This window comes from Schistocerca gregaria, chromosome 1 (assembly GCF_023897955.1).
Source record: "Schistocerca gregaria isolate iqSchGreg1 chromosome 1, iqSchGreg1.2, whole genome shotgun sequence".
Classification (NCBI taxonomy): domain Eukaryota; kingdom Metazoa; phylum Arthropoda; class Insecta; order Orthoptera; family Acrididae; genus Schistocerca; species Schistocerca gregaria.
This window is the reverse complement of record NC_064920.1, coordinates 523,908,527-523,980,615: the sequence shown is the minus strand read 5'-3', so window position 1 is coordinate 523,980,615 and position 72,089 is coordinate 523,908,527. Positions and strand designations below refer to the sequence as shown.

Genomic DNA, 72,089 nt, shown 5'->3' with positions numbered 1-72,089 from the left:
GACGGCTTTATCCCACCATACTGGGAGGCCGGTATGACTGCATGATACAACTCTACCGGTCGACCTCGGAGCCAACGTCAAGAATCTCCTTTTCATCCGCGTGGTGCTTCCCTCGGAGTGCATCCTTCATGGGGGAGGGGGGGGGGGGCTGTAGGGTGGATGAGGAAGGACCGTCAAGTGAATTTTTGTGAGCTCCTCTATGGTGCGCAGACTTGTGTGAGGTCTTGTGTTGTCATGGAGAAGGAGAAGTTCGTTTGCATTTCTGTGTCGACGAACACACTGAAGTCGTTTCCTCAATTTCCTGATGGTACCACAATATACTTCGAAGTTGATTGTTGCAGCATGAGGGAAACTATCAAGCTGAATAACTACGTCATCGTCCCAGAAGCCCGTAGCCATGACCTTACTGGCAGAGAGTGCAGCTTTGAAGTTCTTCTTCGGGGGATAGATGGAAAGCTGCTTTGTTTCTGGTTCGAACTGGAGAATCCTTGTTTCATCGCCTGTGGTGATGTTCGCCAAGAAATTGTCACGATCATCTTCGTAGCATGCAAGCAGTTCTTCACAGATGGTCCTTCGTTGCTCTTTTTGGTCTTCATTTAGGTTGCGAGGAACCGAATGGATACACACCTCTGAGTACCAAAAGTGGAGGACAAGTGTGTCAGCAGTACCAACAAAGACGTCCAGTTGTGCAGCAAAGTGACTGAATGGGATCCGTCGATCACCTCGAATGAGAGTGTCAGCACGTCGTGACACTGAAGGAGCCCCAACTGTATGCGGCCAGCCGGCACGAGGGAGATCGGACAGGTTTGGGCGACGTTATGGCGCACGCCTCACCGTGCTTTTGTTCACTGCCACGTCTCCGTATACATTTTTCAAACGCCTATGAATATCTGCTATGCTCTGGTTTACCAGCAAATGAAACTCGATGACAGCTTTCTTACTGAAACGCATGTCCGCTACAGACTCCATTTTGAAGGCTATGTATTGGGCCGCCACATATCGAAACTTCGTCAAACTTTGGGGGCTAACGGGGGAATATTCACCATGTCCCACAAGAAATTCCACATTTTTTCAACCGACATTGGTCGAGAGAAAATGTAATACACTAGTTATTGAACACCCCTCGTATGTCATGCTGTTTGGAGGTAACAGAGAAAAGTAAGTAAACTTTTTGTATGAAATTTTCTCTTTTTAGTTCCTTCGATTGCGTACAGACACGCCCATAGTGACATGGGATTCCGAGAGTTGATTTTAATTGCTATGGCTATTCATATTTACCTAAAGTGCTTAATTTTTGTTCACCTACAACTCATACTAAAATTTGCCCGGAAAAAAAATAGACAGTACAGTGTTGATTATCTGAAGATTTACTTCATCATTCATTGTCAGACAAACGATTAACCATGGGCCTTTTGTGCAAAACAGTATTAAGCAGTAACGTTACTAAACGAGCCTAGCTAAAGGTTCGTCTGAGACCGTGTCACACTGATAAAACAGGTTAATACTTGAAATACTCTCAACTACTTAAAAGACCCATGGTGGACAATAAGTTCAGTTCGACGCAAAGAGATCAAGATGGTTTGCAAGTGTGTTGCAATATATTGCTACTTATAACAAAATCTGTAAAGCCTTAACGCTATTGGGGACAGGTTAATCTTGCCGGTCGCTGAGAGCAGTTAAAAACTCTTCTACACAACCCTGCTGAAAGACGTATTGATGAAAAGAATTATGGTACCGAAAACATCTTGAGTAACCATTTGCAAACAAACTATTTCTCTGCAACATTGGACGACTCAACTTTTCCTAGCAAGGAAGTAGTATTAGTATTGGAATATGCTCATTTTGTTACGGACCAAGAAATCCATGAAGAACTGCTCCTCGCGAAAAGTGTGACAACAGACAATCTAGCTGAATCAGCATTTCAAAGATTATTTCTTGGAGACCCGATTTCTCTATAAAAAAAAAAAAAAAACATAAGTGGCAGGAAATGGAGCATGTGTCATGTTTGGATGCTATCACGTAATTATAAGCCATTTAAAACGAAATGTACAAGGGGTGTTTGCGTAGACTTCGTAATCCATCCACAACATTTAAGTAATAGAAATCTGATTGGTACATTGCAGCAATTACTTCAGAATGTCGTTAATGCAATAAACAAAATTTGAAGCTACGCATTGATTTCTAATTTATTTTCACAGCTTTGTGAAGAAAATACGAGAACTTTGAGCAACAACTGTTTTACACCAATGTACGCCGGCTGTCAAAACGCTTTCTATCAATTTTTGAGACTATTTTAAAGTTTCTAGATGCTTATGTAACCGTTTGTTTAATTTAATGAGGTTAACTAGCACTTACAGGGCCTCCGTCTATTTTTCAGCTTTTCTGGCGGGAATTAAACAAATAAAGCAAAACACTGGATGGCGCCAAGATTCAGTTCCCTATTTGTCACAAAGAATCTACCAGCATGATGCAGTTTCAACCTACGTCCGACATTTAAAGGTTCTTCATCTAGACATTGAAACTAAATTTGAGGTTGTTTAGACTATATAAATACGCAGTAAATTAATAATCCACACAATTTTCTTAAAGAAACGAATCTCATACTAAGACCAGAACTGATCGGAATAAGCACGGGCGAAGAACTTACGGTATGGTTCAGAAGTGGATATCAGTAATTCTCGCTTCAGATAGACATCCTTGATACTGTATTATGGACCATCACAAAAGGGTTTCTGATAGCTTTTCCATCTTCATACCTCGCGAATTTTCGTCTTGCTACAAAATTTTGGAAAAAAAATGTAATGGAAAGCACTGTCCTATCATATTTAACGTTATATCCAAGTAAATATTGAAAATTTGTTGCAAAGCAGCAGTATTGTCCCTCCCATTAAGAGTATTGATGTAGTAATTTTAATAGATGTGCATTTTGTGTCGTTTAAATTAACAAATTTATAAAACTTAGCAAGTTTTTTGTAGTTTTTCACTCTGATCTTTTAAATTAAACCTAACATACTGAATACCACTGTATCACCTGTCCAGAACACTTTTTAAATGTTTAATTTATAAAGTTTTCACATACGAAAGAGAGGTGGTCTGTTCAAAACCGAAAAAAATGTTAAGTGGTCTAGAAGACAAAGAAGTATGTTGACCTCTGATTTATTTAGTAATAAAATCCTGTTTCGGAAGAAATATGATAAATGATCAATTTTAATCACATCGTAATAAATGAAACAGAGAACTGGAGAGTTAGAAGGTTTTGAATCGTTTTGTCACATGAAACGATGTGAAATACTGAGGCATCACAAATATACATCGTGCCGGGGAACGAGCCGATTGCATGCAGTGCGCTTACATTTGATGCACGTCGACACACCTCACACGCTATCCTTCAGCTTAAAATTGTAAAGTTGTGGTAAGTGCTGTGGAACCAAACTGCTGAGGTCATCGGTCCCTAGGCTTACACACCACTTAATCTAACTTAAACTAACTTACGCTACAGATAATACTCTCACCCATGCCCAAGGGAGTACTCGAACCTCCCACGGGAAGAGCCGCACGAACCGTGGCAAGGCTCCCTAGACTGCACGTTCGGCTTCAAATATATGCTGACGCCGCCTTACCTTTTAAATTCAACAATGGCGCACCTTCGATTAAGAATATCGCAGAGCTTCCCGCTTTTACACAGCTTTAGCGCTGAAAATTGGTTGGAGCATTTCGCTTCGATATACAGTCCTTAGCGGTACTGGGTGTTGACCCTGGTCCGCCGCGTGTTAGTCCCACGTGCTTACCGATGAGACAGGGAGAACGACTCATATCCATCTCACCTTGACAGTAGGGCTTCATTTCAGAGCGTAAAGAGTGAAAAACTTTGAAATAATTTGTGGGACTTGACTCTCATTGCTATTGAGATGTAATATGACAAGTGGCTTTTTTTTCTATCCAGTGCTTACCTTTCTGCATGGTTCGTAGGAGAATCCTATTATCTATACTGGCAGTAGGAACGTTTCCATCTAAGTGTATACTGTGCTTTGCAGCAGCAAAAATAAGAGATGTCAGTTCCTGTCGCCATCTGGAATTCTTTGTCATTACTTTGACACTGGCTTTTTGTATTCAATGGCAATATGATCATTAGGGATAATTGCCAACATGAATAATGACATCATGTAGAATAAGAAACTGGCAAGGACTGTTTGTGGGTACTTTGCTTTCGTATCCCCTAGTGCATTCCAGAAAAACATTACTTGTTATGAGTAATTGAGACTGTTATCATCTATGAAGATGCGTGTGTATCGCGATCTAAGGCTAACATTAGTGACGAAGTACTGTTTCCTTACTGTTGACTGTTAACATAAGCCACCTAACTGATCGGTTAAGGCGTGGCCGAATATGCAATAAATTCGTTTCGGAAAGGAGAGAAGGTATCGTCATAAGCGCTTTGAAGGCTTTTGAAGCGTTTCCGTCTCTCTGTAAAAGCTGTCAGTAGAACAAAGATCACAATATTAGCATGTTTACAGCAATTCACTCTTACCAAACTTAAGAAGAAATATCATTAAGTCATATATTCAGTTCTCCATGAAGCAATACACAGTTGCATACAGATGAGTAAGGAGTCACATATTCCAACACAGTAAAAACTAAAAATACAACAGATTAAAAGGTAAATAATGTTCGTAAACGTAACATTGAGTGGTTTTCTGCAAATGGTCTCACTCTCTGTTTCAAAAAAACTCAACATATGGAGTTCTGCAATTATGGCGTTCCTAAACGAACGATACTCGTACAGGTAATACACGCTGAGGATGCAATAACTAGGATCAATACATGAAGTGATGAGAGTTTAAAATTGGAAAGAAGTGTGTACATAAACTACAAAAATAACATAGTTCAACCTCATTTTCATAGTCTCATTGAAAATCTTGGGGTGAGACACACACTCCTGGAAATGGAAAAAAGAACACATTGACACCGGTGTGTCAGACCCACCATACTTGTTCCGGACACTGCGAGAGGGCTGTACAAGCAATGATCACAAGCACGGCACAGCGGACACACCAGGAACCGTGGTGTTGGCCGTCGAATGGCGCTAGCTGCGGAGCATTTGTGCACCGCCGCCGTCAGTGTCAGCCAGTTTGCAGTGGCATACGGAGCTCCATCGCAGTCTTTAACACTGGTAGCATGCCGCGACAGCGTGGACGTGAACCGTATGTGCAGTTGACGGACTTTGAGCGAGGGCGTATAGTGGGCATGCGGGAGACCGGGTGGACATACCGCCGAATTGCCCAACACGTGGGGCGTGAGGTCTCCACAGTACATAGATGTTGTCGCCAGTGGTCGGCGGAAGGTGCACGTGTCCGTCGACCTGGGACCGGACCGCAGCAACGCACGGATGCACGCCAAGACCGCAGGATCCTACGCAGTGCTGTAAGGGACCGCACCGCCACTTCCCAGCAAATTAGGGACACCGTTGCTCCTGGGGTATCGGTGAGGACCATTCGCAACCGTCTCCATGAAGCTGGGCTACGGTCCCGCACACCGTTAGGTCGTCTTCCGCTCACGCTCCAACATCGTGCAGCCTGCCTCCAGTGGTGTCGCGACAGGCGTGAATGGAGAGACGAATGGAGACGTGTCGTCTTCAGCGATGAGAGTCGCTTCTGCCTTGGTGCCAATGATGGTCGTATGCGTGTTTGGTGCCATGCAGGTGAGCGCCACAATCAGGACTGCATACGACCGAGGCACACAGGGCCAACACCCGGCATCATGGTGTGGGGAGCGATCTCCTACACTGGCCGTACACCTCTGGTGATCGTCGAGGGGACACTGAATAGTGCACGGTACATCCAAACCGTCATCGAACCCATCGTTCTACCATTCCTAGACCGGCAAGGGAACCTGCTGTTCCAACAGGACAATGCACGTCCGCATGTATCCCGTGCCACCCAACGTGCTCTGGAAGGTGTAAGTCAACTACCCTGGCCAGCAAGATCTCCGGATCTGTCCCCCATTGAGCATGTTTGGGACTGGATGAAGCGTCGTCTCACGCGGTCTGCACGTCCAGCACGAACGCTGGTCCAACTGAGGCGCCAGGTGGAAATGGCATGGCAAGCAGTTCCACAGGACTACATCCAGCACCTCTACGATCGTCTCCATCGGAGAATAGCAGCCTGCATTGCTGCGAAAGGTGGATATACACTGTACTAGTGCCGACATTGTGCGTGCTCTGTTGTCTGTGTCTATGTGCCTGTGGTTCTGTCAGTGTGATCATGTGATGTATCTGACCCCAGGAAAGTGTCAATAAAGTTTCCCCTTCCAGGGACAATGAATTCACGGTGTTCTTATTTAAATTTCCAGGAGTGTATTAAAAATACTCCACAGCCCAGGCCTAGACACCCCTCTTCCTTCCTGCCCCATGTAAATTATCATATGGGCGCCCTTGCAAATGACGGAAGTCAGGGAAATCCGATGTTAATGATTATTTAGCTTGCGTAAAGCACAAATCAAACACGTACTCTGCAAGCACTTAAAATGGACAATTGTTTTACTCCAGTTTCATTTGAACAGGGCTAATTAGTGACAGCATCTGAATTAAAATGTGCTATCATACTGTTAAACGTAACATGTGTTTGAAATCAGTGGACTGTACTTCTAGGTTAACCATCAGACTTTTAATGATTCCGAAGCAGCAAATAATGTGACGCTGGAAAGAACAAGGTCAACAGAAATTGGGAAATCAGTGTTAGATTATTCTCTCTAAGGCTGAGAAATCCCATAAATAATAAAGGGAAAGTAAGCAGAATATTTAAAATGGATTTTTTGTTTGTTACATATAACGCAACACTCTGCATTTCGAAATATTTATACATTCAGTTTTCCGTCTTGTAACGCAAAGATGTTAAAAAAAGTATCAAGGTGTTTTATTATGTCGTAATAAGTATTATTATAATAATGTTCTTTCTTTAGTTTAATTAAATTAATTACACATAGTATTAACTATGATTCATTTATTTCACTACATCAGTTGAATGTAGCTTTTGGTGTTTCACATGGGAGGATGCCGGCCGGTGCATTTGGTTCAAGGGATCCTCAATATACTGAGTCTTATGAGAGCATTCAGAGGAGCATGCCTCAGCAGTGCTTTCGCTCTGTGAAGCTTACCTTGCAGCCGGTGAAGTGAGTCGCCTGCTACTAGCATTACACACGCCGAGCGAGGTTGTAATCGACTGATCACAAGTTGCAATGTTGACCATCTACAGTAACGAACCCACTAGTGTGATAATTCTAGCAATAAAGTAAAAATGCCACTTCTGTCTGCGCTGCTTCTAGACAGTCACGTTCGAACCTGTAAAGTTTTGTGAGTCTGATTAGCTAGACGTCTCTTGTATTTTGGAAAAGAAGTGGGAAAATATTCTTAGGCCTACTAGCTCACCGAAAAATTTCAAATTGTGCGCCATGAAATTGAGTACTTCTGTGTGCAGTTGACCGTCCAAACAATAAATGTGCAAATGTAGCTTTCTATTAAGTCCTATATTCAGTTACATTCTGTACAGTCTTCTGAGAGTAATTTGGTGACTCCGCAGCTTTCTTCGACTGCTCTTCCTGCGACCACTTTTCCCCCGAACAGGAAGGAAAGCTATGAGTTGCCTGGGCCGCCAACCTGCTTCTGTGAACCACTTGTCTCACACCACGAGCAGCTCGCTGCAGCGATTCACTGTCTCCCAGATAAAAGGGACAATTTGCTCGCGTCTTTCACTCTTTTAAACTTAAATGAATTGTCCTGGTTTGTAGCGGCTTCTGCTTCTGAAATTACGTCCATCTTTTGGACAGTTTAAGAGAAATGTCTCGGTTTGTTAGAAGTAAATTATGGCAACCCTGCTTGTCACAAAAGGAGATGAATTAAAAGAATGCTCTAAACATGTTCTCTCTTCTGTAGCGTCATGTCATTATTTCTCGTTGGGAATCTCATTTTACCCATTGAGCATTCTTTAAATTGAGCACTTGTCACAGACTATATACATACGAGGTGCGACAATAAAGTAATGAGACTGATTTTCCTTGCAAGATGTGGCAACCCTGCAGTCTTGTGTAGGCACAATATCTTTGACCTTGGTCTATAAGCTGCACATCGATGCAACTGTTCAGTCGTGAGTTGTGCTGTATTAAGTTAACACGTGTTTGTGTCTCTCGTGACATAAATGGAACTGCTTAAAATTGCGCAACGGTATGCCATTTCTTTTTGTGTTAAAATGGGTGAAAACGTGACGACAACTTACGGTAAGGTTCAGAAGGCTTTTGGAGAGGAGGTTATGTCAAAGAGTTCAAGTTTTTCGCTGGCATAAAATGTTTAGCGAAGGCAGACGAATGTTGAAGATGAAGACCGCAGTGGATGACCATGCATGCTTGTGTGCTTCTTTGATTCCAAAGGAACTGTTCATAAAGAGTGGGTGCCTCCTAGACAAACAGTTAACCAATATTGCTACAAAGAAATTATAGAACGACTTCGTAAAGGAGTTCTTCGTGTCCATGCCAACTTTGCTGATAATTTGATTCTGAATCACGATACTGCACCATCCCAGACTGCTCTGTCAGTACAGCAATTTTTAACCTGAAAACAAATTTCAGTACTACCACAGCCATCTTATTCACCAGATATCGCTCCGTGCGGCTTTTTTCTATTTTCAAGAATCAAAAACGGTGTTCAAGGGACACCACTTTCAAACAACACAAGATGCCCAAAAAGCTGTGACGAGGGTCTTGGAGTATATTACAGAAGATGAGTTCCAGAAATGTTATCATCAATGGCAGAAGCGCTGGAAAAAAGTGTGAGCAATCAGAAGGGAACTACGTTGAAGGAGACAACACTTAACTTGACTAAAACGGCAAGCAACGTTTCTTTCACATTACTCTCATTACTTTATTGTCTCACCTCGTACACTGAAGTGCAAAAGAAACTGCTACGACGTGGCATGCACTCAACTAATGTCTGAAGTCATGCTGGAGGGAACAGACACCACGAATACTGTAGGACTATACATAAATCTGTAAGAGTACGAGGGCATGGAGACTCTTCTGAACAGCACGTTGCAAGGCATCCCATATATGCTCAATAATGTTAATTTTTGGGGAGTTTGGTGGTAAGTGGAAGTGTTTACACTGAGAAGAGCGCTCCTGGAATCACTGTGTAGCAACTCTGGACTCGTAGGATGTCGCACTGCCCTGCTTCAATTGCGAAAGTCCGTCAGAATGCACAATGAATATGAATGAGTGAAACCAGTTGATCCGACAGGATGCCTACGCACGTATCGCCTGTCAGAGTCGTATCGGGACCTGTCAGGAGTCCCATATCACTCCAACTGCACACACCCAACACCATTGCAGAGCCTCCGCCATCTTGAACAGTCCCCTGCTGACATGCAGGGTACATGGATTCGTGAGGTTGTCTCCATACCCGTACACGTCCATCTGCTCAATACTCGTCCGACCAGCCAACACGTTTCCAGTCATTAACAGTCCTACGTCGATGTTGATGGCCCCAGGCGAGGCGTAAAGCTTTGTGTCGTGCAGCCATCAAGGGTACACATGTGGGGCTCTGGCTCCGTAAGCCCATATCGACGATTTTTCGTTGAATGGTTCGTACGCTGACATTTGTTGAAGGCGCAGCATTGAAATCTGCAGCAATCTGCGGAAGCGTTGCACTGCTGTCACGTTGAACGTTTCTCTTCGGTCGTCGTTGGCCCCTTTTCTGCAGGATCTTTTCCTGCCAGCAGCGATGCAGGAGATTTGATGTTTTACCGGATTCCAGATATTCACAGTACACTCGTACTGGAAAATCCCGACTTCTTCGCTACCCTGATCTAATTAATTTTATTTAAGGACATCGAAAGCGATACTTTATAGGAAGTGACTTCAACAGAACGAGATAATTAGCGAGCACAAATAATCAAGTATATTTCTAGTGTTCAGATAAACAATGTACCATTCATAATGCAGCCCATTGTTAATGCTATTCTCAGGCACGAGACGAGTTAATTATTCTTCGTAAGCAGCTGTAAATCGTTCTGAATGCCGTCAGGTAGCCGTAAATGGCTTAGAATTTGTTGGGCAAAATGACAAGGGCCATGTACCACAGATACAAAAGGTGCGTGTAACACTATGTTTTCCAGTGGATACTTTGTCTTCTGTCGGAAGTACAGGGCTTGTCACCGCTCGTCCAGTTGACTGTGACTGGGGTGTCAGTGGTAGGTATAAAAGTCCTTTCCACGAGAGGGAAGGACCTTGTAGAATTTCTAGTGTTATAGCTACCGCTGTGTGCAGTATCTTTGAGGTTCTCAGTCCAATTGAAATTGAAACCGCCCCAGGGAGATATGCTTCACAAGTTTAGAAACTTGGTGTGATTGTGTCAGGGAGAAGGAAGCGCTAAAGTACAAGGGATTCTGTTAATCGTTACGGTTGGAACATATGTCGGATAATGGTTCTCCTTATTGGAATGGCACTTTGTGTGAATGCCTTGAATCCCCATCCATCATGTTGAAAAGACTGTTACGGCAGCCATTCAGACAGAACGGAGCAATCAACAGCAGTTTGACACGCGTATCAGAACGAACCATCCCTTTTGTTTGGGCACCAGGTGCATACTTCTGATTCAGCCACTATTACGGGGGACTGGAAAGATCAGCCTTGGTAACAGGGTCGCAGTAGAGCTCACAGGCTGTAGTAATGTTCCCGGAACTGGTCTGAGGTCTCTGCTATGAGCCAAGCAGATGTGAACCACACTTTGAATTCTCTGGGACAAGCTAGGCTGTGAGCACCCTGACTTACGCCAGTGAGTTGAAAACTGTAGGGTCCCCCTGCATGGGACGGGGATGGACCCCGCACATCAGAGACTGCTATTCAAGTGGCTGACATTACAAGGACTGCTCGCATGGGTTTTCTCCCATAGACAACTCTTCTCCCAATAGTATTAGAATAATACCCAATGCAGTGGCGCTACAGACTACATGTTTAAAATCTTAGTGATCATTTGCTGAAACAATCACAAGATATTGCTGGAGTCTGAAGCAGTCCTAAAAGCAATGGATCTCAAATGATACTAGATACAGGAAGATGATTGATTTCATAAACTCACAGTAGTGAGAATTTTTTTGTAAATGTAAGTGTATATCGAAATGATAGATAAAAGGAAATTGGAGGTTGCGTATTTGCAACAGTAGACAAGCAACGCAAACGCACCAAAATGGAAAATAAGCTTCTATGCAAGGCTGTTTGGTCCTAAACGTGTAACTGGATCATTTTATCGACTTCCAGACAAACTCCCAAATGCCACTGCATACTTTAGCGAAAACATCAAGAATCGTTACTAAGTTTCTTCTCTGAAAACAATCTACAACACACAGTTCAGAAGCCCACTCATGATGGAGATATGTTAGATCTAATGGCAACAAGTAACTTACCTCTTTGTCAATGTTCATTTTTAAACTGATATCATTTACTCATGTAACCCTGCCAAATATAGAAGGCAGTCCAGAACAACAGAGAGGGCACCGCAAAGACAGGTGTGCACCCAACAGACGTAATCATGGAACCGATTACGGAACTTAACGAAAGCAACAAACTGATCGCCGCTGCTCTGGCGTTTACTCTTGCGCAATCGGAACGCAATAGGTCACCAGGCAGCATTCACTCGCACAGCTACCGCAATGATCATAATGGTTGGCATGTCACTTTATGTTCCGGAGTTTGGAGTCCTATGGAAGGTCACACTTAGCAACAGATACGTTGTTTTGCTGGTCGCTGTTTCGTCTTTGTTCCTTGTACAGCTGTATGAGGTACTGCCTAAATACTTTTTCTTCCTAAGCTGTCTGTTAATTTTATTGGTACAACAAAGATCACAGAGGAAACGCCGTCTCCTTTCGCATAAGAGCGATGGCAAACGATTTCCAGCAGAGTTTCCCTGAGAACATGTCTGAAGAATATCCACCTAGCGTAGGTAAAACTATTTGTTGGGAAACCTCCTAAGAAAGTTTACTGTTTTCATTACCGAGTGTAAGTATTGTTTGTTAACAATGACTGTTTCAAGCGTGAACAGTATGTCGTCTCATACCTTTTAGGATAATGATATAGCGCCATAAATGTGGAACTGGTGAAACACTTCAGCATATGCTCTTATTCTATCGAGTAGTACTAAAAGTCTGCTGCAGTTAACGTCATTCTATCAAGGATCACCATCGAGGTTTCTAAGAAGATATCGCCAAGCACACACGTAAATGATGTGATACGAAAGCAATTTGGTCATCCTCAGCCTCGTATCTTCATTACTGAGTCACTACGCTCCATCGAGGCAGGGGACAGAAGAAGGTGTAAATATTATGTGAAGCAAATTTATTTTTTCTCTTTAATAGTTTGAGATGTATTTTTAACGAAGTGAATCTTGCTTATACATGTTACTAAATTTATGTAATATAAGTTATCTACAATCTTTGAACAAATTATAGTTGGTATGATTTTACAGAAACGCGGACCTGGAATTCTGGCAGTGCCTATTGTGCTGATAATCCTTCATACACTGCTATGGAAATGATAAAGCAGGTTCAACAGCCCGTACGTTCCGTTAAGGACCTGTGGAAGAAAGAAAATTACATTCCGGTAATTTAGCTTTTACTTGTTGAAGGGAAAGTTAAGTATAAGACTATTGTCCTACATTTATGAGAGCCAAGTGGTAACGAGCTATTGGAAATAATACAATTTGTAATAGATATTCTTACGTCTGCCTCAGATTTCTGCAAAAGTAGAATCGTTAAACATTGATCTCATTATCTGAATTAGAAGGAACAGAAGTTTCAAACAGTTATGCAGCAAATACTAACAATGACATATCAAGTACCTATACATAATACGCTATTTCTTACTAAAACTTCAAATGCCATTAACATGTCATCCTAGGTTTAATTCCTCAAAGTTAGCACTCCTCATACTAGCTTGTCTTTGTTTCTACGAACACGCATGTAACTGCCAGAATATGTCCCCTGAACTCATCATCGTTTGGTTTTTACATGGTGCCACAGCAGCCGTGTTTATGAAACAGTTATGGGAATAGGATTGTACCTGTTTGAGCAAAACACAAAATTCTTTTATACTACTTTTGATAAAAATGTTTCAGTGCTAGTGTACCGTCCTTTTACTGAAGTCAATATTCACGGAAATTTTTCCGACGGCGGCCCCTACTTTGCAGCGCGCCCTGTATTCCCATGAGGGGAAACGAAACCCTACGTCCACCCGCACTGAAGGACACGTGTTTGGCTGTACCACGCACTTATATAGACGTTGTCATTTATCTAGTCTACAGCTACACGATGTGCACGTAATTGTGATGATTTTGAACGCAGCAACAAAACGATAGGTGGAAAAAATTTTCGTTAATATGTGATCTACCCCTATAAATGGAAGATTCAAATTCCCAAGAAACCTTTCTGGTGCCTGGAGGACCAGTTAGTCTATTTCCATTTCAATAAAAAAAATTAAAAGAACAGCACTGTGGTTGACAACGTCCACTTCGTGACAGCAAAAGTGGACATCTGAGTTTGATGCGCCCTGCCACTAATTCCTCACCTGTTCCAATCTCTTCATCTCGGAGTAGCTCATGTAATCTACGTTCTTTCTTAATTGCTGGACGTATTCCAAACTCAGTCTTCCTCTACAGCTTTTCCCCTCTATAGCTCCTTTCTAGTACCATGGAGGTCATTCCCTCGTGTCTTAACTGAGGTCCTGTCATCCTGGCCTATTTGTCAGTGTTCTACGCACATTGATTTCCTCTTAGATTCTGCACAGTACCTCCTCATTCCTTATCTTATGAGTCCCCCTAATTTTCCATATTCGTCTGTAGCACCACATCTCAAATCCTTCGATTCTCTTTCTTTCCGGTTTTCCCACAGTCCGTGTTCAGCTAACATAGAATGCTGTGCTCCAAACGTACATTATCAGAAACTACTTCCTTAAAATGAGGCCTCTCTTTGATACTAGCAGACTTCTCTCTGTTAGGAATGCCCTTTTTGCCGGTGTTTATCTGTTTTTGTTGTCCTCCTTGGTCCGTCCGACATTGGTTATTTTGCTGCCTAGGTAGTAAAATTCCTGAACTTCATATACTTTGTGAAATCATTCCGGATGTTAAGGTTCTCGCTGTTCTCATTTATGCTACATCTCATTACCTTCCTCTTTCTTCGATTTACTCTCAGTCCATATTCTGTACTTGTTAGACTATTCATTCCATTCAGCAGATCATTTAATTCTTCTTAACTCTCACTCAGGATAGCAATGTCATCAGCGAATCATTTAATTGTTATCCTTCAATCTTGAATTTTAATTCCATTTTTGGATCTTCATTTTATTTCCATCATTGCTTTTTCGATGTTCAGGTTGATCAGCAGGGGCGAAATACGTCTTCGCTGTCTTACACCTTTGAATCCGACCACTCCGTTCTTTGTGATCCACTCTTATTAGTTTCTCTACGATCTTGTACATATTATATATTACCCGTTTCTCCCTACAACTTTTGATCAGAGTTTCGAACATCTCACACCACTTTACATCGCACAACGCTTTTTCCAGGTCCACAGACCCTATGAATGTGTTTTGATTTTCCTTTAGTCTTGTTTCCATTATCATTTGCCTCTCTGGTGCCTTTATCTTTCCTAAAGTCAAACTGATCGTCAACTAATACATCCTAAATTTTCTTCATATTGTATTTTACCCCCTCCCTATAGCTTACCCCTATTTGTCTCACAATCTCGAACACCTTACACCATTTTACATTGTCGAAAGCTTCCATAGCGACAATTTACACTACATGAAATGAAGCGAAAACGAAATGGAGGATGTTCAATGACTTCAGAGCAGAGTCATATGCCTCTCATATGGCGATGATGAGGATGCGCTTTCCAGCACCCCGTGACACTGCCTCTGCTGGGCGCCTCCAATTATTCATATAACTTCAACAGAACAGAAAAAGTTTCAGTGGTCCTTTGAGGTATTTCAATAGCTATATGTTGATACTACTGGTTCATTAAGCGTCACTAGGCAGATGATGCCATGTAGACTATTTGTAAGACGGAAGGAAGCTTAATAATTAGAGACGGGCAGCACATTTTTCACTAACTGAGCCAGTGTCCCGTTCTTCGATAGACCGATGGCAACTCTACACCTTCAGGAAAGCTGTTTACTAAGTTTCGACAGACAAATACAATGACTGTTAATCAGAATGGGACCACCTTCATTCTAGTATGGGAGATGGATCGATACTGACCTGGAGCAGCGTCTGCTTAGACAGCTTGGTGGTCTTGCCCACCGTGATCTCGACCGGTCGCACCGACGCCGTCATGAAGAGCAGCAGGCTGCGTCTGAGGCGGGCGTCGCTCTCTGTCCAGCCGCAGCTGAAAGCCGACTGCATCAGCTTCTCGCTCTGAAGCACGGACGTTTGAGTGTTACGGAGTGCAAGAGCTTCCCAGCGAGACATAATAACTTCCTCGTGAAATTAAAGGTTCTCTACACTAATCAGCTTCACAGAGTCACATTTCATTTTCATCTTTTCGCTCGTATTAAACAAGTACTGGGAGAAATTAGTTTCTAATATCACAAATGAGTGCGATCGTATTTAGAGAATTCTCATCCACATTACCTAGGGTTCATTTTCTTCACTTTACGAAAGTCACCCGCAATTTTTCCAACGACGAGACGAACATTTCTTTTTTTTTTTTTTTTCGTGTTAGTATGTCTAAAGACTTGATGCCATACGGAGTCACCTCGTTCGTACATACTGCGGAACAGAAATACACTAACATTTCCGAAGCTGCACTATACAGATGAACGACTGAATGAATCGATGGGCAGAAGATCATATTGTCGGAGGAATGCCGCTTCAACCTCAACTATTAGCACTCACTGCATAATTATATCGTGGTAACTGCAATCTCCAAACAAGCATTATTGAGCGCCTTTTGGGACAAGGGCCAATTATTATGCAATACCTGAACTCGGTTCCATTCTGTTGATGGCAAACAGTTATGAGCCGGAATTCCACAGCCAAGCAAATATTAGCAGATAAATGCACTGCCTTATATGATGAATTTGCAAAGCTCCTTCGAACATCGATCCTTACCACTGTCTGTTATGTCACACATCGCACTTCTCTCAAGATCTATTGATCATTATCTTCTTCGTCACGATTCTCAAGCAATCACTGTTGTTCTGTCAATTCTCATTCCGTAGTAACGCATCCTTGCTCTCATTTATTTCATATCGCTACCTATAGAATCTTGTTTCAACTCGATTTTGTTACAGAAAGTCTGAAGTCCTATGATACCCCCCTATAAATTATCATCACTGAGCACCAAAGAGATGCGGCATGCATATACATTTGTACATTATTTCGTCTTTTCACAATCCAGTCAACATCATAGTAACTACCAAAAACTGTCAAAGAGAGAACTGCACAATGTGTAAAGAATGATTTCGTCAATAATCGAATATCTCACTAACCCGAAATTGTCGATTCCCTGAGAACTCCTTTATTAAGGTTGCGTTCCCAGCTTTATGCCCAGCAGTAGACCATGGGACTGCTCCATGTGTCCCGATGGCGGCGGCACTACTGCGAAGGTTGACAACTCCTGAGTCTGGACTTATCCTGGACATACGACGCTAATACAAGATTACCGTATATTAGGACTGAACGGAACGGGCAGTGTCTTGAAAGGAGGATATAAGATGGACATCAGCAAAAGCAAAACAAGAATAACGGAATGTAGTCGAATTAAGTCGGGTGATGCTGAGGGAATTAGATTAGGAAATGAGACACTTAAAGTAGTAAAGGAGTTTTGCTATTTGGGAAGCAAAATAACTGATTATGGTCGAAGTAGAGAGGATATAAAATGTACACTGGCAAATGGCAAGAAAAACGTTTCTGAAGAAGAAAAATTTGTTAAATCGAGTATAGATTTAAATGTCAGAAAGCCGTTTCTGAAAGTATTTGTATCGAGTGTAGCCATGTATGGAAGTGAAACGTGGACGATAAATAGTTTAGAGAAGAAGAGAATAGAAGCTTTCGAAATCTGGTGCTACAGAAGAATGCTGAAGATTAGATGGGTAGATCACATAACTAATGAAGAGGCATTGAATAGAATTGGAGAGAAGAGAAATTTGTGGCACCTCTTGACTAGAAGAAGGGATCGGTTGGTAGGGCATATTCTGAGGCATCAAGGGATCACCAATTTAGTATTAGAGGGCAGCGTGGAGGGTAAAAATCGTAGAGGGAGACCAAGGGATGAGTACACTAAACAGATTAAGAAGGATGTATGTTGGAGTAGGTACTGGGAGATGAAGAAACTTGCACAGGATAGAGTAGCATGAAGAGCTGCATCAAACCAGTCTCTGGACTGAAGTCCACAACAACAAAAACAACAGGACTGCATCTCCATAATGTTTACCCAGCCCGTTAACTTTACATTCACTCGACTGCGTCTTGTATTTTACAGATGAATGGCTGGCTTATTGTATATATCAAAGGGAGAATAGTCATGACTGCGTCTTTTACTTAACGTTACGACGCCTTTTTGGCAATTTGTGATAGTGTATACAGAAAATAAGGTGGTCAGCAGATTGAAACTGTGTCCTGTACTGGTATTCGAAGCCGACTCGATACGGTTCAGCAGTAGCAACACAATGTTTCCCATTGACTGTAATCTCACCTTCTAATGTACAAATCTACTAGATAAAACAACCAGAAATCGATGTTTAGCCTTATATTAAAATAGATTACGGATGTAAGCAGAAGTAGTGATGCAGAGATACAGTAGTTTGGTGCTAAGTGGAAAGTATTTGAAGCTCGGAGTGCTGAATACAGATTTTATTTATTTATTCATTTTATCGATCTAACACTCGGGAAACATACCCCGCGTGTTAACGCAATCGCTTCCGGGACGGCGAGGTTCGCCGGTCACGGATTGAATTCATCCAGTTGTTCAATGAGGATGGGTCGGTATGCATTAATACGGGCTGGCACCTCTGTTCCGCCTCAGACACACACTACCCAGATACTTAGACCACTTTCTCACGCTTGCACATAGAATTTACTTCACACACAAACAGAATGGGTACACTACTTCGGCCCTGGGTGAGGGGGTGGGGGGCGGAGAGCAGGGCAGGGGGACCGGGAGAGTGAAGCAGCTTCGCTGTTTGGTCTCCTTAAGCACTCACAACCAGAACCGGTCAGACACTTCGTATGTTGAAAGAGTTATTTTTATGTGAAATCTAACAATATAAACTCAACAATGTAAACCAAATTAAATAATAATATTTGGGTAAAAATTTGTTGAGAATTCTTTGGGAAAGCAAAAACCCTTTTGTTCGGAGTGTGGCTTTAAATTACTGTCCAAAGCGAAAAACCAAACGAAGAGTGCACGATGAAGATATCGATCTTTGAAGGAAGTTGAAAACAAGCAGCATTGGAGCTATGTCAGCGAAGATAGCAACACTTCGGCAGACGCACGTCCGATAAATTCTGGACACGCGCCAATGACTAGCGTAGTGGCAGTTTCGAGAGACATGCCGTTATTACCCGTTTTGAGGCAATTATGGTCGTTTGATAAATATAGTGTAGGAATTCAGGGGAAAACTCTGATATATCTCATATACTGTAAGGAGAATCAAAATGATTTTTTTTTTAATTTTACCGAATTAAAGAAAATTTATGACTGTACGATACACGAGAAATATTAAATTGTTCCAAATAAGAAGGTTATAAAATAAATTTAAAAAATGGTTAGGTAGGAATAGAGAAGAACAGCTTGATATCCTCACTGTCTACGTGGTACGCCCAAATCGCAGTCAAGGATAATGAATCAGATAATCAGAATAAGAGAGAAAAGACAACTAGAATATATTTCCACTATTATTGTAAGGCTCGTACATAATTATCTTTGTCATAGAAAGCCTTAGAGCTGCCCAATCATGTCATTTGGATACCGTGCGGAGGGGTATGTAGTTATCAAACTGTTCTCTCAGCCTTTGTGAGCCTTACAGTCCTTATAGCCACTACTTCTCATTAAAGTAGATTTTGAGTTGGCCTCACAATCCTGAGTCTGGGTTTGGAATTGTTCCAGGCATTACCTTTTCAGTGGTATAATGTTTAAATGGTGATGTGTAGTTAGTCATAGCAATCAACATGAAAAATGAAAACGTGTAGAAGCAGAAACTAGCAAGAACTGCTTATTAGTACTTTCGTTTCACATCCCCTAGCGCAGACGTGATAGTATATGAATTCCAAAACTACATTATTTCTTATGAATAATAAGGACTGTTTTCACAAGTAAAGTGACGTGAAACTAGATCGATCTGAAGCTAACGATGGTGACAGAATACTACTTCTCCACTGTTCATAATTAATATAAACCACCTACCTGATCGGTTAAGGCATGGCCAAATATGCAAAACATTCCAGTCTCGCATAGGAGAGGAGGTATCGTCACAAGCGCTTTCGAAGCTTTTGAAAGGTTTCCGTCTCTCTGTAACAGCTATCAATACGACAAACATAACAGTGTTACCAAGTTTACAGTGATTCACTCATACACAAACGGAATAATAAATTATATCAAATATGACAATATGTTCTTCATGAAGCAATACACAGTTGTATACGCAAAGGTAAGAAATCTTATACTGCCATGAAAGAAAATCTACTCACAAAGATACAACACATGAAATGGTAAATGGTGCGTGTGAAAGTGTTACTGAGAGGTCTTCCTCAAATGCTCTCACTCTACATTTAAAAGGATCATCCTGTCCAGTTCTGAACGTCTAGCGTCACTACACGAACTTCCAATGTGACACATACTGTGGGAATAATAACTAGGACGGAAAATTCAGTAGTAAGAATCCATAGTGATTATAATTTAAAACAGAAAAAAACACATTCTTTAATTCCTAAAGCAAAAAATTTAGCCACATATTCACAGAAACATTGAAATATTTGGGGAGGTATATATTAGAACGTTAACATGTTTTTCATAGTTCTAAACATTCATGGTGGTGTCTGTTCTATATCGTGTCTCCCTACCACTTTCGCGCAACGACGCTCTGGGCGTGTTTTTTAGGGAATTAACTAGTTTGAACCTGGGACCTGCTGCTGGTAAGGAGACGCCAGACCACACATGACATGTAGAATTCAGAAGAGTTCAGTGAGACTAGCGATGATATAACCAAATACAAAATATTCTCAGCGTCAGCTCCACTGCACTCCCTGTAAAAGAATCTTAATACTAACTATATTTAGTGGAAGGGGTTCAAGGCTTTCCTATTTTTAGTTAGCTGGTAAAATAACGTCGATAAAGCAGTTAAGTTTACCATTGGAAATTTTATTCTACTCACAAAACATCCGTTTATAAATTGCACTATTGATAAAAGGAAATGTTTTAATACAGGACGGTAAAAACCAACTGCGTTCAACAAAAATGTGAACGAATATTCCCTGAATGGGTTCCCAAGTTCTACAATGGATCGAAGGATGACCTATGCTGTATCACATCAATAATCTAGATTTAAATTAAGTTTCACAAAGAGAAAACTATAAAAATGGTCTACAGTGACCCTCAATTATCTTTAATTACTTATCTAACTTGTCGTAAATTACAGTGGCTGATGTGGCTTCTCAATAACTATATAACAGAGAAATTACCGCGTTTCAGATTTTTACATCAAGTGGCAAATGTGAACACCATGAGCTTTAATTTACGATCGACACTAGTATTACGCAAAAAGGGAGTGTAACAGATGAGACTTCTGCAGTTCTGAGTGAAGCCTTATGCGCTCGAAAATGCGGCATCGCGTGCGTTCATTACCTTGTCGATGATTAGGGAGCGTCAGGGCAGCGGCGGGCAACACAGCTCTGCTCACCTCGCCATCACGGAAGCAACTCTCTCCTAACTTCTCCTTACTACAATTTACCGAAGTTGGTTTAAAAAAAAGTATCTGCCTGTGTTTTCATCTGACCAATCAGGGTCTCAATGTTAACCTTAAACTCGGCCTACAATAATTCTGTCTATCCAATGACAAACGTCATACTTTTTGTGGTGGGGCATTGTTTTTAAAGTTTGCAGCGTAACAGAGACGCAAAAGAGTCTCACGCTAAAACCTGCAGCTGGTGTGGTCCTTTTAGCGTTATCGTAAGATCTATACTGTTCTTCTGGAGGGCTCTATCTTTTAACATGGGCTGGCGGGTGGTCCTAATGTAACAGACACGCGAAAAAGTCTCACGCTAAAATTCATGGGTGGTAGTGGCCCTAGTGGTTAGCTGGCGACGTGGGTGTCCAGTCCGTCCCTTATCGTAGGGCCTTCTAGCTTAACACGGTTCTGCTCTCGGCTTCTGTTCTCGTTTCTCCCCTCTGAACTGCGTCGGTCTCACGGTGGGAAGGTACGACATGCATTTAGGCAGTCTTCTGTTAGTCTGTGGTATTCCATTTGCTCACTCGTTACTTGTATTACTTTGGTTAATTTAATGTCACGATTTCTTCGGAGCTATGTGATATACTACTGGATTTGCTTATCATGTCAGGGTTTTCATGGAAGGTGTTGGATTTGCCTGACACCTTACATATCACGACCCTTCGAACTTAATTTTTGCACTGAATTTAGGCAATGATTGAATCGTGGTCTAAGTCAGTCAAAAATTTTCTAATTTATCAAAATTTTGTAGCATACTGTTCAGCCACGTTATTCTGTTCTATGCTAATTTGTATTACTAATTTATATTTTTATATTCTTCCACATTATAATTAAAAATGACAAGAGAAGAATATTTTTATGCTATTATTAATTTTTAACTATTTTCTTTCTTTATTTAAGTGTGAAGTTTGTTTTTTAAGAAGTTTGTTATCGAAAGAGAGGAGTCTTTCACATCGATTTTGTTAGAAATATTGTTTTTATAAATGTACTAATTAAGTAAAATCTATTCCTAACACATTCTCTAAATATAATGTGCCAGTAAAAATGTTTTTGTTTCTAGACACTCATTTCAACATTGTTACACTAAGAAATAAGAATTATTTCCAAGAATTGCTTTGACAAAGAAATATACATACACAAGTATTGAGATATTATCCTAACAAATAGTACAAATGTTAAAAAAATGGGAAAAAACCGACAAGATAATTTTTTATTATTTGTGAGGAGAAAATAAGTAAAATATAGTTATTCTTTTATTTTTATGAGGAGAAAATAAGTGGTATAAAGTTTTAGCGTTTACTATGCCTTTTCTGTGTTCTTTATATACTGTCCATTTCAGAACTAATGACTTATTTTTATCGATAGTCTATTTTTTACTTAAGTCCATAATCAATGACTGTTATTTTGCAGTTTATTAGCTGTTTGATGTGCTTAACTTATTTAGTTTCTTTCACATGTTTCTTTTGCACAATTTCTACATCACAAAATTTGATTTCACACATTCACACAATCCTATGAATGTTTAAGCAAGAGGTTGGCGAATGTTTTTGCACGAAGGTGATGGACTTGAGCGAGATGGATGTGGGCAAGTATCTGATGTACAGCTTCGTTCGTCGTTCCTTGTTCGCTTTGCAAGTGTGTGTTGCTGTTGAGGAGGTCCCAAAATCGAATGGAGCTGTAAGTGCAGAATCCCGTGGTTTACTGGCTTTGTATGCGTGAAAGTCATCGTTATGTGTCGCTGAAAGCGGTCATTTTTCGTTGTAATACTTCGCAGACGACTAGTTTACAATAGGATAGGGATTTGGGAATGTATGTCGTCTATTCTTCACCCATCTTCATTCTTGGTCTCAATCTTGCGAATCTCCAACTTCTGTTCTTCCTGCTTTTTCTCTGCTTCTTACTTGCTTCTTGGTTCTTCTCTGGGCAGGATACGGAAATATTTATTGATAACTAGTCGCTTTGAAGTTCTCCTCCTAGTAACAGTTTGATAAATTGTTTGGGCGTGTCATTTTTACTTCAGTTTAGTGCAACAGCGTGCTGTTTGATAGCAGTAGTGTGACTTTTACACATAGTTTTTGCCAGTGGTGGCTTGCCCAAGCGGTCTTCTCGTCGGGCCGTTTTTTTTTTTTTTTTTTTTTTGCTCGCACTGCTGAGTCAGGGGCGCTTGGTGGTTTACGAGCGGTGAAAATCCGGTGTCTCTGCACAGGTCCCTTTTGACGTTTGGCATTCCGTCATGTCTCTGCAGGGGTCTGTCACTGTGCAGCTCGGTGTTCCATCCCAGCAGGGTTGCATCTAGAAGGCAAATTTATTGCCCACTTTCGCTACAAGGGCCTTCTGTTGGTCTCGCTGTCCCCGTATCTTGCTAATTATGTCCTTTTCTTTCTTGATACTTCTCGCGTTGCAACTTGTGGGTCGTTGCATCTCTTTTTTGCTGGAGTTTTTACAATGGTTCTTACAAAAAGTTTTACTTATAATCATCTAACTTATGTCTAGTATCTACTTGTTTTGCGCCTTCTTAAAAAGCTTTGCAAATTTCGGCGCCCTTTCCATGTTACAATTCTAAGATATTTGAAGTCTTAACGTCAACTCAAGAATCCTCAAATTTGTTTTTTATTTTTGTGTAGTGTCGTGGTGTATAGCATTTTAGTATTTCATGCAGTTAGACTATCTACGCTTTATCCCTTCACCTTAATCTATGGTACTATTGGTGTTATTATTGAAACTACTTTCTTTTTCCCACCTTCCTCTCTCTTCATTCTTCTTTCTGTTGACGATCTTATCTGCAACATAATCTTGAAATATTGTGCTGATTATTTACCAGTAATAAAATTAATCTTCAAACTTATACTGAAAGTGTTTAATACTGCCAGTCTTAGGTAAAAATACCTCTGCTTTCTCTCGTAAAATACCGTCTAATTCTCTTTTACTGAGTTCCAAAATACCTTGAACTTCTTGTAATTTTTTGTCGATTTCTTTATGGACTTCTAACATGAATTGAGGCGATTCCTTCTTTTGTGCATAACATTCTAATTCTTCATCCTCTTTATCTCACATCATTCTTAATTGTTTGTTTATAACTGGTATTTCTTCTAATTTTAGCTTTTGCTCAATGAGAAGTGTGACATGCCCGAATGTTACGCTACCTTTCCCCATATCTATTATCGCTCGTCTCTCATTTAAAAAATCTGCACCTATAATCAAATCTACAGTTAGTTTAGGTGTAATCACGAAGTTGGCTTCGATCTTTTGACCTTGGCACGAAAGAGTTAACCTTGTTTGTCTCGTAACTTCCGCAGCATTGTTTCTAATAGGACCCCTTACTTTAATCTTAAGAGTTTTCAGATTTGGCAATTCCTCATTGGCATTACACTGCATGAATAAATTTTCTGAGATCGCAGTCAGTTCACTTCCGCTATCAATTACAATTTTTACTAGGATATGCTTTACCATGGCCTACACAATTGGTTGAATTTGAAAGGGTTGGTTCTGTTCTTCTTCTTCTTGCATCAACGAATCCTCCACTGAATCATACATGAGTCTTTTCCAGAATTTCCCTTGTGTATTCGAACTTTCTGTAGGACATGCTTCGACTGCTACTTCTCTCTCTTTTATTTCCTCTTCTCTATTTCTTCCTTCATTTACGCTTTCTTCTACATCCTCTACTTTTTCCTCGTCTTCTCCTTCTTCGTCGCTACTTCCACATAATCCCATCTAAATGCTCTAATTATCGCTTCATAACTTCCTTCATTATATACTTTGGGTTGTGTGCCCACTTGTAACATATTTTCAACTTTTGTCGACTGCCCATTATCCTCATTGAATTCACTTTCCCTGGTTTCCATCTCAAATAGCTCTGCAATACTCATTACTTCGTCCTTTCCTCCTACATTCGTTGTGCATGCCTCTGGTAACTCATCTTTCTCGTCAGTATTCTCCCAATTAATTTCGTCCCAACACGATATTGTTATTTTCTTGTCTTCGTTTTCATCTGGTCCCTGCGGATTTGTTTCTTCCTTCTTCTATTCTCGTGATAAGATTTTACTTCTCTGTTCAAGGTGCTGCAATTGTTCTGAGTCGGTGCGTCATTCTCTTTGGCATGGGCACTTAGCTGTCAATTCGAACGTTTATTGGGGTTCTGTGGTCTTACCTCCACGTCTTCTATCTGTATTCGCTTTTCTTGTTCAGCTTGTTGATAGTGGTTTCTTTGTTGATAATTTATCGGTCTATTGGTTCTCCAGTACTCGTTCCGGTTGTCGTTATTCCCTCTGTAATAGTTGTTGCCGTTCCTGGATGAATTATAATTATTGCCATAGTCTCTTCTAAATCCATAACTGGTTCTTTGTTGAAATCTATTGTCGTTTCTTAGTGCAAAGTTATCACGTGGTTCGTAATTATTGTTTCTTCGTATTGTGTCTTGTGGATTCCACTGCTTTTTGCTTTCGTTTTCACGTGAGCTTCGTCTTTTTCTTGCGTTATCTTCCGAAAATATGAACTCTAGTTCCCTTAGAATACCTTTAAATGCTTCGACGTCATTGCCTCCGAGACCTACTAATCATTCCTGGTATTTCAATGGTAGCTTCATCGCGCATAATTTAATCAACTCTCCGTCACTGTATGGTACATCTAAGCATTGATTTTTGTTCGCCATTACTTCGAAAAATTTCACGGGACTCTTCTCTCCTGAATTTTCAAAATATGGGTTCTGTAATAATTCGTACCTCACTCTGTTCTGTGCTTCGCTGGACCAATATCGCGAGAGAAACTTCTCTCTGAAATCTTCGTACGATCGGCATGTCGCTGCAACATTCTGCATGGTTTCTGCGACTGTTCCTGACAGGTGTGCACATATAAAGTCTAATTTGTGTGCTAGCGTCCAGTGTTCTGGTAATCCTACTCGGAATTGATCTATAAAAGTTCGTGGATGTAATGAGTTTCCTTCTCGAAAGTGTTGAAATTTTCTGATTGTGGGGAAATGATCGTTGCCGTACTTCGTCATAGTTCCATATGAAATTCGCGATTCTTCGCCACTTTTGTTTCTGATCATTTCTCCCGTCGTTCTTTCCGGTTGTGGTAGATCCATTGGATATTGTCCACTGTAACTTTAGCCTACCCTTGCGTAGTATCGTTGGAGTGGTACGCAATAATTTTCTTCCATGTTTGTGAACGTCTAGCTGAATGCATTGCACTGTACTCTTCGCGACCTGGCTTTCCATTGTCACTTATTGGTTGGGTATCTCGTCTGGCTAACCTTGGTGCTTGGTTGCACGATCTCAACTGTCTTGAAACATACATTTGTGGTTCCGCATGTGTTTGTGATGACGTTTGTTCATCAAAAATTTCGAAACGTGTTTGTTGCTGCGCAGACTGTCTGATTTCACGTATGTTACTTTCCGCCTGTGATTGGAATCGCAAATGCGTAATATCTTCGTTAGTTGCTTGTTTTTCCGGTGCTGTTACAGATACGGATGTGGTTGCAGACTCTGTGCTTGTTCGATCCTGTTCACTACGCTCTTCAGTGGTTTGCAACAACTCTTTCATTTAGTAAGGTTTAAGAAAGAAAGTTATCTTCACTCAGAAACATGCATAAGGACAATATGTGGTGACTACCAATGATCATCTTTTAGACATGAATTTTAGAAGTTTAACTACTGCTTCAGTGTACTCGTATATGTACTTCCTCATTAAGTTTATCCTGAGTGACCCACTACCATTCAAAAAGATCAAAGACGTATTCAATTACAATGTAAGAAGAAAAATATGGCTCATATTATTTCTTACTGAGGTTGATTTTAGCCAAAAATCGTTTGCGCAATACTGTCACCAAATTTTTTTATGATATACACAATAATATAACATATCTGACAGAAAGCAAACTTAAATGTCGAAACAGTAAAGAAGTGTCTCGTTGACGACTCTGATTCCCTAAGAGAATCTATACTTACAAAGGTGGTAGGTAGGAACTACTAATTTAGACTTGCGAACTGTTGTGTAGAACTTTCTACACAAATGAAATGAGAGATGGTCTACAGGACGGTGCGACAGCGGTCGTCGTAGAAAAGCTGGACGGGAGCAGAAATGATTAGCGAACGAGTTAACACAGCAAATAGAAGATTTATTAATTTGTATTTCTCGAAACGCATGAAGATTCATAACAGCTGACCAAACAAGAAATAGAGTCCAGCTTATACAGTTGCAATAACGATGACGATAGAGCCGTGACTGACACCCAAACCTCAAGACGTCAGACACTCAGACCGGTACCAAATGTTGTATGTTGACAGAGTATCGATCAAAACACTAATTTAGTTCGTGCTGTGTTCTGTCGTTGAGTAAAACATGGGTAAACGGTAATTAAAAGTAACACAAGAACTACGGAGCACAGGGAAAGCGTGTCTGTGAGTGATTGTTTTGCTGGATCTCGCGTGGATGAGTTGGTAGATCGTGAGGTCGTCCTATCAAAGGTCCTTCGTCTAAACACAATTGACGACAATTTTGTTTAACTGTTTATGCTTGAAACTGTTACATGGGAGAACATTTTCCTGCTATGTAAGAGGACTCGTCGGAGTTTGCCGCAATGTTCTTTTGGGAGTCTGCTTTCGCTTCGTTAGTTGAAAGGAGAAAAAGTATAGAGTACATTTTTATAGACAGGTGTCGTGTTCTATCTGCGACAGAGCAGACACCAATCGTGACGAAGTAGCTTGAGCATTTGTAATTTCACCGAATAAACGTAAACAATCGGAATTGTAGAATGAAGAAACAACTGCATCCCACCTACGGAAGTAATGATATTAGTTCAAATGGCTCTGAGCACTATGGGACTTAACATCTGTGGTCATCAGTCCCCTAGAACTTAGAAATACTTAAACCTAACTAACCTAAGGACATCACACACATCCATGCCCGAGGCAGGATTCGAACCTGCGACCGTAGCAGTCACGCGGCTCCGCACTGAGCGCCTAGAACCGCGAGACCACCGCGGCCGGCGATGATAGTAGTAATATTACTTTTCACCACTGGTGTTTGAACCCTTGAGACGACGATCTGACGCTGTACCAACTTTCCCACGGAAGCTATGTGTGTTAGACACTCACAGATATGTTTTTCCTGTGCTCCATAGTTTTAGTGTTATGTTAAATGAACGTTTACGTCAATTCTGCTGAACGACAGCACATACTTCAAACAAAATCATAGTTTTGATTGATTCTCTATCGACACACAGTCTCTGGTACCGATCTGAGTGTCTGACACTTGGAGGTTTTGGCGAAAGCGGCGTCTGCGTGGCGCCCCACAGCAGAGTGGCTCCGAGCGCGAGTCGCCGAAGCCGCTGCCGCCAGCCCACATGTACTGCAGCGGCAGAAAGCGCTCAAGGCACCGAGGAACTTGGGTTTTGGCCCATTGGGTGTGTTCCATTGGGTTCCATGAATCTAACATGACAGCTATCAGCATCTCACGGAAACCTGCAATGAGACCCGTGGGGCGGTAACGATACCTGATACCACACAAAAAGACGCTTCTAATAATCTACATGTAGCCATATTTACATATGAATACTGATGTAAAATAAGCTGGTCAATATCATTCTGATGAATGAGACAAATGATCTGTGGAATTTAGAAGTAACCTGAGTTTTCATTGTACTAATTCCTTTCTATTTTTTCCTCCGCTTTTTTTTTCCATTCCTCTTCTTTTTCCCACAGTGGATAGGCGAATATGGTACTGTAAATAATCAGTGAAGAGAATTTATTAATGCTGAATGATGGCTCGACAACTCAGATGAGAATACCTAGGCAAGGTAAGCCAGCAGGTGACCTAACTACAGTATCTGTCGAGCTGGCTCCTATCAAGTCGTCGTGCGTACTACAAGCCCCGCTAAAGATCGGAACACCTGTTACTGCTGATAAACGTCCACGGCACAGAATGGTCTACCGGACTTAGTAATAACGTGACTATGTGGAATACACGGAAAACTCGCTGGCGGCGAAAGAAGTACGTTGAAGACCACATGGAAATAATTGCAGGACACATGTCCCTGTAGCAACATATACAAATTTCTCAAGAGTCATCAGTCAACATCACTATAGTGTCTATGGGGTCCGTACCGCAAAAGCAAACATGTTACGTACTCAGATGAGCTCCAAGGCCATGGTTAGACGCGGAATATGAGGATGCAAACGCAATACAAATAAAGCGTTAAGGTGATATGAGGAAAGCACTACATTAGAAAATATTCTTGCTCTTAAATGTGCGATAGCGAAAGCCAGACCAACTTTCTAGAAAAGCGAAGAAAAAATTGAGACGACTACTGTTCAACTTTCGCTAAACAAACCAAAATCACGAAAATTTTGCAGGAAATTAAGCGCTTTGCTAAACTACGTGACGGGAGGCCCCTCCATGTGACGACATGTTAGAGGAAATACTGCAGAAACTAGCTTCCCCTATTGTCGATTTCAATCCTCAGCAAAGATGTGAGGATAAAATGCATGGGCTGTTACAGTCGTGTAGCCTTAGTGAGGTGGAGGCACTATTAAATATGGAACATCCGGCACCGGGCCCTGACAATAGCATCTATGAAATGCTTTGTCAACTCCCAGAAATTAGTAAACAACATCCAGTTAATGGGACTTAACTGATAAGGTCATCAATCCCTAAGCTTACACACCACTTAAACTAAATTATCCTAAGGACAAACACACACACCCATGCCCGAGGGAGGACTCGAAACTCCACCGGGATCAGCGGCATAGTCCATGACTGCAAGGCCCTAGACCGCTCGGCTAATTCCGCGCGGCATCTTCCAGTTAATATCTTGAAAATAGTATGGGATCAATGTATCTTCATTCAGTCCATAAAACTAGCAAGAATAGTCACAATTAAGAAGCAAGACAAGGACAGAAACAAGGCTGAATCGTAAATACAGGTACCGTTGTTAAAGGGCCCTTAAAAAACGTTAGAAAGGAAGATTAAGTACAGAGTGGGGTGGTGGGCGGGAAAGATGGGCGGAAAAGACAGGACCTCTGTCTCCTTGCCAATTTGGGTTTAACATGGCAATGGACACAGACGAAGATCTGACTGCTGTAAATCGCAGTACATGGTGTAAATCTAATCTTAACACAGAACAACCGGCCTTCCGCAAAAAATTAATTCATTCATTCATTAAAAAGTAAAGGAATAACGATATACTTTAGTTCAAAAATTTATATTTGACGATTTTTGGCGTATCTGTACATTTTTAAGAGGAATACTATTTATGGATTGACGACCTTTTGTTAGAACCTAAATTTCACTTTTGAATATCATTATTCCCAGTCAAGACTGTAAAGGCAATTAAAATTAAAAATATTAATGTTTCTGATTCCCGAGTACTATTTTCAGTTTGTAGAACAATTTTCTTTGATGTTTGCATTAATGAAAGTTTTGTGTAATTAACCAGCTATGTATCAATATAGGTTTATTGCAGTCAGATGACTCAATAAATCTTCTTTAATTTAAAAGGAATGAAAATTTGAAGTTTCTTTTATGAAACTTACACAGAGGTTTTGACGATACTGGTGTACAAAGTACATTAAGTATAGAAGTTTTCTGTTCCGAACCCAACACGTTTTTTTGAATAACAGAAACTTTGTTTGACATGTTTTCAGGTCCATACCATTCAAAAATTTAAGGAAAAGTCAATATATTTATACTACAGAAAATTTCACCATATGTAGGTAATATTTTCAATTACAGTGTTCTGCTTCGTTAGCTTTCATATTCTCTACAACAACCGACGAAACTATTGCATTGACCTACGGTTCTCAAGCTTTTTTGGTGACAAAACCCGTTTGAAATACTAAATATTTTGCATAGTTCTAAAATAAGCAATACCTGGTTTAATGTTCATTTGTTAATTATAATCATTCATGAAGTCATACAAAAAATAGGCACATTATACAGTTCCGCCTTCCACAAAAATATACCATACAATAATACAATACACAAAATAACACTGTATTGATTCCACTGTAAATTGTTGAAATTGTTTTCACATATTGAGGAGTATGAAACTTTTGGCTAACTGTTTAATAGCAGATTTGACAGAAGAGAGTAGTAGGCTGATGTCAGGTCCAGCATCGAGTGTATTGCGGTATCTTGTCTTTATAGCTGCACACGCCGAGAATTTCATTTAGCACAAACATTATTTAGCACACAAGCAGAGGGCGTTATTTTGTCTACAATTTCAACAGATAGCTCTATTTACTAAAGGGGAATCCTGAACATGTTACTCAGTATTCCGAAAGCATTTTCAGAACTTTTTCTTGCTCTGCCAAAAGGCAGTTAAATATTTTGTTGCTGCATAAAAATTTTCGTATACGACTTCATTGCATGCTCTGATAAGGGAAAAGCCTCTTCGGCTACAACTAAGCACTGCAGTTTGAAATCCTGATACCATGATGGTGGAGGTATGTTCATTAAATTTTCGGTACCAGTGAGAAATTCACAGAGGGGACCGTTCCGAAACACTCCCTCATAACAAACCCTTCGCTTACAACCTAGAGCCATACATGTAGATTTACCCTGTGCGTCAACTATAGGCAGTAACACGATGCTACCCGCTTTGTAACTGTGGTAGCATCATGCCATAAACTTTGCTGGTCGGAATTCCATTGCGTCCCATTTGGAGCACCAAGACGACTTGGTAAGTTCTGTACGTCTTCCAACTGGTTTGATACGTGTTTCCATTCGTTTTCAGGTGATGATGCCAGAAACAGAGAAAATCTGAGGTGAATATGTCACTAGGACTTTCCTACGCACTTCAACTGAAAAATAAGAATGATCTTTAACTCTGAGAGCACTGTGCGTTAGACTAATTTATCTCAAACAAGAGAAAATTATGAATTATGAAATGCACTGATTTTGTGGGAAAATTCCTCGTGGAGATGGGGGGGGGGGGGAGAAGGGGGGTGCATTTCGGACCTATAAATTCTAAGGTTCAGTTCTGAGCATAAACTTTTACACGGTATGCCTAGATTTTGTATACAATTGCCATACTATAAAAATGTGTGACTATGCTTGCATATGGGTGTAGTTGAAAGGTGGGTCGGATATTTTTGGAAATTGTTAAGTATTCCACTTTAAACAATCCATTGCTATTTCAAATGAAGTAAGCAGAATAAATGGAATGCTGGAACTTTGAGAGTTAACTAAACGTAACTTATAAAGATTAGCACTGAATGAAAAAGTTATGGCGGAAGCACACCTGAAAAATGCTTCTTGCTGAGAGAAGCATAGCTGAAAAAAAGGGTTCTCTCCCGATTCTTTGTGTTAAACTACTTTCTCAAGGAATTTCAGAAAATCAACTTACCTTTTTCTATAAATTCTTCAAGCACTGGTAACTGCTTCAAAAGTTTCAATAATAATTAAAAATCTCCTGCTTAAGGAGATTTTGAATGAAAACATTAGGCTTCCTTAGTTTTCTGCAGTAGGATGAAATCTCAGTGTCAACATTAAACTAAAGAAAATTTGCGGAAATACTTTCAACGTTACAAGTATGTACTGTACGCACAGGAGTTTAGTAATACTGTACATTGATATATAAAGCTAAGCTATATGAAGCTAAGATACGTTCTCGCATAACTGTGGTTTTCTTCGTTATTCGTGAACCTGCTGTACAAAGCAATGTCAAGAATTCCTTCTCGTCCATCATTAGAAAATTTTTGTAGAACTGCGTGTCGTTACACCTCACTTCATCGTGCGAAGGACTGAGGAATTCGCGACCGCCGTCATTACGTCTTAAAGTCCAAGGTTTACTTCACCGCCTTCTTTTCTTCGTCCACGTCCACTGCAGTAATGAGTGCATAAACCGCAACTGTCATTCTCATTTCGTTAACAGCCATTATCTAAAATAATGTTGAAGCATCTGTGGTCATTGTGTGTCCAAACGCAGCTACCAGATTGCATGCCAGCTCTTGGAGCAAGAAGCTGTATCATCCTACTACATCTTTCGTGGCGCAACGTATGTCTCTACAGCAAAATCTGTGGTTGTGAATAGTTCTGAGCAACATCGTACTTGTGATTCAGGTGGGTAGGTTGTACTCTGTCATAGACAGTGACTCAAACATGGATATGGAAGATAGCAATAGAAGGACTGTCTTCTGTTCATAAATTATGAAAGGAAGAAAGTTTCACCCGCTAGGAGATTCTTCCATATCTCTGGAAAAAACAATCGCTCTTCTGGAATATTAGATCCAGTGAAAATTCTGGTCAATTAAAGTACGATGCAATTAGGAGTGGGAGATGTATGTGCACAAGATGCTCTTACTCTGACTGCCTCCTCAAACCTGAACAACAATCAAATATTTCACAGCAGGGAGAACGAATGAAAGTCAGAAACAGGAAGTAAAGGAAAAGCAGCTTTCCTGCCGTTCATACAAAGGACCGCAGTTGCTTGCAACGTTTAAAAAATACAGGATAATATTACGTCAAATGCGAGAGTGTGTCTCACAGGAAACCGATGTTTCCATTGCCTTGTAGTAATCTTTGTCAAATGCATTCTATAAAATTCCCTTCTAATTTGTTGTGAGGACAATGTTGTGCGGTTCCTGAGAATTTTTTTGTTTGCTCATTATTATGCAGAAATTATTTACATATTTACTCACCACGATGGAAATAAATAGATTTCCGCACAGGTTAACGATGTTGATAGCAAGGACGAAAAATATTGGCACGCTCATTGTCGTCTGCAGGAGAGAGAGGGACCTGCAACAAAATTATTGTAATATTTGTAAGCGAGAAGTAATCAAACAAGCGCCAAAATTTCCTTCAGGTTTCCCCCTTGCAGTCATGTGTCTTGCTGATGATTTAATAATGTATCATTTTTTCCTATCTGAATACATGACACATTGGTGAACGTCATAGAATTCTTTGAGTCTCTGTTGCCTTCCTAAATTCCCCTACCCTAGCCTTATGGCAGTTACCTCGCACACAACTATTCGCTTGCTTATTCCACTAATTATCTACGGCCACAGAAATTAATTGTCTTGGCTTAAGGTTACAAAGCGATATCAAGTACATCATTTATACAGTATGTTTCAGAAGTGATGGTCAGTATTCAGGGATATCAAAGGAATGATCATTCGAAACAAAAAGTCAAGTAAACATGGGCTATAAAACGCATACCTTAAGAGCTAAAGCAATTCGTGATGTTCCATACTGTGCAACAAATCTGTTCTACTGCAAGCTCTTTGTGTGATGTCCTCAGGTTAGTTAGGTTTAAGTAGTTCTGAGTTCTAGGGGATTGATGACCTCAGAATTTAAGTCCCATAGTGCTAAGAGCCATTTGAAACATTTGATACGTGTGACATTCATGTCTTTCCGAAGTGTGTGCGATAAACTTGGAACGTTAACTACCACGATGTTATTATCAAATTTGCAAATAGGATTAATGTGATGTTATTCTGTTCTTGGCTGCCGAAGAACAAACACCAGCAGACATCCATCGGAGAATCAAGAATGTGTATGGGATAGCACGTTTGACGAAAACCACCGTTTTGGAACACTGCGCTAGGTTCGGTGCTGATCGTGGTTCGACACAAGAGGCCAGTCGATTTGGGAGGCAAGCTTCATCCATTACCCTCAAGTGGGAGATACTCGAGCGTCTTCCCTATAGACCTCATCTCTCCCCACAAGCGTATCACGCCTTCATCCCCTTAAAAAAAGGCATTTAAGTGACGACGATTCCTGTCGGACGAGGAAGTGCAACAGGCAGTTACGGACTTCTTAATGCAGCGAAACATGGTGTCTTACCGAAAGACTACCTCCAACTTACTGAGGCGGTTGGATGAAGGCCTCATTCCTCAGGGCGATTTTTTCCGGTTGGCATACTGATTCTGGACTGTAGCGACTTCAAAACTAAACGTTTTGATCGCCCATTGTACAATAATATGACCCTAAGACTCCAACTTCATCTTATTTATACACTCCTGGAAATTGAAATAAGAACACCGTGAATTCATTGTCCCAGGAAGGGGAAACTTTATTGATACATTCCTGGGGTAAGATACATCACATGATCACACTGACAGAACCACAGGCACATAGACACAGGCAACAGAGCATGCACAATGTCGGCACTAGTACAGTGTATATCCACCTTTCGCAGCAATGCACGCTGCTATTCTCCCATGGAGACGATCGTAGAGATGCTGGATGTAGTCCTATGGAGCGGCTTGCCATGCCATTTCCACCTGGCGCCTCAGTTGGACCAGCGTTCGTGCTGGACGTGCAGACCGCGTGAGACGACGCTTCATCCAGTCCCAAACATACTCAATGGGGGACAGATCCGGAGATCTGGCACGTTGGGTGGCACGGGATACATGCGGACGTGCATTGTCCTGTTGGAACATCAAGTTCCCTTGCCGGTCTAGGAACGGTAGAACGATGGGTTCGATGACAGTTTGGATGTACCGTGCACTATTCAGTGTCCCCTCGACGATCACCGGAGGTGTACGGCCAGTGTAGGAGATCGCTCCCCACACCACGATGCCGGGTGTTGGCCCTGTGTGCCTTGGTCGTATGCAGTCCTGATTGTGGCGCTCACCTGCACGGCGCCAAACACGCATACGACCATCATTGGCACCAAGGCAGAAGCGACTCTCATCGCTGAAGACGACACGTCTCCATTCGTTCCTCCATTCACGCCTGTCGCGACACCACTGGAGGCGGGCTGCACGATGTTGGGGCGTGAGCTGAAGACAGCCTAACGGTGTGCAGGACAGTAGCCCAGCTTCATGGAGACGGTTGCGAATGGTCCTCGCCGATACCCCAGGAGCAACAGTGTCCCTAATTTGCTGGGAAGTGGCGGTGCGGTCCCCTACGGCACTGCGTAGGATCCTACGGTCTTGGCGTGCATCCGTGCATCGCTGCGGTGCGGTCCCAGGTCGACGGGCACGTGCACCTTCCGTCGACCACTGGCGACAACATCGATGTACTGTGGAGACCTCACGCCCCACGTGTTGAGCAATTTGGCGGTACGTCCACCCGGCCTCCTGCATGCCCACTATACGCCCTCGCTCAAAGTCCATCAACTGCACATACGGTTCACGTCCACGCTGTCGCGGCATGCTACCAGCGTTAAAGACTGCGATAGAGCTCCGTATGCCACGGCAAATTGGCTGACACTGACGGCGGCGGTGCACAAATGCTGCGCAGCTAGCGCCATTCGACGGCCACCACCGCGATTCCTGGTGTGTCCTCAGTGTCGTGCGTGTGATCATTGCTTGTACAGCCCTCTCACAGTGTCCGGAGCAAGTATGGTGGGTCTGACACACCGGTGTCAATGTGTTCTTTTTTCCATTTCCAGGAGTGTAGTTCATAGATAGGTCCTCTTTGAGAGGACACAGTTCGTAGTGACAGACGGTAAATCACCGAGTAGAGCAGAAATGATATCTGGCGTTCCGCAATGTAGTGTCATAGGCCCTCTGCTGTTCCTGATATATATAAATGAGCTAGGTGACAATCTGAGCAGCCCCCTAAGATTGTTTGCAGATGACACTGTAATTTACCGTCTAGTAAAATCATCAGACGACCAATTCCAATTACAAAATGATCTAGAGAGAATTTCTGTATGGTGCAAAAAGTGGCAACTGGCACTAAACAAAGAAAAGTGCGACCTCATCCACATGTGTACTAAAAGAAATCCGATAAATTTTGGGTATACGATAAACCGCACAAAAATTGTTCAAATGGCTCTGAGCACTATGGGACTTAACATCTGAGGTCATCAGTCCCCTAGAACTACTTAAGCCTAACTAATCTAAGCAAATCACACACACACATGCCCGAGGCAGGATTCGAATCTGCGACCGTAGCGGTCTCGGGGTGTCAGACAAGAACGGCTCGGCCACACCGGCCGGCCTAAATCGCCCAAATCTAAGGGCTCTCCATTCGACTAAATACCTAGGAATTAAAATTACGATCAACATAAATTGGAAAGACAACATAGATAATATTGTGGGGGAAGACGAAAAAAACTGCGCTTTGTTGGAAGAACACTTAGAAGAAGCGAATAGTGCTGCGCGGTGTGGGATCCTTACCAGGTACGATTGACGAAGGACATCCAAAAACTGAACGGAAGGGCAGCTCGTTTCGTGTTATCTCACAATAGGGGTGAAAGTGTCACTGATTTTATACGCGAGTTGGGGTGGCAGCCACTGAAACAAAGGTGATTTTCTTTGCGGCGAGATCTGTTTACATTATTTCAATCATCAACTTTCTCTTCCGAATGCGAAAATATTTTGTTGACACCCTACTACGTAGGGAGAATCCTCTTCCAGTCTCTTAAGTGTGAATTGCAGGGTAACCATACAGATGTAGATGTAGATGTGGATTCGATTCGGAATTAAATAACATCAAACGGTGTTCAGTACAACCAGAGGAAAAATGCTCCTGTTGATGGACATTAAAAGCGAATATGCTCCTGTTTAAAATACTCTTGAAGTGTGAGATACCAGCTGCCTCATTCTACCTCCTCCAGCATATTCAAAAAGTTTCGCAAATATTTTGGCATGCGGACATATTCGGCTATTTTTAACATGCAACTCACCTTTCATTGCTATAAGCTCCCTGAACAGCTATTCACTGACACCCACTAGTCAATCGTTGTACGTCGCTCGTACCCTTCCACACCTACCTGTCCGGTACCACTCACTCATTCAAACAAACTCATTGTCATTACGTCCTTGTGTCTGTCTAACTGTTGCTGTTTCCTATCCCACAGCGACAGCCTCCTTCGCCCTGTCCTACTACTTCTGTCTCCTCTCACTGTCTGTGTTCTCCTCTTGTATTCTGTTCTTGCTAATACCTCATTCATTCCTTCCCAGTGCTGCTGTCTCTGCTCACTGCCACTATCTCTCTCTTCGTAGTTATTGCCACTGATTTTGTATCTCACTATTACTTGCTCACAGCCACTTTCATATTCCCCTTCTCTTTAGTCCTCTCTCACTGGCACTGCCTACTTCATTCTTTTTCTGGCACTGTTCTATCACTATCAACTACGTTCCACTGCCACTGTGTTCCTCTCTTTCTCTCAAACTGCTATTGACCCCTTCACTCTCTATATTACAACTATTGTCTACTATCAGTATTTGTTACTTTTTCGTCTCTTTGCCTCTGCAACTGTAACCATCCCTCTCGCATAACAAATCGGGAATATATTCGCATGTAAAAACTTTTGAGAACATTTTTTAATGTGCTTAAGATAGTAAATGAGGCAGTTGGTACCGCATTTTTCAGTCAGTCTTCTGAACAGGAGTATATACGCTTTTTTATGCGCCGATGAGAGCATTTCTCCGCTGGCTCCCCTTTTTTTCCCTGACACAGCAGGAAATGTCACTTATGTGAAAATAACTATATGGGTCAGTAAAGTTTTGGTAGTTTCCTTTTGAGATACTGAAATAACGCAAAACTAACTTTGTTCCTCAGATCGTATTTAACGTGCACAAAAATTTTCATATGCTTCAGTACTGCAACACGGGGTTCCCAGAACCGTTGTTATTATAATGGAGACACTTTTGTTCCTCTTACCATGACTAATACATCATGGAGCAATATAAATGCAGTGATTGCAGAAATGTTGAATCACCAGATGATCTAACTCCAGTACTGAGCAAATATTCCGAACAGTGTACCACATGCAAAAACTATGACATTCAAAGAGTAATTAAAGGTGATTATTACATACAATGATGTTGGTAAACGTTACTCCATCCCATATGGATTCAATGCTTCACCCCACAAGGCCGTAATTTATCATATCTCTTCACCAACAACGGCTTTAAAGCGGAAAGTTATAGCGGCATTATTTCAATAGGCTCACAACTACTGTAAAATGAAATCAAAATTATTGAATGATTATTTAATTATATTATTTTTGTTATCTGCTTCATGTAAAAAGTGCTAGTGGAAACATAAGCAGTGGTTGAGAAGGAAACTAACAATAAAAAGGAGAAAAGGAATCATAAATTAAAATGGATCATGATGAAGGACAGTATAGGGATGGTATCGTACAATCATTATCACAGCCAAATTCAGGAAGTTGCAGCTGAAGCGAAAGATGTTGAATCTAAAACTGGATTTAACATGCAAGGGTTGCATTTGAAGTGCAAAATATTGAATCTAAAATGTATTGGGCAACAGCTGAAGTGAAATGTATTGAATCAAAAACTGTATCTAAAATTCATGGCGTTAAGTGTGGAGTGAATAAGGAATGAAGGCCCAAAATAAATGTCTGATGGAATTAAGTGATAGGAATCAGAAACCAGAATGGAAAGTTTAAATAAGAGATAAAGAATGAGGTCGCAGAATAAGGTACAAAAAACAGCGGCAGTAGTTAAAGAGATGTAGTAGCTTTTAAAAATGAAGTGAGAGAAGTTAGGCTACAGAGGGTATACAGAACAAATAAATATAATTACTAATGCAACTGCTTAGGCAGAAGCAAGTCCTGAATAAAACTGTTGACGACCAAATCAACAAATGGAGAAAAGACAAGAATAGTGTTAAAATTTACCGTGGTCAGGCTCTCAAGGGCATTAGGAAAAAGCTAGAGAAGTGGTGGAAAAGTAATAGGGCAAATTCTTCGATGCAGAATAGAATGAGATTACTTGTAAAGAAAGTTGCCGAACGTAATGTCGCAATTCGACCTATCCTAATACACATAAGAGATGGAAACAGTTGCAACAATATCGGTTTTGATGCAGATGGAGTCACTGCATCCAGTTTCCATCATAAACAGTTTAAAAAATCAATTCAGTGAGGGCTGGTCAGAGAAGGATAAGGTTAAGTTAAGGCAAGACAGTGCATCGCTTAGAGGGTAAAGTTTAAACTGTGGTGGAGATGTTCCAGCATGTTTCTCAAGAAGTTTTCTGGATAGATACTAGCCCATAGCCAAATAGGAGAAAGGAACAGAAAGTCTAAATAGGAAAGTGAGATATCCAGTCAGTCAACGAAAACACTTAAGAAATAATGCGAAAAACTGACCAGAAAAGTAACACTTTGTCTTTCTTGCATAGAAAAGAATACCATAAATTTATTAACGGAAAATATACGGTATATTAAGAGACTCAGTTCGATAGACGATAACTATAATGTAACAGAACTTTTGGAAGGATTAGGAGGGATTGATCAGTGGCTAGGAAAGAGAAAAAGGAAGGAAGATTAGATGTAACGTACCGACTATATAGGGGTCATTAGAGACGAAGCACAAGCTTGGAATATTTCAAGTATTATGAGGTAAATCAACCGTGCCCTTTGGTGATGACAACCATCTCGTCGCTCGCCAGGGGGATTTAGGGAAATTATGAAACGAATCCGAATGTAATCACTCTGAATAGTTTGAGAACCAATGGGTGAATTGTACATTGATCACGAACATAACAACAAAGATATAAGAATATCTGGTGTTGAAGAAAATACACGTGTCTTCGATATTCAAGAACCAAAATGCTAGGTTCAAAATGGTTCAAATGGCTCTGAGCACTATGCGACTTAACTTCTGAGGTCATCAGTGCCTAGAACTTAGAACTAATTAAACCCAACTAACCTAAGGACATCACAGACATCCATGCCCCAGGCAGGATTTGAACCTGCGTGCCTAGCAGTTGCTCAGCTCCAGACTATAGCTACCAGAACCGCACGGCCACTCCAGCCTGCAAAATGCTAGGTGCTAGTTAGGGATGATGTGAAACATAGTGAAGAGACAAGCGTGCAATATATTGAGAATTGTATGTAATGTTCAGAGGGTTGGAAGAGTATAAAGGTAAGCAGCAGATAATAGTGAACAATGAAATTAAGGAAAAGAGAAATGAAAGGAGCAGTTGGATACATAATGTAAGTAACACTATTGGCCATAGGAGTACTGAGAGTAGATCTAGTGGCGGGAGTCTGAGATACATGTATTTGAGGAAGGAGATTATTGTAAAAGCTTATTATGTGAAAGGGACATGAATGTCACAAACAATACATATCACTTACAGGGTATAGAGGAGGACAATGAGGAAACAGACACAGAAGAAGAAGTTAGTTCAGTATAGGAAGATGTGATGGATAGACAACAAAACACTATGAGGAACTTGCGGTCGGATTATTTGCAACAGAGAAAGTTGGTATGACTGAATGAGACAAAAATATTATTCAGGGGGCTAAGGAATCAACAGACAAAGATCTGTTACAGAAATAATATTGTGAGAATGATTTTAGTATATTTCAACCTACGGCTGATATAACTGTGCAACAAGTAAAGGAGAAGGAGACTAGATCTTTCAGTGTGGATATTGTTGACAAATCTGCTGAAGAGAAGTTTCCAAAGAAAGTTGTGAAAATGGGAGTCAGGTATTTGATGCCGAGGGCGGGATTTTTAGAATATAAGGAGTGGAATAATGAAGAATATAAAAGTCAATATGAGAAAATAAAAGAGAGAGATCGGTTGGATCATGATTATGGTGAAGATAATAGTTGTACTCATAATGATAATGATATGGAAGCAGGTGTAATATCAAGTAGTGTATAAGATGAAGATTCACTTGAAAATAAGGCAGAAGAAATTAAAGGCGTTTGGCGGCAGGACTCGAGTGGTAGTAAATGTATCAGCTGAGGAAGCAGAGTTGGAAAAGAATGGGAGAAGACCCAAGAAAGGATATACTTTGAAAAATATTGTTGAACGAGACCTAGGAAAAACGCACAAAAAACATTGGTATAGTCAATGACACAGTAAAAAGGAAGTGTGGATCTGAGGTGTGAAAATGGGGAAGTCGGATTCTGAGGGTTCTTAAAAATATGCAGCGAGTAAGATTAATTTTTAAATATTGGAAAACGTAACTGGAAATTTATTTTGTACGACTGTAGAGACTCTTAGAGAAATTTAAAATTTTTGGGCTGCTATTGAAAGTAGTTCATTGAAAGCAAAACATGTGGTCGAAAGAATTCACAGGAAGTAATTTTTTTTAAATGGAAAGAAAATTTCTGTTTGGAAATAAGCTTATAGTTTAAGTTCATCCAACGTAGTGAAATGTCAAAAAGTATGTCAGGATAAAATTGTCAATGTTGCAACTGAAAGTGCATCTGGAAGAGTTATAATTAAAATGTAGCAGTAATTGACGTTAGATGGTAATATCATACAATCACATGAATGTCTTATTTCTAAAGATACTCTTTTAGGGTGTATTTTGTGGCATTTTTGGAGAAACAGTTCAAAAAGTTTTATTTAATCTCAATAATAACAGTTTACTATAATTTATTGTAAGTTATGTATTTTACCAATAACTAGCAACTTATGAAACTGTTTTCAGGTTTTTGTTCCATAAAAATTTAAATGAGGTGAGTTGAACAAAAAAAGAGATAGAGTTTTGAAGGCATTGGAGAAGAAGAAAGCCATTTCAGAGTGTCATACAGTGTGTAAATGAACATTTAAACACTGACAAATATGTGATACAGACATTGTAAATATGAGCTTAAAAATGTAACGAATGTAGAATAAACTGAGGTGGTTTGTTTAGCTAGATCTAAGGACCAGTGTCAGAAGGGTTTCATTCACTTCCAATCAGTGTATTTTTTCAGTGCAATCTTTGTAACATGTTTATATACTTGAGTATAGGTTGTTAATTGATATATTTTTTTCTTCTGAAAAGTTTCTACGGGAAAAAGAAACCATTAGTGGGAATACTTGTTAAATAACTTTTCAGTTTGGTAGTTTTAGGTTTCTTTGTTTGTTCCTGTTTATTCTACATATGTTTTATATACAACATGTTGTGCATTATACTGTATACTAAGTTAATTAAATATATAATTCAAAATTAAAACACACACACACACACACACACACACACACACACACACACACACACACACATACAAACACACACACACACACACACACACACACACGTGCGCAGAACAATATGCCTCACATTTGGTTAGACATTTTATCCTAGGAACTTGTACAGAAAATGATGATAAAGCTGTGAACCTGTACATATATCAGTAAGTTTGATTTGCCAACTAATCTTTATTTGCAATGTAATGTGTCACTCTCAGAGACCGAACCTATATAATTTTGCTGTATTTTATGGTTCGGTTAATTTTTTGTTAATATAAAAATAATTTTTATTTATTTACAATGGAAAGGCTTAATAGTATTTAATTCTGATACTATACTATGAGAACGAGAGTTTAGATGTGATAACCAGCGAGTTTCTGTATATCACATGGAGGAGAGCAGTTATGGAAGACTGGTTGTTGGCCAGTGGACGTTAATGTGTAGTTAATTTGGAAATCACTGACATACAGGATACTAATTGATGTTTGTGTACTCTAAAAAAATCACAAAATGTATTTAATTATTAAGCACCTTCATTTAATCTCCCACGCACTAGTTTAAAGGCTGCAACATGGGAACAATGTGTATTAGTAGGAGGGTTCATGAAGCAAAAAGTGGACAGATGGGATAAATTCTCAGGAATCTGTTTAACAATTATCGCAACTACGATAATATGATCGTGGGCTGCGATTACGGACAACGAGTCGTCTTGTCTCATACTTAGTTTTTATGACGAACATTGTGGCTGATAGCGATCTCACTGCTCGCAATTATATTTGTTTGAAGTACTTTGGTGAATAAAATGAAGCTTCGTTTTGCTGCTTCCACTTGTGTTTTTCATCATTAGTGTCATCAGTTCAATGCAACATAATAAACAGATCATTTAAACAATACTTCCAAAACTGCGACAACTGCAGTGAAACTGAATCCACTATAATGTGTTCACAGTAAAATAATTATAACAGTAATGTGAATGGTAATTTTCTACGATACGTTCCTTCAGCACTTACATGCGTTTTTATTTTGTTTCGATATATTCAGGGTGTTCCAGCAGGAATAGTCAATATTCAGAGACATGACAGGAACAATCATTCGAAGCAAAAAAAATATATATACATGGGCTCTAAAATGCATACAAAATGCATGCTTCAAGAGGTACTTAAGTGAAAGCGCAGTATGTTGCTCCACAAACCGGCTGATTCAAAGAATAGATACAGTATTGAATCTGCAGGCTATTCATTTGGGCTGCGAAGGTGAGTATTAACTGTACTGCTTTTTTGTCAACAGCTATTGTCAACACTAAACACAGCAATCTTGTAGTGCGCTGCTAGATACAGCGAAACAACTATCCTATATATCTAAGTGCATGGCCCATATCATGCTTTCTTGGAGGAATGCAGCTTCCCTGCTTTTACCGCTTCTAATGGAGTATTTCGCAATCGTGCATTCGCGGCAGGTCCTACTATCCAACCGGACTTCTTATTCATTATTATAATAAATCGCTACTTTATTGTAGCTCTGTCAGCAGAAATAGCAAAAATGTATCACCTAGTGTCTGTCCATCTTAATGATAGGAACTTGCAGAGGATTCTGTGGCGGGAACCACAATGTGTACCGATACACGAATACAGACCGCCCACAGCCACTTACGAAACCGCTCCTCCAGCATTTCTTGGTTTACAGTGGCATCAAATGCATTGTTTCCTATGTTCAAAGTGGACGACATTTTAGATGAGACAGCTATGGAAGCTAAATTTCGAGATCTTCAGACTCAACTGAGGCAACAACTTCCTTCTGGGGATTTCCATTGAGAAAGTGGTGTTTCGGTAGCCACAAGGTTATGCAACAAATTCCAATGCAGAAACCTCGTTGCCTTGTCGTCTCACTGGTGAAGAAGCTACAAAAACATTAGGCATCTTATGGCACTCTGACTCTGATGCATTGCAGTGCCATACGCAACTCAAGATTCACTAATACTCAAAGCCTAGCAAGCGTAATGTTCTGTCTACAATCGCTACTCTTTCCGACCCATTGAGAACACTGGGCCAAGCAGTCGTAAGTTGTTACGGCGCCTGTTACAATTAACCCTTGATTGAGATGAAATTCTTCTTTCCAGTCCGATTTATAGATGGAATTATCTGTATGTGCTTTGCCTTCCCTATATGGTATCTTGATAGGCAGGAAAATCATTCCTTGTCCTCAGTCCACTAAATTCAAAATTCCTGCTTTTTGTGATGCTTCACATGTGCTTCTGGTATATGTGTACACATTAGAAGCGCTCTCTGTAAAATACACTCCTGGAAATGGAAAAAAGAACACATTGACACCGGTGTGTCAGACCCACCATACTTGCTCCGGACACCGCGAGAGGGCTGTACAAGCAATGATCACACGCACGGCACAGCGGACACACCAGGAACCGCGGTGTTGGCCGTCGAATGGCGCTAGCTGCGCAGCATTTGTGCACCGCCGCCGTCAGTGTCAGCCAATTTGCCGTGGCATACGGAGCTCCATCGCAGTCTTTAACACTGGTAGCATGCCGCGACAGCGTGGACGTGAACCGTATGTGCAGTTGACGGACTTGGAGCGAGGGCGTATAGTGGGCATGCGGGAGGCCGGGTGGACGTACCGCCGAATTGCTCAACAAGTGGGGCGTGAGGTCTCCACAGTACATCGATGTTGTCGCCAGTGGTCGGCGGAAGGTGCACGTGCCCGTCGACCTGGGACCGGACCGCAGCGACGCACGGATGCACGCCAAGACCGTAGGATCCTACGCAGTGCCGTAGAGGACCGCACCGACACTTCCCAGCAAATTAGGGACACTGTTGCTCCTGGGGTATCGGCGAGGACCATTCGCAACCGTCTCCATGTAGCTGGGCTACGGTCCCGCACACCGTTAGGCCGTCTTCCGCTCACGCCCCAACATCGTGCAGCCCACCTCCAGTGGTGTCGCGACAGGCGTGAATGGAGGGACGAATGGAGACGTGTCGTCTTCAGCGATGAGAGTCGCTGCTGCCTTGGTGCCAACGATGGTCGTATGCGTGTTTGGCGCCGTGCAGGTGAGCGCCACAATCAGGACTGCATATGACCGAGGCACACAGGGCCAACACCCGGCATTAAGGTGTGGGGAGCGATCTCCTACACTGGCCGTACACCTCTGGTGATCGTCGAGGGGACACTGAATAGTGCACGGTACATCCAAACCGTCATCGAACCCATCGTTCTACCATTCCTAGACCGGCAAGGGAACTTGCTGTTCCAACAGGACAATGCACGTCCGCATGTATCCCGTGCCACCCAACGTGCTCTAGAGGGTGTAAGTCAACTACCCTGGCCAGCAAGATCTCCGGATCTGTCCCCCATTGAGCATGTTTCGGACTGGATGAAGCGTCGTCTCACGAGGTCTGCACGTCCAGCACGAACGCTGGTCCAACTGAGGCGCCAGGTGGAAATGGCATGGCAAGCCGTTCCACAGGACTACATCCAGCATCTCTACGATCGTCTCCATGGGAGAATAGCAGCCTGCATTGCTGCGAAGGGTGGATATACACTGTACTAGTGCCGACATTGTGCATGCTCTGTTGGCTGTGTCTATGTGCCTGTGGTTCTGTCAGTGTGATCATGTGATGTATCTGACCCCAGGAATGTGTCAATAAAGTTTCCCCTTCCTGGGACAATGAATTCACGGTGTTCTTATTTCAATTTCCAGGAGTGTACCAGTGTTTTAGTCTGTTGCCGGGCGGCGTGGTCGAGCGGTTCTAGGCGCTACAGTCTGGAACCGCGCGACTGCTACAGTCGCAAGTTCGAATCCTGCCTCGGGCATGGATGTGTGTGATGTCCTTAGGTTAGTTAGGTTTAAGTAGTTCTAAGTTCTAGGGGACTGATAACCTTAGAGGTTAAGTCCCATAGTGTTCAGAGCCATTTGAAGCATTTTTTTAGTCTCTTCGGTTGCATCCAAGTCTCGTGTAGACTTGAGCAGCAACGATCTCTTGCACGATTGAAATACGTGGTGCTGTGCTTCTCACGCGAATCAGTGCCTTAGAAATCATCAACAATAGTGATATCTATCTGTGAATGAACTCTAAAATAGTCCTGTCTTTGCTGAAATATAGTCCCAGCCATTGTAAAACCTTCGTTCCCATTAGATTCTGTGATATTTACAGACAGAGTTCAGCTTCCAACTGCAGAAATATCAAACTGCAAGAGCATCCCTTTGATCATTTATTATGTGGTGTTAATCCCGCATCTTGCAGTTCACTTCTTCAGTGAAGGCCTGGCCCTTAATGGCCACCCAGTTACGATCTAAACTTTGGCACTTGTCCTTTACTTGCACCGGGTAGAAGATGTGTGCAAGCATCATTGTCGTGAGTCATTGACCTTGATGTTATATTGTTGCGTTTATAATACTCACACAAGAAAACTTAACAGGTCCTTTGTTTACACACTGGGGTTAGCTCGCAATTCTAGGCAGCAACAAGGAGCCAGATAACTGTGCCACTCACAAGAACGCCATAACGCTATGAAAACCGAATTGGCCGCTGTTCAACATAGTATGGTAACGAGATCGCTATGTTAAAGGCCAGTTCTGCTATTCCATATAATAGCTAACTAAGGGATTAGCACCCATTTGTTGACACAACGGATATATTACAGGTGGGTGGGAGGTGAATGAAGGTCTCTGTACTGTATGACGAGCGACATCCTATAATCATACCTCCTCAGCATCATTTGGCGAAAATTCTCAAATCTCACAATTCATGAACACGAAAATCTCTTGCACGCTGGGTCAAAACGTCTGCTGCCTATGTTGCTTAGGAGGTTTCGGATTCCCAACAGGCCTAACACAAGCAAATCAGTTACTGGGAAATGTAAAAAATGCCTTACGTTGAAGTCACAGACTTAAATTCCACTTAAGGGTTATTACCAGCATTTAACGTAAGCCAGACCCTTTCTCCTCACTACTGTCGAGAGGAATATGTAGGCCCTATTACTGCGAAGCCTGGTGGAAGGCGGAGTAAGGTTAATATCAAAACCAATATAGTTTCATTCATTTCAAGGCATTGTAGATTTATTAGTGACTTAGCAACCAGCTCATTTCTGGCTGCCCTCAGGAGATTCATTGCCAGAAGAAAAAATTTTCTCACTTGTGCAGTGATAATATCATTACTTTTTTAGTTGCACATATTAAGTTTACGGCTTTTGTGATGTTGCTATAGTTGAAAATGTGGTGAACTTTTCGACTTCAAAGGGAATCAATAAGAATTTTGGTACACCTTGTGTTCCTCACTTTGGTCGATTGTGGGAAGCGAGGGCGAAATCTATGATTTCAGATCTCACTGTGAATGCAGTTGTGACATTTCAAGAACTAACTACGATGCTAATTCAGACAGAAGCGTCCTTAAATTCAAGGCCATTGTGTTCTGTCTCTGGTGACTTAGTTTCCCCGTCTGCCCTCACTCACATACCCGGAAATAAATGTTCAAATATGTGTGAAATCCTATGAGGCTTATGTGCTAAGGTCATCAGTCCCTAAGCTTACACACTACTTAACCTAAATTATCCTAAGGACAAACACCCACACACCCCTAATCCGGAAAGGGCAGCCACTTTACGCCCATCTTGAGCCCTCTATCATTCAGATTCCGGACAATAGGCTGCACAGGTGGAAACTTGAGCAACAGGTTCTTCTGAGTACCTGAATCAACTGTAGCAACGTGGTAATGAGTATCAATAGCACCCCCAGATATGCATCACGTGCGGGTCGAAAAGGATAACTTTTGCCTCTCATGATTTTGGAGAGTGGTGTTTTGGAGCAGCTCTTTCTCGACCATGTTAAGTTAAGTCTGTGTGTGTAGTGATGGTGAAAGCTGCGAATGGGCAGGTTAACAAGCTCATAACATAACTGTCCCCTCTGCCTAAGCAGTGAATTACTGATGTGTTCTCTCTCTTTCGCTTTGTAGTACACAAAGAAATCTCATAGGTACTTGCTATTTAGAGCAACAAACCGTATCTCACAATATCAGATTGGGAAACTGTTTTTCTCATTGATTAACTGACACCTATCAGTATAGATTTATATGCCCAGATATTGTGTCTACTAATATCAGATATGTATTATTCCATAATACGGAATTAGAATTTTCACTTAATATTTATAAAATTTATATTTGCCTTGCTAAATGAGAAGACTCATTTCAGAGTGGGAGTGTGCTGAGATCTGCAACTTACTTTGGAACTCCTAGTGCCATCTAGCCGGATTCTGCAAACTAGTCACATCAGCTTGTCCAGTATATTTTGGTTCCTGTCGGGAAATGTTGTAACTTTGTGTGCATCTAATGGAACCATCCGGGCTCTTTGTGCAGGCAGGTACTGTTGAGTGGCCACAGTGAGCGCATGTGGCAGGTAGCATGAAGAGTTTCCCAGAAGCAGACGTATGTCTTGACCAGCCAAGGACCACAGGTCGTAGAAACCTTTTGAACGTTACAAAATGTTGCGCGAATAAACTCATTTTTTATAAGAATATGTGTTTTGCCTTAATACTGGAGCGCTAGTAAGATGAGGGCAGCGAGTCTTATCATACTACACGCTCACAAAGGAAATGTACCAATGCAGTGCCAGTGAATTGCGTGCAGTGACCAGAATATGGCCGGACGCGGTGGTCTCGCGGTTCTAGGCGCGCAGTCCGGAACCGTGCGACTGCTACGGTCGCAGGTTAGAATCCTGCCTCGGGCATGTATGTGTGTGATGTCCTTAGGTTAGTTAGGTTTAAGTAGTTCTAAGTTCTAGGGGACTGATGACCACAGCAGTTGAGTCCCATAGTGCGCAGAGCCATTTGAACCATTATTTTTTTTTAACCAGAATATGAAATGAAGGAACAACAAGTTCCTTCCACTACAATATGTGGAGTCGCTTATGTACAGGGCATTTACATCTGGTGGATCGCCAGCAACTGTATCTAGAGCTGTTGCTCCATAAAATACTTTAGTATGGTTTACAATAGATTATTAGTTATTGGTGCCAAATCACGTATGGTGAATTGTACATATTCATCGCTTCTCACTCTCTGTGGCAAAATTACTGTGACCTCAGCCACTTAGAAGAGCATTCAAGTTTCCTAAAGGCTCTTCAGAATACCACAAACAAAATAAATATTAGTAGAAAATACAACCATTCTGTAAATTTAAGTTACTTTCCTTACTAACCTTAGAAGTGCTTGATGATGCTGAATGTTCTTCCCCAATTGTCGGTGCATTTGTTCACCAGAGACACAGTCAACATAAATCTTGGCACAAGATGAAACCAGTGTTTCCTTGGTTGTCTGATATTCGCTAAGTTCTCCTCGATCACTTGCTCTAGCAGGCTGCTCGTAATTCTTCTGCACAGCAGAAAAGTTGTCGCTCAAAACTTCAAACTCAGTCCCAAGCACCTGCATCAAGTGGATAAAAAAAATGTCCGTGCAGAATGAACACACGCTCGCGATAGTCAGGGCAACGCACTGAGCTGCGTACAGAATCTCGTAAATGGGTGACACGTAGACGTCACCAGGTAACCAGAGGGGCAGTGGCAGCTGCCGGCTGCTTTCGTCTTCTCTCAGAAGAGCTCTGGACACCAGCGGCGACGACAACCAGTCAATCAAACCGGCGACGACGGCCACCTGGCGAGGAAAATGAACATCTTGTTATCTATGTCATTAGCCAGGGTACGTTTCGTTTACAAGGGGCGTCCAGAAAGTAGTGCACCGCATTTTTTTCTCAGCCGAAAACAATGCTACGAATGCGAACGTTACGTTTGTTTTGTTTGAAGTCTCCTTAGTGAGAGCGCCAAGCTTCCGTCACTTCCGACAGATAGCGTAGCTGCAGCACGTCACAAGTAACATACCGTCTTTGAATTTCTCACTGCAGGAAAAGAAACTGTGGGGAATGTCACAAACGCTTCTGCATGGTCTATGGAGCATCCACTGTCGATAGAAGTGCAGTTAGTCGCTGAGCACGGAGGGTGATGTCATCAGAAGGCAGTACGGAGGAGCTCCACGAGTTGCAGCGCCCGGGGAGATGTTCCATTGCTGTCACACCTGACACACCTGACCTAGCCCCGTCGGTCTTCCACTTGTTTGGGCCATTAAAGGAAGCCATTCGTGGAAGACATTTCGCGGACGATGAGGAGGTGATTCACACATTGAAGTGCTGGCTCCGCCACCAGAACGAAGATTGGCACCTACATGGTGCACATTCCCTTGTTCTGTGCTGGAGGAAAGCCATAGAATGGGATGGAGATTGAGTTGAAAAGTAGGGTGTGTAGATGAACCACCATTCTTTCGTGTGTGTAATTCTCATTGTGTCCAGTAAAGAACTGTTGAAGAAAAAAATGCAGTGCATTACATTCCAGGAAACCCTCGTATAAGGAAGTGAGAGACACAAAGCATCTTAGGCAGCTGCAGCTCGAAACACTCTCGAGTACCCACGCCCATTCTCAATAAGTTGATATGAAACTTCAGTGCACACTCCGCTGCAGACTGAATATCTCATTCTGAAAACATCCCCCAGGCTGTGGCTAAGCCATGTCTCCGCAATATCCTTTCGTTCAGAAGTGCTAGTTCCCTGGAGAGCTTCTGTAAAGTTAAGAAGGTAGGAGACGAGGTACTGGCAGAAGTAGAGCTCTGAGGACGGGGCTTGAGTCGTGCTTGGGTACCTCAGATGAGACAAGGTATGCCACACATGGCTGAGCAGATCGTTGAATTCTTGGCCGCCTTTCACCCAAATGAGGTTTATGGTCTTCTCACAAACTGCCAGGTATGAATGGGCTCCCCAAGGAGTGCGTTTTTGACGTGACTTCGGTATTACATTCATGTCGAAGAAAGTGATAGGAAGGAAAGGGGGGGGGGGAGGAGCCAGTGGAGGGCAGTTGCGGTCGCTCCATTCCAGGTGGGGAAAACTGTATTGATACCTATGATACCTAAACATCCTGGTTGTAATACGGTTGAAAATTTTCATCCTATCACTTTACTGAATTTTGGTTATAACACAGTGGTGAAGGCGGTAAATCGCAGGATGTCAGCCTTGTTGAGAGCTGCTGTCGACGAGTATAAGAGTTGTCTCTCTGGCCGGTCTGCTCTTACCCCTGGAGCTGAATGCTGTGCTGTGATTTCTACCAGCGGCCATCTGTCTGCGAGTGTCACAGGTGAGCTCCCTCTGAATATCTTTGTTCGCCTTATGGAGAGAGCCGCTACTTCGGAATATGCGTCCCAACTTCAGAGTTGGACGCTTTCTGGAAGAACCCTCGCTGTTCGCGCACTCGCTAATGATGTGACGGTTTTACTCCATCGGCAAGCAGATATACCTCTGCCGGATGCGATCATCGATGCTTATTGGCGTGTCTCACGAGCGGCACTTAACGAGGGCAAGAGCAAACTCCTTACTTTAAGGGGTCCACTGGTGCGGATCGTGATACGTCCCTAGGAGCTGTTATTGATCGTTGTCCGTTCCATATGGCGACTTTCAATTGTGAATCGGTTAATGATAAGATACAGGGAGCACTACTGGAACATGAACGACGTTCTCTTACCCTTCTTCAGAAGAACTAGTTTTGGATAGTATATATTGTGCAATGCCTATTACATCGCACAACTACTCCCGCTTCTCCCTAAGCTGGCTAAAAAATTGAAATAGCTGTCTGGTCACTTTTATGGTAGCAAAAGATCCTCAAGTGTGTGTCGGCGTGTGTCAGACTGACACACAGTTTTAATATGCCAGGAAGTTTCCAGATAAGACTAATTATCACGCACACACAGCAGTCCTTACGTGAATGGAATGAGAAGAGTGCCTATCAACAGCTGATACATTGGGACGTATTCTGTGACCTGTCTTCATAGTGGTATGAGGAATATGGATGAGGATGAAGATGCAGAAACAGTGTGAGAGTTGGCGTTCAGTAACTGTTACAAAACACTAACAGAGGATAAAGTAAAGCGATGGTAGAAAACACAAAAGAGGCAGTGGTTCACAACTTTTAGGGTAGCCTATGTGTTGATGAATTTAAAGTCTGTGTTCAACAAAAGTTAATAAAATTGCATTGTGTACTGATAAGTAGTTGTGGCCTAGTAAGAGGAAGGACCCACGCTGGGAAGAACAGCAAGAACAAGAAGGATATGATTTGTTCGTTTTCCTTTCCTTGAAAAAGTATCAGAATCTTCTGATTCATGCTATAAAATGGAGCCGTTGAAATTACAAAAATTATAAAATTATAAAAATGCTCGGCTGGTCTGAGTTAGTCGCAGCCTGAGTTCAATTGATGTACGTTAGGACTCACATACTAAGAGACTAGTGAACAGAGTCATACAGTATCGCTGAGGGAACTAGTTTTTGCGTAATGCGAAACTGAAACTAGCCTAGTGAAAATCTCAACTGACTTTGATAATCACTTGTTTTTAACATTTCTTGGCTCGATTTTGTTGCTGGAAGAGTTTGTCTAACAGTGTAATAAACATCACTGCTCGGAAGAGAGTGTGGGTCAAAGTGTGCTCAGTTAATACCTTGTATAAAATCTATAGTCTGAAAAGAAATCGAGAGCGTCATATCAGAATACGGCGTTTCAAGTCACATTGTCTTATTTACGGTTGTTTGAATTTCTTAGCCTAGAAAATGTGCAATGAGAAACTATTTTGTATAGTCACAAATACGATTTCTAGGTTCGTACCTGAGTGGACAGGTAGGCATTGTGGGGCGAGATGCTGAGACACGGAAACAGCAGCGGCACAACATTGTGTCGTTATAACCGTGTGCCAGCGGCGATTCGGGGGAGTCAAGTAAAAACTACACGAAGCACGTACTGTTCAGAACATTTTTGATTCTAACCAATGCAAGATTTCAGAGACATATAATTAGCAGTCTCGTTTCAGTACCAGAGTGTTAATTGTTCTATTTAATGTGCTAGAAATTGAAAGTGAAGGAAAACGTAGAACGGCCAAGAACGGTTAGATACGTGTATATATTTCGAGTGGATGTGTTACCTCCCAGGGGCTCACCTGTGTCGCTGAAATAGGTGCTATTGGTTGTTTGAAACAACAGTATTGATATCAGCTGTTCTGGATTGGCCATTTCTTATAGTAAATCACTTGACCACAACCCAGAAATTTCAGAGTGGTCATTGCCACACTGGAAAGAGGATCTCTTCTGTATGTGCTAACTATCGGTCACAACGTAAATTTCACCACATCTGAGTAATACAGACTGGCGCCACCTAACGCGAACACTAGACCGGGTGACTCTCTAGGTTCCCAGGTAAAGCAAACACATGTACAGTCACATTATGGGTACAGACACTGCTTCCTTTAAGAGTATCCTTTGATCTTATTCTATGAGAATTTTCATTTTTATTTTCTACTGAAAAAAGACATTTTGGTCTTGACCGTTACATTTTAGGCATAGTTTACTAAAGCATACACTTGAATGTAACATACGAACCTTTAAAAGCAAATATAGACGTTCCACATGCCTCTGGCATCGGCGTCGTTTACACTCATCGCCTGCTACTTCGTTATGCTGCAGTCTGGTCTTAATCAACAGTTGTATCAGCTGCCGGAAAGTGGTCCCATGCTCGATAAATAGGGCAACCTGAAATTTCAAGCACAAATCAGTTATTATGGTAACAACAAAAGGAACGTTTGCTATCTACAGGTGCTTCACGTAACTTCTGCACAAAGGTATTTACAAAAATATTCGTTCCGTTGTTTTCCTGTACACAACCTGTCTAATGAAAAGAAGTCGCTTCCATATGCTATTTCTGGCAAAGTTGCTTGTGAGTGACAAGATGACGTAAAGGCAATTTTTTATTACTATATAAATAGCTTTATTATATCATAGAAAATTTCTGTAGCAGATAATTAGAATTAACCATAGTGGGATCGTCATTTTGAAATAAAATGGGAACGTGAAGACTATTATCTAATACTAGGGACGATACTTGAATTCGACTAAATTTTATTGGAAAATCCCTCGGAATAACAAATCAACAGCGTTCGTTCAGCAACAATCTGTAATGTTCATGTATACGTTCCAATAATTGTAGCTAACTACAGTAAGGACGATACAGCAAATTTGACCTTGGGAGAAGAAGAGAAAAACTTTCTACTGTGACATGGAAATATACAGCTTCTCACTGAGCGCCTTCCATTCTAGCAGGAAGCTGTTTAAAATATATGCTGCTCAGGAACGTGCACTCACCAGAGCAGTAGAAAAGTACGTATTCTCAGAAATATATGCCTTCTACTCTGGTGTCATATGAGCGTTGTTAAAATGTAATTTCATCAATGGGTTGATGCTCTGCGATGTCACTGTAAGAATCTCCAGCTTGTAAAACAGTAGTTTTCGTCACAGTCGCGAATTAATGGGACATGTAGCCCACATCGTATTCCATTTTCGTCTGAAATGAGTTACAAATTACGAGCATAAGCTCAGCTATGTCTGCTTTAAACTCAGAAATCCTAATGAAGTTGACCTGCAGACGGAACTGGTGGCATACTTTGCACACTTTTACTTAATATCGTTCTGTGATGGTATCTTCTGGGACAATGCAGTAAAGTAATTAGTCCACGGAAGCGTGATGCGTGCAATAAGAACACTGAGTAAACTTGGTAACCGTAGGTCTCACAGGAATGTCTTCAAGTTCGTTGAGGTTCTTACACTTGCATGCCAGTGCATAAACTGTACTTTCTTGTGGTACGTGGGGTTAGCAGCAAAAGCGAACTTAGGATCAACTGGAGAATCTACAACCACAGCACTAGAAGTAAATACAATTGCCAGACAAACTATGCTCCCCTATCAAGGATTCGTAATGTGGTGCAAATGTCTACAACAGATTCCCTATCAAGGATTCGTAATGTGGTGCAAATGTCTATAACAGATTACCCTTATACATGAAATCAAAAATTTAAAATCCTCAGATATTCAACTACAAAGGAAAAAAGTTGTTCGTTAGTTACTCCTGTTACAATTTTTATTAGTATTAGGAGTCTGGTATGTAAATAAGGTATGCTCCTAATGTTAATATTACAGATCTTGAATATGCCAGTGGCTTTTTATTTTTTTCAAAATTGGTGTTTTCTCACGATATGCAGGGTGACTATAATTAAAGTTAAACTTTTAAACCGCTGTAGAAATAACACCACTAGTCAGAATGACGTCACATTGCAACTTAATATTGTCTGAGAAGGGAGAGAACGTATGGCAGAAGAAAATGAAATGGTTGCAAAATGTAGCAATAGATGGCGCTGTAAGCATCTTCATTTTACAGGGTCAGCTACAAATGACAAATGACACAACAATGTCTAAGATATACGTTTGACGTTAAAAAATGTGTGTTAACTCTTATGGGACCTAACTGCTAATGTCATCAGTCCCTAAGCTTACACACTATTTAACCTAAACTATCCTAAGGACAAACACACATACCCATGCCCGGGGGAGGATTCGAACCTCCTCCGGGACCAGCCGCACAGCCCATTACTGCAGCGCCTAAGACCGCTCGGCTAATCTCGCGCGGTGACGTTAAACAAACTGTACTACTCAGTGTGGATGGGTGTACAAGTGTGATACTGTCAGTTACATAAGCCCATCCATCACGGGAAGGTCATATCAGATCGGATAGGGAAAAATCGGTTTTTAACTGTCCTGAGGCCAAAAACCGCATAAAAAGCACCAATCAAAATCACATGGGATTATTAATTATCGTGTAACTGGCGCAAAATATGTTCAGTATATTGTCCTCCGTTTCCTGCAACAATTTAAATTGGAGAAACAGCATGTTACAGAACTGATCGAAATGTTTTCAGGATCAAAAATGGCTCTGAGAATTATGGTATTTAACTTATGAGGTCATCAGTCCCCTAGAACTTAGAACTACTTAAACCTAACTAACCTAAGGATATCACACACATCCATGGCCGAGGCAGGATTCGAACCTGCGACCGTAGCGGTCGCGCGGTTTCAGACTGCAGCGCCTAGAACCGCTCGGCCACTCAGGCCGGCATCCAGGATCACGTTCAGAATGTGTTGGGCAATGCGTGCCTTCAATGCAGCTAATTCTGCAATCGTAACACGCAGCACAACATCTTTAAGATAGCCTCACAGCTAGAAGTCACAAAGATTAATATCAGTTGATAGGGACGGTCAGGCTGTACGGAAATGGCGGCTGATAATCCTATCATTTCCGAAATGCCGCTTCAGCAGCTGCTTAACTGGATTTGCAATGTGCGGAGGTGAGCCATCTTGCATAAAATGATCCCATCCACACGTGCACGCTGTTAGAGAGCTGGGATGAAGTGGTTGCGCAAAAGAAACTCATAGCACTTACCAGTGATAGTACAGGTAGCAGGAACGGAAGCACCTGTCTCTTCGAAAAAAAAATATGGACCTTTGATAAATGGTGCCGTAATCGCGCAACACACAGTCACCGTTTCAGGATGAAATGTTAATGGTTGATTTTGGTTGTGGATTTTCCGTTGCTCATGTTCAATAATTCTGTTCTGCGTACTGACATATCCTGTCAGATGGGTCTCGTGGGGTAGCCGCGCAGCAGTATAGCACAGTTCGTGCGGCTCGCCCCGCCCCCTCCCCCCCCCCCCCCCCGCTCCCCCCCTCCCCCCGCCCCGTCGGAGGTTCGAGTCTTCCGTCAGACATGTGTGTGAGTGTGTGTGTGTGTGTGTGTGTGTGTGTGTGTGTGTGTGTGTGTGTGTGTGTATGTTTTGTTCTTAGCTTAAGTTACTTTAAGTCAGTTTAATTAGTGTGTAAGCCTAGGGACCGAGGACCTCAGCAGTTTGGCGCCGTAGAACCTTACCACAAATTCCCTGTGGGATGGAAGTGGGCTTCGTCTGTCCATAAAATCTTCCATGGCCAATCAAGGTCCACTTCGATGCGAGCAAGAAATTCTAAAGCAAAGGTCTCTCTTGCTGGCAGGTAAACAGGAAGCAATTCGTGCACATGGCCAATTTTGAATGGATATCAAAGAAGGACGTTTTGTATGATTTTACGGACCGTGCTCACGGGTATGTCCAACGTTCTGGCAGTTCTCCATGCACTACACGTTTACACAGCACCTCCTGCATTGCTGTGGCCATTTCTTCCACTGACGTCCAATCAATTCTTTCCCTCCTTCTACCAGCTTGCACACCGAAAGAGCTGGTTTTTCCGAACTTCCGAATCATTTTCTCCAGGCCAACGGCAGGAGTCGGACCAACGTGTTTTTTCAAACCCTTCAGTGTCCGGAACTTATGCAGAGCGACGTTTGCATAGTCATCATTCTTGTAATACAGCTTTACAAGCAGAGCGCGATCCTGCACTGAAATACTCATGGCGAACGTCGCAGACGCGAAAGGAGGAAAAGCTGTGTACCCGGCGTGTTTACACCAACTTCAATGGGTCCTGCGCATGACAAGAGTTATCATTTACGTATTCTAACACATACAGCACCACCTATTGATCAATTTACATACTAGTTTCTCTTCTGCCATACGTTTTATCCCTTCTCTGATAATATTCCGTTGCAGTTGGACGTCATTCTGACCAGTGGTGTTATTCCTACAGCGTTTTGAAAGTTTAATTACAATCATCCTGTACATAAAAATGTAGGAAGTAATTTGGAAGTAATTACCGCAACCATCAGTATGAGAAGATAATTTTTTACTGGAATATGTAACAAGGTTATCATGCAGTGGCTCCTTCTGCCTAGTGATGTATAACTTGTACGCGAGACTTCAACATTCCTAAACATTTCTAGGTCCACTGTTTCCGATGTGATACGGAAGTGGAACCGTGAAGGGACACGTACAGCACAGAAGTGTACAGGCCTACTTCGTCTGTTGACTGACAGAGACCGCCGACAGTTGAAAAGGGTCGTAATATGTAATAGGCAGTGATCTATCCAGGCCATCATACAGGAATTCCAAACTGCACCAGCGTCCACTGCAAGCACTATGAAAGTCACACGGGAGGTGAGAAAACTTGGATTTCACGGTCGAGTGGCTGCTCACAATCCACACATCACCCCGCTAAATGCCAAACGACGCCTCGCTTTGTGTAAGGAGCGTAAACATTCGACAATTGAACAGTGGAAAACGTTGTATGGAGTGACGAATCACGGTACACAATGTGATGATCCGATGGCAGGGTGTGGGTTTGGCGAATACCCAGTGAACGCCGTCTGCCAGCGTGTGTAGTGCCATCAGTAAAATTCGTGTTATGGTGTGGTCGTGTTTCTCATGGAGGGAGCTTTCACCCATTGTTGTTTTGCGTGGCACCATCACAACACAGTCCTATATTGATGTTTAAAGCACATTCTAGCTTCCAACTGTTGACGAGCAGTCCGGGGATGGTGATTGCATCTTTCAACACGCTCGAGCATCAGTACATAATGCACGGCCTGTGGCGGAGTGGTCACACGATAATAACATCCCTGTAATGGACTGGCCTGCGCAAAGTCCTGACCTGAATCCCATAGAACACCTTTGGGATGTTTTGGAACGCCGACTTCATGCCAGGCCTCACCGAGCTACACCGATACCTCCCCTCAGTGCAGCATTCCGTGAAGAATTGATTGCCATTCCCGAAGAAACCTTCCTGATTAAACGTATGCCTGCGAGAGTTTAAGCTGTCAGTAGGGCTAAGGGTGGGACAACTCCCAACTGAATTCCAGCATTAGCGATGGAGGGCGCCACCAACTTGTAAGTCATTTACAACCAGTACTTTTGATCACATAGTGTATCTTTTTTTAATCGTTTTGCAATTTGTTTTGATCTTCTGATGACGTTACTAGTCGATAAACAACGGTATCATCTGCAAACAACCTAAGACGGCTGCTCAGATTGTCTCCTACATCATTTATATAGATGAACAGCAGAGCGCCTTTACACTACCTTGGGGAACACCAGATATGATTTCTGTTTTACTCGACGACTTTCCGCCGGTTGCTACTGACTGGCCGGCCGTGGTGGCCGAGCGGTTCTAGGCTCTACAGTCTAGAACCGAACGACCGCTACGGTCGCAGATTCGAATCCTGCCTCGGGCATGGATGTGTGTGCTGTCCTTAGGTTAGTTAGGTTTAAGTAGTTCTGAGTTCTAGGAGATTGATGACCATAGAAGTTAAGTCCCATAGTGCTCAGAGCCATTTGCACCATTTATACTACTGACTGTGACCTCTCTGACAGAAAATCACACATCCAGTTACATAACTGAGACGACGTTGCATGAGCAATCACTTTTTCAGCAATGTCGTCGATAGTATTTCCATTGCTACCGCGCAGAGAAGGCATTAACTGTGTTTTGTCGCTAGCGTGCTTTACATATGAGTAGAATTTTTTTGCATTTTCTAAGAGGTTTTGAGACAAAGTTTCGTTATGGGAACTATTTCTGTTATAGGCATCTCGCACTGATTTCTGCGCTAAATTCCGAGCTTCTGTAAAAGATGACCAATCTTCAAGATTTTGCCTTCGTTTAAATTTGTCATGCTTTTTTTATTGTTTCTGCAACAGTGTTCTGACCCGTTTTTGTGTACCAAGTGGGATCAGGTTCATCGTTTGTTAACTTATTTGATATAAATCTCTCAATTGTTGTCGATACTATTTCCTTGAATTGAAGCCACATCTGGTCTACACTTACAATGTTAATTGGGAGGAATGGCAATTTTCTCTCAGGAAGGCGACCAAAGAATCCTCATCTGCATTTTTGAATACGTTTATTTTTCATTTGTTTTTTGAAGATATGGGGGTTGTAGAAATCAGTTTCGCTATGACAGTCCTGCGTTGACTAACCCCTGTATCCATTTGGATGCTTATTATTAGCTCAGGATTATTGGTTCCTAAGAGGTCAAGTGTGTCTTGACAACCGTTTCGTATTCGCGTGGATTCATGAACTAATTGCTTGTAATAATTTTCAGAGAATGCGTTTAGCACAATCTCGGATGACGTTTTATGCGTACCTCCCTGTTGAAACATATCGAGGGTAATTTAAAGTCACCAGTATAATTCGGGTACTTGTTTGAAATTAAACTTAATTTTCTTTTGAAGCTTTGAGCAATTGTTGGAAGGTCGGTAAAAGGATCCACTTATTATTTTATTCTGGTTGCCGATAATGACTTCTGTCCCTACGAACTCAGAGATATTATCTGCTTCAATTTCGCTACAAGATAAACTACTTCTAACAGCAACAAACACGCCACCGCCATCTGTGTTTAGCCTGTCCTTTCGGAACACCATTAGGTTGTCCGCCTGCTTAGTTGAGTGTTTGCGTGCTTGCTTACCATGCAGCGGTCCCGTGGTCGATTCACCGCCCGGTTGGAGATTTTCTCCGCTCTTGGACTGGGTGTTGTGTTGTCATCGTCATCTCATCCACATCGTCGGCACGCGAGTTGCCCACTGTGGCGTCCAGTGGAATAAACACTCGCACTCGACGGACGAGCTTCCCCGGATGGGGCCTCCCGGCCAACTACGCCATCTACATCTACATCCGTACTCCGCAAGCCACCTGACGGTGTGTGGCGGAGGGTACCCTGAGTACCTCTATCGGTTCTCCCTTCTATTCCAGTCTCGTATTGTACGTGGAAAGAAGGATTGTTGGTATGCTTCTGTGTGGGCTCTAATCTCTCTGATTTTATCCTCATGGTCTCTTCGCGAGATATACGTAGGAGGGAGCAATATACTGCTTGACTCTTCGGTGAAGGTATGTTCTCGAAACTTTAACAAAAGCCCGTACCGAGCTACTGAGCGTCTCTCCTGCAGAGTCTTCCACTGGAGTTTATCTATCATCTCCGTAACGCTTTCGCAATTACTAAATGATCCTGTAACGAAGCGCGCTGCTCTCCGTTGGATCTTCTCTATCTCTTCTATCAACCCTACCTGGTGCGGATCCCACACTGCTGAGCAGTATTCAAGCATTGGGCGAACAAGCGTACTGTAACTTACTTCCTTTGTTGTCGGATTGCATTTCCTTAGGATTCTTCCAATGAATCTCAGTCTGCCATCTGCTTTACCGACGATCAACTTTATATGATCATTCCATTTTAAATCACTCCTAATGCGTACTCCCAGATAATTTATGGAATTAACTGCTTCCAGTTGCTGACCTGCTATTTTGTAGCTAAATGATAAGGGACCTATCTTTCTATGTATTCGCATCACATTACACTTCGCTACATTGTGATTCAATTGCCATTCCGTGCCATGCGTCAATTCGCTGCAGATCCTCCTGCATTTCAGTACAATTTTCCATTGTTGCAACCTCTCGATACACCACAGCATCATCTGCAAAAAGCCATATGCTCACTTTATTTACCGTTACATTCTTTGCAAAAATTTCGGCTGAACTTGTCTTTGAACATTAGTGCTTCTACTAGCACTTTGAGCTGTGGTACTTTCCCAGCATATCTACAACAATTTACAGCTGTTATACCGATGGTTCCTATTCTTCCTACGTTCAATCTGCACCCTTTGAGGCTTAAGAACATTTTTTTGTATTTCTCCGAGACCCTGTAAACTAAAAAACCGCCCAGTCCACGCCATACAGTCCTTGCTACCAGTGCAGCTCCCTACTGCGTGTAGTGGGCCCCTGACGGCGTTGACCGAGCGAGGTGGCGCAGTGGTTAGCACACTGGACTCGCATTCGGGAGGACGACGGTTCAATCCCGTCTCCAGCCATCCTGATTTAGGTTTTCCGTGATTTCCCTAAATCGGTTCAGGCAAATGCCGGGATGGTTCCTCTGAAAGGGCACGGCCGATTTCCTTCCCAATCCTTCCCTAACCCGAGCTTGCGCCCCGTCCATAATGACCTCGTTGTCGACGGGACGTTAAACACTAACCACCACCACCACCACCACCACTGACAGCGTTGGAAAGTTCGACTTTCTGATACGGTGTCTGTAGAGCCATTAGGCTGCTCTGATTGTAATGTATAGGGTACGTTCGCATCTCACCCGCAACAGAACACGGAAGTTGTTTCAAGTACCAGTGTTTGTAAGTTATATTGTAGTTGATTTTTGTTGATAGATGTAATAGGACATTGCACATACAAAAACGGCACGGACATTTATGGTTTTGATCGGCCTGCGTCATTCGCCACATATCAGCTCCGCTGAACACCAGCTCAGCTTCACTGAGCGATGTAAATGGCATGTCCCTGCATCTGTCGCAAAATGGTTAGCGTTTCTACATCATTACAACCAGCACATCTCATTATAGCACTGGCTCATCGGATGCTGTTACACGGAAGACAAGACAACAACATTTTGATTATGTAGACATAATTGTAGTCCGATTAAGTTATTTGATAACTGAACTTCACACGTTGGAGCTGGTCTCCTCCAAATAGAGCTCTCAGTGTCCCCCCAAAACCGCTTATCGTTGCCAAATTGCTACAACAATAGGTGACTTTACATGCAATTTCTGGTCCGCAATTTTTTCTTGTTAGGATCCAGAATCATGGGTCTCGCACTTTTATTTCGTATTTCATCACACTTGATAACGTACAAAAAAATAACACCCACACCCACCCACCCAACCGCCCACTCACTCACACACTCACACACACACACAAAGAGCGATGCTAATGAAATGCACACTTTCAAAAGCTATACTAACCAAACACCATTGGGTAGCTCCACAAAACTCTCAATTTAACATCACAAAACCGCTTTCGTAATCACAAAGGTCGGCTTACATCAGACAATGGTCACATGACATTGCCTGAAGCCGAATGTTTGGAGGCTGCGATTCATCATTGCGACTGGAGCACCACAGTTATAAATATAACCATTAACCGAATGTTGTGGCGTAATACAAGACCCTAGCGTGAAGAAGGTAGTGGATAGCGATTTTTTAAATTTCGAAATTCAGTAAAAGAGTTTCACTATTTTTTATTCGGTTATTTGTTTAAATGTATTTTTTATTTCCAATTCTTTGATACTTTATTTTCATCAACGTACTAAGGTTTTTATTTACTCTTACCTATCTTCCTTTCATTCTTTTTTCCTGCGAAAAGCATTGAGCAGTCTAGATAGCATAAATATTTCGTTACTTAAAACCACTGGTTTCGATGGACTTTGCTGTCATCTTCACGTCTTTTTGTTGTGAAATGTACTCGTTTTGCGTTGTACCTCATGCCAAGTTGTCATGGGGATAAAAATTGGCACATTATAAAACGTTTGTTGTAATTAAAATATTTAAAAACGTAAAATACCTTGTACATTAGACCATATCCACATATACATCGCTCACAGATGTTAGCGATATCTGCGTGTTATATATGGTGATTTTTATCCACATGACAACTTGGCGTGAGGTCCAATGCAAAATGAGCACGTTTCATAACGAAAAGATTGTTGATCACCTGAAAACGACAGCACAGTCTGTAGAAACAGGTTATTTTAAATAAAGAAATATTTACGCTATCTTCGTTTTTGAATGTTTTTAGTAAGTAAAGCTGACAGATCCTTCGGTTTTCTCAAAATGAGAAAGTGTAGTCATTATTTTTTCTTTTGGTATCTGCCTTACTCGCCTAAAGCGTGCAACCTATGGCCAACGAGAATCGCTGTCACGCTTTCGTATGAAGCAATTGCGCAACAACTGAACTTCACAATATCCAGTTTTATGGAGCTATACGGTAATTTGGAAAATGCTTATGGGGACTGAAGATGGCAAAATCAATTGGCGAGACTGATTGATTTCAGAATTTAAAAAATACATTAAAGTGTACGGTTGTTGGTAAAGTTTATTGACATTTAAAAGTACGTACCAGTCGATGTCCCCTGTCCGTAATGGACCAACAGAGAACTTCCAGCGTTGTTCCGCGTTACATGTTAACTGTATTTGTGATGTGACCAGTGGTGGCCGGTAGACGATGTAACAATACTGCAGCGGCTAATGACGCACGTCAAATACCGAGTAACTTTAATCGGACTACAATTGTAAAAAATTGCATGCAGCAGAAACCATCACAATACTCGCCCTGATCCACAACAAGCCGCAAACGATGGCGATACAAAAACACTGTGCGAGCTCTTCCAACTCCCGCGGAGTGTCCACGCACAGCTTGAGAGCTGCGCTCACCGCGAGGAAAGCGATGGAGACGAGCGTGAGACAGCCGCGAGCGGCGGGCACCAGGCGGCAGGCAGCTTCCTGTGGCTGCCACATCCCAACCAGCCGCATCAGACCCTCTCCAGGACCCAGTAGCGACTCACGATCCACACTCAAACGACCCATGACCGCACCTGCGACACAGTACCCGAAACACTGAATGTTAGAAAGTACCGACTTTCTTGTCGACGAGTGAAGAATCGAATGTCTGTCCCCCGCAACATACTTGTCATCTGGCAACTTAATTGTACCGCATTAATGCAGAACATCCAAATACTAAATCTCTTTGACTTCTTAAGTAATAGAACCCAGTACGTTGTCCTCGATGGTGAGTGTTCATCGGAGGTGAGGGTATCATCTGGAGTGCACCAGGGGAGTGTGATAGTTCCGTTGTTGTTTTCTATCTACATAACTGATCTTTTGGATAGGGTGGATAGCAATGTGCGGTTGTTTGCTGATGATGCTGTGGTGTACGGGAAGGTGTCGTCGTAGAGTGACTGTAGGAGGATACAAGATGACCTGGACAGGATTTGTGATTGGTGTAAAGAATGGCAGCTTATTCTAAATATAGATAAATGTAAATTGATTCTGATGAAAAGGAAAAATCCTGTAATGTTTGAATACTCCATTAGTAGTGTAGCGCTTGACACAGTCAAGTCGATTAAATATTTGGGCGTAACATTGGAGAGCGATATGAAGTGGGACAAGCATGTAATGGCAGTTGTGGGGAAGTCGGATAGTCGTCTTCGGTTCATTGGTAGAATTTTGGGAAGATGTGGTTCATCTGTAAAGAAGATCGCTTATAAAACACTAATACGACCTATTCTTGAGTACTGCTCGAGCGCTTGGAATCCCTATCAGGTCGGATTGAGGGAGGACATAGAAGCAATTCAGAGGCGGGCTGCTAGATTTGTTACTGGTAAGTTTGATCAATGTTATGGAAATGCTTCAGGAACTCGGGTGGGAGTCTCTAGAGGAAAGGAGGCGTTCTTTTCGTGATACGCTACTAAGAAAATTTAGAGAACCAGCATTTGAGGCTGACTGCAGTACGTTTTTACTGCCGCGAACTTACATTTCGCGAAAAGACCACAAAGATAATATAAGAGAGATCAGGGCTCTTACAGAGGCATATAGGCAGTCATTTTTCCCTCGTTCTGCTTGGGAATGGAAGAGGGAGAGAAGATGCTGGTTGTGGTACGAGGTACCCTCCGCCACGCACCGTATGGTGGATTGCAGGGTATGTATGTAGATGTAGTTGCAGATGTACATTGTTTCGAACGTCCGTGAATCACGGCGACTGTTCCGTTTCAGTCCCCGCTCATTATTCTTTACCTCCTTCGTTGCAGTGACTTACCATTCTTTTCGTTCCGCAGTGTATTTCCTATATCTCCAAAATATTTGTCAGCCTCGATCTGTCATATTCCTCTTGTAAATCGCTGTACTTCGGTTTTCTTTCTCAGAAATTTCAGTATCTACTGCGGTAATAATTACGATCCAACCTACTGATTTATTTGAAGAGCATACTTCTTTCCACAACGTTGTCCTCATTTCCTACGCCTATATAAATCGATTTTTGTTCTTAGCGTATCCATGAGGTTTTCTTCACTTTGAAACATCCCCTTTGAACAATTATACAGCGACTGTGCTTAAATTGACACACAATATTTTTAACGCAAGGCAATCTGACTTTCAATAATCTCTACAAAAGAATGGCCCTGACTAACATTAACCTATACCTTTCACAAATCACTTACCTCACAAAAATCTTCGGTACTCAAGCTACTGCAATACAGTGAGCGCCACTACTGCCAACTAGATAAAAGATTCGAACTACTGAAGGCACTAACTACTGATAGGCATAGTTAGCAAAAGAAAGATTTTGATAGAAAACAAACTATGTATTTACCTCGATAGTGTTCAAAAGTCATCATGTATATAGCAATTCACGACATCCAGTCTTACAGATTTCTAAACTCCGCCATCTCTCTCCCCACATCCACCACTGCTGGCGGCTCAGCAAACGAGCCACAGATTGAACACAGCACAGCCAGTGATTTTCATACAGAGCGCTACATGGCGTTACCAATATAAAAACCTGAACAGCCTACTTACAACTTCATCAACTCCAGTGCTATACTTACCGGAGTGAGACACTCTCTTACATACCGGACATCAATCAGTGGCCCTATTTGGTAATTCTTTAGATTTATATGATTCTGAGATAAACCGCTTTCAGTTGAATGTGAACTTTTACAGGAGCAAGACCGATTTCGTGATATAAAATAACGTCTTCAGGGGTACGTAGTTAGTAAAACGTTTAAGTTCAGGCACAGGAACGAGAGGGACTCAACTTTATTAAAATAAAATTCTATTACGCGCAAAAGGCGGGGCGCCATAGTTCAATTGACCAGCTAAGAAACTGACACGTTAAAAGCGCGTTTATACCAGGAAGCGGCGGACAGCAACCCTCCAACAGCTTCGCCGTGCAGGGTCGTTCTGTTGTTGTGGGTAACACAGTTTTATTTTGAGAAGGTTGAATCCCCCTCTTTCCTGTATCTCAACTTAAGTGCTTTACTGGCGTATGTATACCTGAAGATGTGATCTGAAAACACGAAACAGGTCCCTTTCCAGTAAAAGTTCATTTACAGCTCAAAACGGATGATTTAAAAAGATAGATTACTTCAGCTGTGCCGTAGATTTATGTTGAATGAAGGATTGTTTTATTCATGGTGTTCATACAAGTGGGGGTAATGTGGTCGCATTATAAAGTAAAGGCTGTGTGAACCCTTGTTGCCAATCCCAATGAGGAAAAGATTTTTAGCTGTTTTGTGAGAGATCTAGAGGCAGGCAAATCGCGAATTAATGAGGAAATACTAAGAAAACTTATCCATTATAATTCTTCTTGTCACTTTTATTACCCTGTAATCCAGTGGTGAAAAGCTTGTGATAATTGCATCTTGATAACGCTATCTTCTCTGGAGTAATTTTTAGTTTTTGTGAATGCAACTGTGGCAAAGTAAGTTGTTAATTGGGTTTCTTTGTGCATCTGCTGCAATTGACAGATATCCGTACTACTTGATAATTACACAGGACAGCACGTAGGCACCGCCAGATTAAAAAAAAAATATTTCCTTTCTTTCTAATTTGTGATGTTTTGACAACGATCATGTTAGCATTACGTTTTATTAGAATAAACTATTGTCCTATATTTTGAAAAGTAAACTGTGATTAATTTGTGTTAGTGCTGTACATATTTTTATAGCGTTTTTCCATTAGTTTATTCAAAACAACACTCAAAGTAAGAAAGAAATTAACAATCAATTATTTATCATCTCACATTTATTAACACAGACTCACAGTTCTCAGATAGTTTAGCGCTTCCATGCTTGTGGAAACCTATTGAGTCGAATGTAAAGATTTTAAGTGAATTTCGTGCCGAAAACAAATTTTGTTGGAGGTTTTTTGGTAAGGAGGGAGAGGTAAAGCTCTGAGTGCGCAAGAACAGAAAAATAAGTGCATGGATGAATGACTTTACAAAAAACTCCTGCATAGCTTCTTTTTTTTAAATCAACACAGTGCAATTGCAATATCTGATAAAGTTTTCTTTGTCGACTTTCTCACATTGCTTCCAAAAAGCGTCTTACTTATAGGCAACAGATGCCACTTGCGACGGATACACACTTGGGGAGCAATTCGAAGTGTATAATACACTTATTGTGCCACCGGATACGTAATGTTGTCTGTTGACACTGCCCTTTGCTTGAGAAAATGTGTTTTGTTGGGGCTCCGCCGTAAATTTCTTCTTCTGAAGTTAAACTAAAGGTATGATGATCCGTCACCAGTAACATTACTGCTTAGGAAAGCTCGATGAAACAACTGAAGACATTCAAACAAAGATGCCGACATAGTCACCCCCTTAAGGTGTGTTTTTGTTTTCGTATTAGCCAATGAAGTATTCTTGCACCCGACACCTTGTCCATTGGATACGAATATTGCACGAATATTAAATGGTAGTAATTCACCACGTTTCCAAGTTACCAGGACTTTCTAATGTGGAAAATCATTCACGCAATAACAATATCTCTTGAACCGAGAAAACCATTTTCTGACGCGCTTTCTTCGATGGCATTCGACCCACACATGGCACAAATGTTGCGAGTGCCAAGTGCTGTCTTCACATGTTATTAAATCGAAAGGGAACATTATGTCGCAAATTATAGACCTTTTTCCACTTGAGACTCTATTTTGTAACACTTGAGAAATATTTATAAGATTCAAGTAAGCGAAATCCAAACCGTAACTGTCACACAAATGTCAGAACTTCAGGAAAAAATTACAATTTATAAATACACTCATAGTAAGCCAGCATGCCAGTCATAAACGCTTCAAATTCATAAATAGGCCTAATTTGGTTTTAGGTAATTATTAAATGTGGTACTAGTTTACACACTTCATCATTTCGCACGTATTACCCGATTAAGTTATTACTGCACTTGGCCTCTCGTAGACGTTATCAGAATCACACGGTAGGAATGGCGGTTATCACTGAAACAACCAGTTTTCGGTTATACCGTTTTTTTCAGCACCAACGTAACCGAACTGTTACAACCGCTCAAAATAACCGGTTTCTGAAGTAAGCGATTATCAGTTTTTTATTCCCATTATTTCCTGTAATAAACGTAGAAACCGATCAAAGATTGGAAAAATTTTACTCCCTCAGTTTCAAGATATATAAAATCAAAATATTAAATTAAAGAGACACATAAAGTAAAGCTTAGTTCGTGTACCATTTGCCACTTTTTCTAACAGCGATAAGCGGTTCATTACTACAATATATCTCTGGTATTCTGCTACTTATTCTCCGTTTTTGAGGGCTATAACCAGACAAAGGCATGTTATGTGCGCACAGGCATCAGATCAATGTCTTTCTATTTTCACTTTAACTATGAATGAACCAAAATAATGGTTCAAATGGCTCTGAGCCCTATGGGACTTAATATCTGTGGTCATCAGTCCCATAGAATTACATACACTTCCTCTGTCTCCAAGCAAATTATTCTTGTTTTATCTTTGGGTGCTTTTCCTCACATAGAAGTATGTTTCCTCATAGGCTATTCATCTGAATACTAAGTTCTCGTATTTAAAGAAGTCACTGCTAAATTGTTTTCTCTTATGTTTGCTGTGGAAGTACCTGGCACAGCTGAGGCCAATAGTGTATGTTTTTTGTAACGTGTCTTTTAACTATCTGGCAAAATGTAAGACCTAGGAAGGTATTAATTGAACATTCACTCCAAGTGCAGCCGAACGCGGTAAAACGCGTGGGTCAACTGAAACGATGCCCAGGTGCCGAACAAACACCGAGAAAACCGGGGTGAGTGGGCGGGACTTTTTCAAAAGCGCTAGACCAGCGCGGCCGGCAGGGACTTGTTCCGGGTGAAATCCTGGCGCTAACGATTCCTGTAGTGTGGTAGCCGGTGGCCGCTACATGACGAGGACCCTCGAGAGCATAAATTGCTGTGATCTTTACAGACCTACGAGCTCTTTCGGTAAATGTTTCGGCAAGGTTTTAATCTTACTGGTGGATTGGAAAGTGGAGCAGATTACCTTGAGGCTGTATCCGACTGATTCGTTTTAGGATATATTGCGGTTTACAAATTAAAGTAAGGAGTGAACTTCTTTCAGTTTGCTGCTTTGCCTCTACAAAGCACGACGTTTGTACCTACACCACAATCAGCTACAGCTGTACAGAAGCTCGAGTGGAAGACAACATGTCCTTCCCAATCTTTCGCTTCCTACGATGTTGAAAGAGCGTGCACTTGGCCGGAATTAGAAATCTGTGAAGCTCCTAATATTATTTTCGCCCTAGGAGGTCGAGTGTGACAGTTTCCATGTCAAAGACCGAACATAGCTCTTGCCACGCTATGAACTCAGAAGCATCGATACCAGCCCTCTCTTACCTGCTGTGTGTAGATCTTTGCCAGCAACGCAGTAGCTGGGCATCTACTTCCGTAATTTAAGCTGTTTCCCAAGGATCACGTGGACGGAAATAATTTATGGTAACCCTGAAGAAATTTAAGTCCTTTGGCGATGCCTCATTTCAGTTCGTGACTTACAGCCTATCTTTTTAAGAATTCGTCTACTGCATCACTATCTAAAAAATACACACGTCACATTTATAATACATCTCATCTGCAAACAGGGCTTTAAAGTAGCTGTCACAAGCTTCTGGTATACGTGAAAACGTCTTCATAATATCATACGACTGAACGTCATAATACGTATTGAGTGAGTTCGAAGCTCTTAACATGCGAAGCATCCGTCGTTTAATGCGGTAGGTCGTTATTGTTCGTCTATTCTGCAACTGTTAGCTGGAGCAAAACACAGTGATTCCATGAAGAACCACCGTTAATATTCGAGAATAACACTTCTCAGAGTGGAAGCGAGACGATTATATAATCTTCCGTCATTTATGTTGCATGTTTATTGGTCCCTGGGGAGCTACGCGATTATTCGAAAATGTTTTCAGCGTCCCTCTGGTATTAATGTCGACACAGTTTCTGCTAGTATTGTAATTCTCGCAAACGTTAGAGAGTTGAAGTAATTCGCTACAGACATAAAAGAAATTAAGAGGTTTACAATCCAATAAACTCAGTTTTCAAACATTGCAAATCGTCGATCAAAGTTTTGCGCGCAAGCAATTATGTGCCAGTCTTACAATAAATTTATTACCAGTGGTTCTCTCCTTCTCACATTTCTTCTGTCGTTCAGTCTTCTGTTCAGAGTCTCATAAGTATCCTGCCAGATGAATAATACCATTTAATAGCGTTTTACAACATCTCGAGTCTCTGAAGTTTCTCTTTTCCAATCGCAGCGTTATACTGTCGCAGAGCATGTAAGACTGCATCTCCTGCATAAGGGACTTCCGGAAACCGTTCAGGCAACTGATAATCACTAACTTGGCTATAAGTGATAACAAGACAGTAAACGACTCATTTGCATATATAAATGAGTTCTCGTTCCTCCATGGGCGGTATTTCGTCATTTAATTCTTGTTGCATCTCCTGCCGATATTCTAACGTTCCGTGTCGCCCTGGTTCTGAAGAAATAACTTCGTAACGTATCACAGGACGATGTAACATTGTGATACAATACTACCCT

General features: G+C 41.7%; 1 protein-coding gene across 1 annotated transcript; it reads right to left on the bottom strand.

The window, feature by feature from the left end:
* Window positions 1-12,549: 12,549 nt before the first annotated feature.
* Window positions 12,550-65,057, bottom strand: LOC126356412 (odorant receptor 83a-like). Its single transcript, XM_050007373.1, has 6 exons — window positions 64,905-65,057; window positions 50,023-50,474; window positions 33,612-33,711; window positions 19,437-19,550; window positions 15,290-15,445; window positions 12,550-12,609 (listed from the first exon to the last, which is right to left on the bottom strand). The coding sequence occupies exons 1-6, from the start codon at window positions 65,055-65,057 to the stop codon at window positions 12,550-12,552; spliced, it is 1,035 nt and encodes a 344-aa protein (XP_049863330.1).
* Between the last annotated feature and the right edge of the window lie 7,032 nt (window positions 65,058-72,089).

What these genes read in the sequence shown, in the direction of transcription:
- LOC126356412 (XM_050007373.1), bottom strand. Translation starts at nt 65,057, where the DNA reads ATGGGTCGTTTGAGTGTGGATCGTGAGTCGCTACTGGGTCCTGGAGAG. An exon ending in GCCATGCCTTAACCGATCAG is followed by an intron (nt 15,446 to 19,436) that starts GTAGGTGGTTTA and finishes TCCGTGCTTCAG; the next exon opens with AGCGAGAAGCTGATGCAGTC. An exon ending in CTAAGCAGACGCTGCTCCAG is followed by an intron (nt 12,610 to 15,289) that starts GTCAGTATCGAT and finishes TTTCTTCCACAG; the next exon opens with GTCCTTAACGGAACGTACGG.